The 72,089-nt window shown below is 41.3% G+C and overlaps 1 long non-coding RNA gene across 1 annotated transcript; it reads right to left on the bottom strand.

The window, feature by feature from the left end:
• Positions 1-42,988: 42,988 nt before the first annotated feature.
• On the bottom strand, positions 42,989-68,241 carry LOC134737962 (uncharacterized). Its single transcript, XR_010123441.1, has 4 exons — positions 68,115-68,241; positions 65,897-65,976; positions 59,270-59,318; positions 42,989-45,207 (listed from the first exon to the last, which is right to left on the bottom strand). It is a non-coding gene; the product is annotated as an uncharacterized LOC134737962 (long non-coding RNA).
• Positions 68,242-72,089: the final 3,848 nt, after the last annotated feature.

Raw genomic sequence — 72,089 nt, 5'->3', positions numbered from 1 at the left:
GGTGGATGCTGTCTAAATATGATGGGTGGTCATGTGTGCACAACCTATGGCATGTACACCACCGTACAATATCTGTTACCCCTTAGCCCCCACAATGACCTAACCCATCCACATTAAGCAAAAGTCTCTCTTCATCTTTTATTTTTCTAATTTCCCTCTTTCCTATTTCTCTCCTTCAGTACAGCTTTTCCCTTTGATGCATTGTATTTTTCTCCTGCTATACCTTAGCACAGCTGGTGGTATTTTTCGATGCTATTTACCCAAACATGGAGTATCTTAGGGTTAGGAATGTGTTTTAGGGTCTTGTTCTGTATTTAATGTAATCGTGTGATAAATATATATCTAGTATCAAAATGGGTAGAAGCATTGAGATTACAAAGCTTGAATCTTACATAGTATTCGATGAACTCAGTGTTGAAGAGAACAGTTGGTGGCCCCAGCATGTCTGGTAAGGGCTGGAATTCTGAGAGTAGTGAGGAAACCCAGAGGAGTAGGTGTGCAGAGTGATGAACCTCAGCAAACATGTGGTTAGCAGTAAGCTAGCACTCATTTTATTTTGAAAGAGATTTTCCTATCATGCCTTTCCCCAGATAAAATTATTCGATGGCTCCCCACTGGTAAAAGAAAAACTTCAGCCAAATTAAATTTAAAGCAGTTTAATTGAGCAATGAATGATTCTCAAATTAGGCAGCCTTCCCAGCCAGACTAGGCTCCCAGACTCCAGCTCAGCCACATGTTGGAAGAAGATTTATGGACAGAAAAAGGAAAGTGATGTACATAAAATGGAAGTGAGGCACAGAAACAGCCGGATTGGTTTCAGCTTGGCATTTGCCTTATTTGAACATGGTTCAAACAGTTGGCTACATTTGATTGGCCAAAACTCGGTGATTGGCACTAGAGTAGGCTACATTCTGCTTACACTTCACTTGTTACAGTTCACAATGTACAGAAAAACCTTTAGGCCAAACTTAAATATGTAAGGAGGCAGCTTTAGATGAAACTTGATTTAATACCATGTTCCCTTGAGTAAATTTTAAAATGTGTTTCTTTTCAATGTCATCCAATGTCATCTTCCATATGCTCCCCCTCCCCCAACATCCTCCTAGTCACATCTACTGCTTGCTGCTACCCACAGCCAAATATCCCTCTGCATGGACCTTCACATATGCTTCTTATCTGCTAGTTCTGACCCTTTAGCTCATACCTAAAGGGACCTTTCCTCACATTTATGTAGATGGAATGCTGCAAATCCCAGGTGAAATGCTACTTCTCCAGGAAGCTGGCTTTTATGCCCCCATAGTGATTTCTCCATAGAGAAATGTTTACTTCTCCTTACCATTTGTGCCAGAAAATGTGAGACTCACTAGAACAACCCTGAAACATTGGGTTTGGAAAGAGGAAGAATTAAATTAAAAGGCAAACAATGAGGAAACTTTGATTTTTGGGAGGCCACAGGGTCACCCCGATATAAAATTGCATCTGCATTGTGATCAGTTTCTAAAGGTAAAAGCTACAAATGGAATTCAGAAACAGTGATAGACCCAGCCAATGGAATTCAGAAACAGTGATAGACCAGCTACATCCAATAGATGTACAGGGAAGTGTACATCTATTGGATGTACAGGGAAGTGCAAAAAAAAAAAAAAAAAAAGGAAAAAGTGAAATATATAATCCCTTGGTTCTTGTTATAATAGCTAAAATGAGAGAAAAAAAGGGTACTGACACCAACCTCAGATTTTGGTCAGTCTGAGATATGGCCACTAGTCTCAAAGCCATCCTCGAAGGGAAAAAATATGCTAGAATATGCTCTGAAACATCTGGTCATCGAAAAGAGAGTCCAGGTAAGACTGGAAAAAATCAAGAAACTACTGAAACCAGGGGTGCAGCATGAAGAAGTTATATCAACAGTTTATGGAAGAACCTTTACTGAAATAAATGTAGGACTAATTAATTGAGTCAGTTTCTTTGGTTTTTGAATACTGCAGAATAGAAAAGAATGTTTGGGTTGATACAAGATCCACAGCTCACTATGGAACAATCATAGGTCACCACACATGATCCAGACACATAGCAGGTTGTTCCTTAGGGAACAATTAGCCTACTAGGCTAAATAAAAGACAGTATAAAGTTGTTCACCTTGGGGAGGACTATCCTATATCCCTTATAAATGCCCATTGGAACATCCCAGGTGAAGGGGCTGGTATGTTTTGTGTGCAAGCCATGCTGGATTGGCTTTATGATGCTCAGGATATTCGTCCATTGTTTATTTCCCTTATGCAGGGCATGGTTAATGCTATGATTAAGGGGCCCCCTTTGTATAATCACTCAGTGTAGCTTTATTGCTGCAAAATCAAGCAACAGTCCAAAGAGCCCTATGGATTTGCTATCTCTGCTTCCCCTTATGTGTCTTAGAGATACACACAACAACAACAACCAAACATAATTAACAAGAAAATGGAGAGAGAAGAGAGTCAAGAGATTCATTTTAGCAGGGTGGAAAACTTTAGATGGCTATCAACAAATTGAATACATAAAGTAAACGTTAATGGTGTTGAAACAAAGGTCTGAATGCAGTGCTATGGAAGGTTGCAGGGACCAGCAGGAACCACTGCTGATCCCCCTTTGGCCGATTTCCCCATTACAGGGCCCTACACAAGTCTATTTGTGTCAGTTTGGAGGAATTTTAAAGGCCAGGAAACAAAGATTCCAATGAGGAACCCAGCCTGGAATCACCTGGACAATGGTCAGGCAGATTAATCAAGATAAAGTTTACGGAGGGGCCAGAGTCCCTTAGCTGAACCCCTTGCCGTTTGAATGGCAATTACTAGCTTGTGATCAGACTTTAATTGAAATGGACTCTATATCTGAAGGATACAAATTTATCTTGAAACCTAAAATATGATCATGGCTTGGGTGATAGTGAAGAAAGGCTCTAATAAGAAGGACAATAAACAGAAAATTTTCGTAGTCAAATGGAATTGGTTTATGGGGACATGCTACCAGGGTGTTTTAGTCCCTTTCTGCTGCTATAACAAACTACCTAAGACTGGGTAATTTATAAAGAACAGAACTGGCCTTTGCGGCTTTGCCTCGTGGAAATGATTTTTCATAGTTCTGTGGACCAGGAAGTCTAAGATCAAGGCTAGAGGAGTTTGTGCCTGGTGAGGACCCATTCCTCATAGTTAGTGGCATCTAGGTGTCTGCACATGGCAGAAGATGAAAGACCAAAGGCCTCAGCTAGATGCCCCAAGCCCTTTTTTTTTTTTTTTTTGAGATGGAGTCTCACTCTGTTGCCCAGGCCGGAGTGCAGTGGCATGATCTCGGCTCACTGCAAGCTCCGCCTCCCGGGTTCATGCCATCCTCCTGCCTCAGCCTCCCAAATAGCTGAGACTTCAGGTTCCTGCCACCATGCCTGGTTAATTTTTTTGTATTTTTGTAGAGACAGGATTTCACTGTGTTAGCCAGGTTGGTCTCTATCTCCTGACCTTGTGATCCGCCCGTCTTGGCCTCCTAAAATGCTGGTATTACAGGCGTGAATCACCACGCCCGGCCCCCCAGCCCTTTTATAAGATGCTAGTCCCTTCTTGAGGACAAAGCTCTCATGACTTAGTCACTTTATAAAAGGCCCCACCTCTTAATACCATCACAATGGGGATTAAATGTCAACAAATGAACTTCGAGGGACATCCAGATCATAGCACAGGTCAATGTAAATTTACCTAGTGTGTTCACAGGCAGATCGACTCTTTTTCCCCTAGGATGGACTTTGGGACCACCTGGGGGTTATGCAGAGGGCAACGGAAAGCTGGCCTATCCCTCCTGCCTCAACCTCCCGAGTAGCTGGGACTTCAGGTGCCCGCCACCAGGTCAATTTTTTTGTATTTTTAGTAGAGACCGGGTTTCACTGTGTTAGCCAGGATGGTTTCAATCTCCTGACCTCGTGATCCACCCGCCTCTGCCTCCCAAAATGCTGGGATTACAGGCGTGAGCCACCGCGCCCAGCCCTAATTTTGTATTTTTAGTAGAGACGGGGTTTCTCCATGTTGGTCAGGCTGGTCTCAAACTCCCGACCTCAGGTGATCCGCCTGCTTTGGCCTCCCAAAGGGCCAGGATTATAGGCATGAGCCACCACACCCAGCCCAGCCGATGACCAGTGTTTTAATTGTCCATTTCAATTCTCTATCAAACCATTACTGTTAGGACAAAAGTGTTTCTTGAACTAAGAAAATATGACTTGTTCATTCAAATTGGTGCAGAATAATCTGTTCTGTTGTCTCTGAGCATTTGCATCTGTTCCTGGGTAAGTAAAGCAAGTGTCTAGTCCTGTCTATACCCCTTCGTCCACCCCCCAGGACTAATGTCATTCGTTTGGCTTATAGGGCCTTCCTCCCAGCTTCTCTGCTCCATAGCCATCTATAGTCTGTGTCTCTCTTGTTGAGGAGAATGGCATGAACCCGGGAGGTGGAGCTTGCTATGAGCCGAGATGGAGTCACTGCACTCCAGCCTGGGCAACAGAGTGAGACTCTGTCTCAAAAAACAAAAATTAGCTAGGTGTGGTGGCGCATGCTTGTAATCCCAGCTACTCCGGAGGCTGAGGCAGGAGAATCGCTTGAACCTGGGAGGCAGATGTTGCAGTGAGCCGAGATCGTACCATTGCACTCCAGCCTGGGTAACAAGAACAAAACTCCATCTCAAAAAAAAAAAGATAATAAAATAAAATAAAAAATTTGGTCATCTAAAATGGAGGTAAAGATAGGCGTGAAGGGCTGGCTTACATGTTTTCTTGAGTGTGTGCTCACATTCAAAATGAGGGAGCCAAGCAGGTGGTCCCACTAGATAGATTCCTCCACTTTTCTGAGAGTCCTAAGGAAGAGGTAGGGCAAATGTTGTGATGAGTATACAATTCTTCTTACAAAGGAGTTGTGATTACAGCTTTCTTTCTTCCCCACATCACCTCAAATTTCTTTTACCTACGTGCTATGGTGGTCCTGGGCCCAGGGCTGCAAAATACGAAAAGGAGGGATAATTCCTAAGTAAAAGCTGTAACTGTGCTTTCAAACCTTCATGTTAAAATTCCTAAGGACCAGATGGGGTAGACTGTGTCTTTACCCCATCTGGCAAAACTGAGGTTGACAGGAAATGCAGATGTATTGCTTAGTGGTTGACATGCCCCCCTAGTTCTGTACCTCATCCTATGTGAATGGGAGTCCACTGAGTGGAAGGCACTTGCTAAACATGTATTGCTGCCAGGAATCTAGACCAGCACAATGGCTGAACCTAATGTGCTTTCTAAATGTGGAAAAGCTTAGAAACTCATAACTGGTGAGAAGAAGAAACACTAGTTGATTATAACAATGTTTATAATCTGGATTACACAATGAGGAAAATCCAATATTATATTAATACTTTAAGAGGGGCTGAGGGCAAGAGATAATATTGTCTCTTAGCTCAGCGATTCCAGATGCAGGCAAGAGTGAAGCCATATATTGCTGAAAGCACTCCTGCTTGTGGAACTTGACAGAATTGAACAGAAGCTGCGAACGCGAGTGATGTCACCCTGGGAGACATTTTGGTTACACCATATGATGATGGGCTGGACTAATTATTAATGACTGAATGAGATTCTAGTAATATGTCAACATTTCTTACTCTTATTTTTCAGATTATTTTACCATATTGAAATATGGTCAAACACTGGCATAGTCGGTAAAATGATGATACTGGTAATGACAGTCAAAAATACTGGGAATTGAGTTAAAAGCTTTTCATTCATACTCTACAGTAGCTCCTCCACATTTTAGACATATAAAAGAACCATAGTCAAAAGCCACAGGGTCGCCTGTTGAGTAATGAAGAATTAGACTGGCCTTTGTCCCTGGTCCCTGGAAGACTCTCAAACTCTTGGGAATTCCTGAGTAATAGGAGTGTCATTGTTATTCATGAGCTCCTTGGATCACACCTGAACTTGTGCTTAAGAAAAAGGTAAGCTGTGCCAAAAAGAGCAGCCAAGTGATTGGAGAGTTGGGCTTTGAGACACAAGATGTTAAGTTTGACCTCCAATCTCTGAGGGGTGGGGCTAGAGATTCAGTTAAAATATGTGGCCAATGATTAAGTCAATCCTGCCTTTATGATAGAGTCTCAGTAACAACTGGGGGCACCGAAGCTCAGGGAAGCTTCCTGGCTGGTAAACATGTGGATATCCTGAGAGGATGACAGGTTCAGATTCCACAGGGATGGGCATGGAGGCTCTGTGTTTGGGACCCTCCCAGACTTTGCCAAATGTGTTTCTTCCTTGGCGGGTCCCAATTTTTATTACTTATAATAAAACTAAGCATAAGTATTTCCTGAGTCCTCTGAGTTGTTCTAGCAAATTGTCAAACTCGAAAAGGTCATGGTGATGCCCACATTTCTAGCCAGTTGTTCAGCAGTGCAAGAGGACTGGGGACACCAGAAGTATGGCTGGTATCTGAAGGAAGGGTAGTCCCTTAATCTGTGGCACCTGTAACTAACTCCAGGTGGTAAGCATCAAAACTGTGTTGCAGGGTTTGAACTACCATTCGACATAGTTTTCTCACTATGTTACAAATTCCCATTGCAATCCCTGTAAGCTCCTTGAGGATAGGGATTATATTTTACACTTCTTTGCCTTGAATGTAGTAAAAACTTAACAAGTGGATTAATGGTAGGTTAAAAGGCATTTTCCAAGAAAAAGACTTGTTTTGCTAATTATTTAGTTATAGAATGCTGTTATTTGTTCTAAAGACAGGGAATAGCTGAACTGAGGCCCGGGAGGTAAGGAGATGGGCTTGGACGGTCACTAGGCCTCTAGTTCTGGCAACCCGGTGTAAAATCCCAGCTCTAAAATGCGCTAGCTGAAGGACCTTGGGCAGGTTATTGCATCTTTTTACACCTCAGGTTGCTCATTTACAAAATGGAATAAATACTAATTTTAGGCCATTTTGTGGTGACTATGAAATGCAGGTTCTTAATGTAACGCCTAGCTTTATGCTGAATAAGGATTAGCTCATACTAATGGTTAAAAGAAAAAATTGATTCAGGGAAATATGAAGATTGATTTTTTTTAAATGTGGGTTGGTGGTTTGGAATCCAATAAGCACTGTCGTTAGTCTTTCTGTTTCTTTTTAGCTGAATAAGTAGTAAACTGAAACAATTATGACTTGCTTGATGTTTTAAAATGCTTCTATTATGTAGACCAAACTTAAAAATATAAGAAAAGCTGTTTGAGACAACATCCTAAAGAACCACACAATTAAAATTCTAGTTTCTCAGATGCCAAAATTTTTTAATTATTATTTTATTATTTTAACCCATCAAGTCTATGAAGAAAGACAAAAAAAACTTTAAAACAAATCGAGAGGCAGCAAATTAAAAAGAAAGTGGTGAAAATTTACAGGTGAGAAAATAGTGCCCACTCCTGACATATACTCCAGAATAGCTTTATTCTCTCTTCCAATATTTGCATCTTAATTTGTAAACAAAATTATTCACGCAGCTGTCCATTGACATTCTGGAACTTTAAAGTTAGGATGTAAATTAGGATCCAAATTAGGATGCAAAGTCCATGAACCACTCAAACAAATCGCAGTGAGATTACACTCCTACCTGGTGATTATTCCTGATTCATCAGAAGAGGCAGTGTCTGTTCATTTCAAAACTAACTTGACACTGATTCCTTCCAGGTGCTTAAAAAGTCAGGTTCCAAGGCAATTAAACATGAACAAAGTGCATCAGAGCTTCATCTCAGTAATTCATCATGGTAGCATAATTTTTTTCATGCAAAATTATAAAATGGGGATTGGAAATTGGATGCCAAATGTTGTTTGAGAGCTCATTTTTGATAGCCACACGTGCAGATGGCTGCTAACAGTTGCAAGCAGGGAACCAGGAGCCAGGCAGTCTGCGTTTAAGTCCAGCTCTGCTGCGTACTAGCCCAGCTCCCTCTGTGTCCATCTTTCAGTGCCTCAGTGTTCGCACCTGTAAATCAGAATCAAAACAGGACCTCCCGCACAGGGCTGTGGTGAGGATTAAATGGATTATTCTATGTCATCAGTATGGCACCAAGGAGGCCTCGGGAGATGTTTTGATCATGATCCTGCATATTCATCTCTAAAAAATGAAGACAACTGTTTCAGAAATTACCATGAGATAGACTATAACATTTTCTAATTCCTAAGGTGAAGAATTGAATAGAAAGGCTAGAGAAGTACAGTGAAGCCTTTGTGGACAGAGGGGCTTTACTTCTTCATGCATTTGTAGGCCCCCGGTCCTGCTGTCATTCATTTTTCCCACAAGCAGAAATGTAATTGCCTATCTCCAGTGATAAATAAAGGGTGCTGAGCGCCAACCCACTGTGCAGTCTGAGGGCTTTCTTCAATGTCACAGGGCTGAGCTTCTAGGATGTCCATAGGAACGAGGCACACACAGGGCTGGAGGGTGTGACGGCTGACTCCCCGTTTTCATGAGCTGCAGGGAGGGTGGGATCTGGACCTGGGCCTCAGACCCAGCATCACCCTGCCTGCTGCTTTTGGGGCCCAGAGTGCATCAGAGAGAAGACAAAGTCATGTCCCTCCCTGAGCGATGGGGATACACCATCCAGAACTTTGTGTTTTTGTTTTCGTTTTTGTTTGTTTTGTTTATTTTTTTGAGACAGAGTCTCGCTCTGTCACCCAGGATGGAGAGCAGTGGCATGATCTTGGCTCACTGCAACCGCTGCTTCCTAGGTTCAAGCAATTATCCTGCCTCCATCTCCGGAGTAGTTTGGATTACAGGCACCCACCACCATGCCTGGCTAATTTTTTCTATTTTTAGTAGAGATGGAGTTTTACCATGTTGGCCAGACTGGTCTCGATCTCCTGATCTCAAGTGATCTGCCTGCCTCAGCCTCCCAAAGTGCTGGGAATACAGGCATGAGCCACCGTGCCCAGCTCTCTCAAGAACTTTTGTAATAAGAATGGGTTGTGCATGAAAATAAGCTCCAGTTGTTTGTATCAGAGACTGACATTCACCTAACATATAATCGTTACACATGTGGATGTAAAAGTTATACTGATTATACTATTCACAATAGCCAAAAGGTGGAAACAACCCAAACTTATCCACTGATGGATAAGTGAACAAAATGTGGTATACTGGCAAAATGAAATATTCTTCAGTCATTTAAAAAGAATGAAGTGTCAGACCAGGTGCAGTGGCTCACGCCTGTATTCCCAGCACATTGGGAAGCCGAGGCAGCTGGACCCCCTAAGGTCAGGCGTTCGAGACCAGCCAGGCCAACATGGCCATACCTCGTCTCTAGCAAAAATACAAAAAAAATTAGCCAGGCGCAGCGGTGTGTACCTGTATTCCCAGCTACTAGGGAGGCTGAGGCAGGAGGATCGCTTGAACCTGGGAGGTGGAGGTTGCAGTGAGCTGAGATCAAGCCACTGCACTCCAGCCTGGGCAACAGAATAAGACTCTGTCTCCAAAATAATAATAATAATAATAATAATAATAATAAATAAAAACATAAAAGAATGAAGTACTGATACAACGTAGATGAACCTCAGAAACATGATGCTTTATGAAAAAGCCAGGTACTGTATGGCCCCTTTACATGAAATATGCAGAATAGGTAAATGCATAGAGACAAGGGGCAGGCTGGTGGTTTCCCAAGGCTGAGGAAGAGGGAAAGGGAGGGATGGCTTTATGTGTATGGAGTTTCCTTGTAAGCTGATATCCATGTTTTGGAACTAAATAGATAGAAGTAATGGTTGCCCAGCACCATGAATGTAATCAATGTCACTGAACTGTACATGTTAAAATGGTTAATTTTATGTTGGGTAAATTTTACTTTGATTTTTTTAAAAACTGATTTTTATTTTTTATTATTATTATTATTATTATTATTATTATTTGAGACGGCATCTCGATCTATGGCCTAGGCTGGAGTGCAGTGGTGCAATCTTGGTTCACTGCAAGCTCCGCCTCCCAGGTTCATGCCATTCTCCTGCCTCAGCCTCCAAGTAGCTGGGACTACAGGCACCCACCACCACGCCCGGCTAATTTTTTTGGTATTTTTAGTAGAGACGGGATTTCATCATGTTAGCCAGGATGGTCTCGATCTCCTGACCTCGTGATCCGCTCACCTCTGCCTCCCAAAGTGCTAGGATTACAGGCGTGAGCCACCATGCCCGGCCTAAAAACTGATTTTTAAAAAATCAAGCTCGGTCTGTAAAAATGAGTTAATTCTTCCTGTGAGTGTCAAACGTCCCCTATTAGAGATAACAGGAGTCCTGCAGCTGCTTGGTGAGAAGTTAGATGCGCAGGTCTTCACGTTCTTGTGCGGTTTTCACAGGTCAGAAACATGTTTATTGCGCCAAGAAGCCCCCTCACCACCACCACCACCACGAAAAATACATATAAATGCCAGATAAAAAACAAAAAGCAGCTACTTGCCGGTGTCAGAGAGTGATCGCAAAGGCCAGGAATGGAAGCGCCAAGAATCCAGGGAGAAGGGATATGCGTTGAATTGGGTTAGCATTCTCCCTGCACGTATTTGCTGCTTTTTCAGTATTGAAGGTCAGAGAGACCGAGCAGAATGCTTAGAAACTGTGACAGTTTCCTAGGTCTGGGGAGATAAAAGTGGAGTTCAGGGCTACGGAGGCAGGGAGCGAGTGCTGGAGGCGCTCAGATCCCCCTGCGGGGAAGGGATTCTGAGCTGCATCCTAAGGCACTCACCGCTGTCAATCGGGCGAAACTGCTCTAGAGAAGGTGAGGACAAGAGTTCTGAGGGTATTTACTGTGGCCCAAGAAAACTCACCAAGATCCTGGGGAAATCAGAACCTCCAAACAAGGAGGGCAGGCCCCGGGCCTCTGGTGTTGCAGTGGTGGGGGTCCCATGTGGGTACGAGGACAGCTGAACGGACCCGCTCTGTAGCCTCTCGGGCACGGGGTATGGTGAAATACACACCTCCGCATGGCACTGTGAACCCTGACGTCCACTCACCACTGCGCGGTTTGGGCTTCCACCTGTCCACCTGTCCCTACAGCCTTCCTTTGCTCTCTGCCTTCTCCACCCTCTCCCCATAGCATTCCTTTCCCTGGCTTCCTTCACCTGGGTCCGGGAGTCGGTGAAAGGCCTGGAATCCCACAAAGGGTCAATATCCTCGTGTCCCCTTCAGGCAGGAAGAGATCCATGTTCACTCCCCACATGATGATAGAAACAAAGTCTGTCGACCGGACACAGTGGCTCACGCCTGTAATCCCAGCACTTTGGGAGGCTGAGGGGAGAGAATCACGAGGTCAGGAGATCGAGACCATCCTGGCTAACACGGTGAAATCCCGTCTCTACTAAAAAATACAAAAAATTAGCCGGGCGTCGTGGTGGACGCCTGTAGTCCCAGCTACTTGGGAGGCTGAGGCAGGAGAATGGCGTGAACTCGGGAGGCGGAGCTTGCAGTGAGCCAAAATTGCACCACTGTACTCCAGCCTGGGCAACAGAGTGAGACTCCCTCTCAAAAAGAAAAAAAAAAAGAGTGTCGGGGGGAGAATTCTGTCCCCTCTGAATGAGAGGAGCCTGGCAGGACCCTCTGCTGAACAGATGCCCAGGGCTTTCTAACCGCGGGCATCTGTAGCAGGATGGGAGCGTGGTTCCAGACACCACCTGAAGCAGCTACAAAGGCCCTGGCTGGTGGCTGGTGAGAGAATCCTAAAACATCTGGGGGTCCTGAGCGAGGGTGTGCAGGCTGCGGGGAGGGAGCTGTGAGTGTTGCTGAGACCAACCTGGAATGTCTTCTTTGTGAGCACAGACTCCCACCTGGCGGTCCCCCAGATGCCTGGCTGTCTGTTGGGAAGCTGTTCTCTGCCCCTCGCCCCACCCCCACCTCACCAGTTAGGAAACCTGGCAGGTATCTCCCCACGGATCCCTTCACACCTGCTTGGAAGGTTGGGGAGCAGGATGCTGACCCCTTTGTGTGGTTCCAGGCTATAATAGCTAATTAACCTGGTAAACCTAAATTTGAATACCCTTTATATGAGTTTTCTTTTAATGTCTGGTATTTATCAAAGGAAATAGTCTTCTTTAAATCGAACTGTGTGGGGTATCTGATATTTGTTCATACACACACACACACACACACACACAATCACATATATTGCATGTTCCATGGTACAGCATAGTACAGGAAACCAGGTGAATGGAGGGTCTGCTCTCAGCTGATGACTGGCAGACCAGCCACTGAGGAAGTGAGCAGGGCTGCCTGAGAGCCTGGGAAAGCACTGCCTATGGGGAGGGGCGGGGAGGGAGACGGCAAGGGAGGCTTTAGGGACAGGTGGCAGGAGGTGGGGATGGGTGATGTGCATGGAGTTTCCATCCACCTCTACCTATGAGCAAGAGCAGCCAGGAGAATGCCACACATGCCCCATGTCCTGGTCCTTGAATGAATAACTCTGGATTCTGCTTCTCTGTAGGTTTTTTTTTCTCAGTTGAGTTTCTCACTAATTCTCTACTGTATTAGTCCATTTTCACACTGCTAAAGACATACCCGAGACTGGGCAATTTACAAAAGAAAGAGGTTTAATGGACTTATAGTTCCAAGTGGCTGAGGAGGCCTTACAATCATGGTGGAAGGCAAGGAGGAGTAAGTCATGTCGTACATGGATGGCAGCAGGCAGAGAGAGAGAGTTTATGGAGGGAAAATCCTCCTTATAAAGCCATCAGATCTCATGAAACTTATTCACAATCACAAGAACAGCGTGGGAAAGACCTGCCCCCATGATTCAATTACCTCCCACCATGTCCCTCCCAAAACATGTGGGAATTCAAAATAAGATTTGGGTGGGACACAGCCAAACCGTATCATCTACCCCCACAGAAAAAGATGCATGAGGAAGGGAATCTCAGGAACAAGGAAGTGATTCCAGTGTGAAACTTGCTCCTAGATGCACATGCAAAATCTTTAGTTTTGTGTTTCTTCAAGACGCAGCTTGGGATCATCTGTGATGCCCTCCTTTCCCCGGCAAAGCGAATAATGCTGCCATGGGGCCAGGCCTGCCCTCATGCAGCTAGGGGTCACATCTGCCTGCACACAGCATGGGAGAGTGTAGAGGTGGAGAGACAGGACCCTATTTCCAGGCAATTATCTAAGAGAAAGAGGATCATAAAATCCTAAGATTGGCTAATCAACCTCCCTGTTCTACAGATGAAGAAACTCTTACTCCCAAGACAAGTGACCTCTCAGGACCACACAGAAAGAGAGTTGATGTAATAATTGTAATAAGTGTTAGAACTAGCCAACTCTGATTATGAGCTAACTCGTTTCATAGCACCTTATATAAATTATGTCTTATAAATCTAGAAATTGGGTTCTGCTATCATTATTCAGAATTTAAAAATGACAAAACTGAAGCCAAGTGAGATGAAATAATTTGCCTAATTTTCTGAACTCAGAAGCGGCAGAGCTGAGCGTTCCACCCAGGCAGCCTCGGCACTTTCAGCTTAGGGACCCAGCCATGTACTCAGTGCACCAGCAGGCAAAGCCTGCCATTCCCGAAGGCTGTTTTTGAAAATGTGCAGGTTACTTCCTTGAGACCCACATTTGGCGGACCTGACCCTTCTCACCACAGTGTAACCAATGTTCAGCCCCCTTCCCCAATTTAAAGTGACAATTAGTCGGCTCTGTGAAGAATGAGGCATTTTCAGATGTTTTTAGAGAGAGGGGTCGTGGCGCACTTATCTGGAGATTACTTGTCTAGGAAACTAACTACTGAAGTGCATGCAAATGAAACTGTTGCAGACACAACAAAACAGTATACAGTCAACAGCTAGACTATACTTAGCAAAGTGCAATAAAAATCCTGTACACTTAGATTTGCCTAACCTTTAAATGAGTTTTCTTTGAATACCTAGTATTTATCCAAGGAAATTGTTTTTAAACTTAAATGTGTATGTGTATCTTGTGTTTGTGTGCACACACACACAAACACCCCCCCCAACACACACACATATTCCATGTTCCATAGTATAGTATAGGAAACAAGAGAACACATCAGCTTTTGCCATCTTCATGACAGGCCAGGAATTAAAAATAAGTAAATTAAATAATAATGAAATATAATCATGTAATTTCTAAGCAAACATTACTTTGACTTTAATTTAATCAACAAGATTATTTAACGTTCATTGAAAAATCCATATTCCTGCATTTATACTCATAAGGCTTAACCAATTACAGAAGAATATAATAGAAATAGCTTCTAAATGGACATAGAATTTAAATTCAGATTTTAATGAACTAACTTCTGGACATTGTAGATTACATAATGTAGTCAGCATTTTGCAAACGTTGGAGTGTATACTTAGTAATGGAGTTGGTTAATAAATGTAAATGCAGTGAGATTGAGAATGGGATAGATTAAAACTTTCTTTTATTCTTTTTGCCAGCTCTGTGGCTACATGGGTGTGAACTGGAATGAGGCAGAAGGGATCTATTTTTCTATTTAGTGCCAATGAGCCCCCATGGATCTATGCAGGGTGCTTTGTGCAGATGAAGGTAAAATCCCTCCCTGAGAGCAGGTCTGTGCTCATGGGTGTCGTTGGCGTCTCCATTCACAAGCGTCAGGTGAAGCTTGGGTGGAAACAACCTAGATTCTTCAGGGCAGCTGCTCTGGTTTGTTCCATTTTTAGAGTTAGATTGTTTCCTTTAAGAGCCCTCTACCTCACAGTAACAGACTCCAGTTTGGATTTGCATTCGTTGTTTATTTTGTTTTGTTTTTGCCCAAATAAGAAATTGCACCTTTTTCCTTGCACTCTAAAGTCAAAAAGTCGAAGTGGGAATCATTATAAATGCAACATTTGAGTTCCTGTTGTAGCTCCTTGTTCTTGGAAATGTTTCATTTGCATCAAGGTCGTGCCAGACATGGTAATGAAGGCCCTGAACAGAGGGAGAACCAGCAGGGACTGCTGTGTGAGGAAAGCGTGGACTTTCATCCTGAAAAATGAGTGCATCCATAACAACATCCTCGAACATAGACGGCTCTGATTAGCGCTCCAGGAACCCTCTCTCTAAAAACATCTGAAAATGCCTCCTTCTTCCCAGGGCTCACATGAATGGGGTAAGTCTCACGAAGGAGGGGCCTTGGTGCTCGGGAGGTGAAGTGTGTGCCATTCTCCAGGTGTGCACATGGGTTCGAGGAATCAGGAGCTCAGGCTGCACAGCCCCCCTGCTGCCGATCACTACTCACAGCCCCTGAGCCCTGCTCAGAGGCAGCAGCATTTCCTACTAGGGGCAAGGTGCAGCAGTCACCAGGACACCCTGGCTCTTATTTGCAACAGCTGCTGCATTACCTAATAGCCACCCATGGCTTCATGAGGAGGGATGGTCACAGCCCCCTGCAGAGCAGCCTCCAGGTTCCAGCGCCACAGGGAAGCGTCTGCTGTGACTTCCACCCACACAATGTCCGCTTCCACACAATTACCCTGAATGGCAAAGGCTAGACACTTTGGTAATCCAAAACAGTAAACCCCAATTGTGCTACTCATAGTCCAATTCCTAAAATTTTACACTACAGCTGTTGAAAAATTATAATGTTTATTTCACTGCCAGAATCAGCAGGGTAATGGACGTTTCAGCAATAAACATCACGAGCAACACATGAAATTTAATTAGCATCATTCCAATTTGCAACAGTTAAATAAATTATTACTCTGGGCTTTCTCCCCCCTAGATACCAATGCTTAGATTCTTGTAAAAATGTCAACTCTAGAAAAATCCTCTTTCCACTTCCATTTTTTTCTAATTCAATCTGCTTTCTAGTATTTCTTTAGAAACAAATTAATGAAATTCTCTATCACCCAGCTGTATTTACAACAGAGTGAGCTTTGTGACACCCTGTACATGGAGTTTGCACAGCAGCAGTATCCATGGGACAAAATAGTGGGACTGTGTCCCCGTGATCACAGACGAAGGATGCCAGGACACTCTGTCAAAGGAAACTCAGACCTCCACATAGGATGCTTGACTCAGGTCCCAGGTACTGTCACCATGTCTGTCCCCCACAATGTTCCCAGGAGGGAGGCACGAGTAGGAGAGAACAGCCCCTGTGATGTCAGGGCCAACCTGTCTCCAGCCTCCGTTCTGGTAAGTGACTCTAGAAGTTTCCTCTCCCATCTGTGGCCCAACTGACCATGTGTTTGATGCTTAAGAAAAGGAAACACAGACTTGATGATGATTCCCGGTTCTGAGCTCATGTCACTGTGCTCCCAGGCTGTTGACACAGGCAGGACCCCTGGGCTTCTTGGATTCAAGCATGCAGCTAATAACACAAACCCTGACAGCCTAGGCTTGAGCTGGGGTGGGTTGGGGGTGGGCGGTGGTAGGGGAATAACTTGGGAAAGTTATTTAACCTGCCTGGGTCTAAATTTCCTTGTCGTAAAATAGGGAAAATAGTTGTACTTACATGGCACATCTGTGATGTGAATTAAATGTCTGGCACCTAGAACAGTGCCTGGCCCCCAGGTTTTGGTGTGCAAAGCGTCCAGGTATTGGTACAAGTCCATGTCCACTGTCTTCCCTGATCCCCAAACCCAGCTGCACCCATTAGTAACTAAAATGAGGCGGGCAAAGGGGATGAGTGGTGAGCGGCAGTGGTTGCCAAAGGTAGGTCCAGGGACTATATTTCTTAAGAGATTCTGGGTCAGGAATACTTACATAGAATCCAGCCAATAATTCCAAATCTATGTATTTATTTAATAAGCTTTTATTTAGGGCACGAAGGTGTCAAATTTTGTCCCAGGCACTTTACATATATTTAATCATTTAGTCTCCTCACAACCCATGAGAAATAAACATACTGTAGTATCATTATCTACAAAGAAACATGGAGTAAGACCCTAGAGAGAGCCTCCAGCAAAAGGACGTCCATGGTCATTATACATTTTTCAAAAAAAGTTCAATGACAAAAAACCAGTTTTATAAAGTGTATGTTGAACTGTGGCAAAACTAGCAGCGCATCTAAGAGTGAAACAGTGGCATTAAAAATGAAAGGATCCTTGGAAAACAATCCAGCCCATCTTTTTGTCTCTGTTTTGGTACAATTGTGTTTTTTTAACCTTCACAGCAAACAACAATATTTTTACCTTTGCATCCTTCTGTCCTCCCTGAAAGCTAACTCTCTAGAGGGAGAGAAGACAATATGGGGTTTGATGCAAGGCAGTGCCCCAGCACCAGGGCAGAGGGATGCACGTGCCTTATAGGAGCCCTTAGGGGCAACGGGTGGGGCAGCAGCACAAACCCATACTTGGCGCTGCTCAGAAGGAGGGACATTTCAGGTGCTGGGTGAAGCAGAGGAGGCGCAGCCTTGGGGGAGGGCACATTGAGGCTGGGCATGCGGTGGCCCATGGGCACCTTGGTAAACCTGCTTAGGGGCTTCTGAGCCTCCACTTGTTGAAAAACGGAAGAAAGCCAAGGGTCAAGCCAGTAGGGGAATGAACCACAAAGGTGTTTTTGCATGGTTAAAACAAGGAGATGGTCAAAGTATGATTTCATGGATCTGTGGTTTATCCCCATGCAAAGAGAATTTTTTTGTTAGGTTCAGAACACTTAAAGAAGATAACATTGTGAACAAATCTCCCAGGGAATCCACTTGAGAGATGAGGCACACTGACCACAGATGAGTGAGGTCCTCAATTATTAAAGTCTATTGCTCCATTAGGATGAAAGTCTCTGTGGGAAGTAACTTCTAATTAAAGATTGAGGTGTTCCTTTATACTAGCAGTTCTTGAGGGAAACTGGGTTGGCCATCACAGTGGAGACTGGAGAAGGCTGGGGTGGTCCCTGGATACTAGAGGGAAGTTGGGGAGAAGTGGTGGACAGTGCAGCCCCGTCACAGCACAAGCTCCTGGTCATCGGAGAATGGCTGACAGAGCAAACCCTGCCATGACCTCAGCTCTTAAAGTGTCTGTCAAACTCTTAGGTTTATTGGACTTGAAGTCCAGTAGTCAAGCTCAGTAACTCATGCGGGGTCTGATAAGCTGTGATGTCACATTCCCGAGGGGAGGAGAAGTAGCTCCAAGTTCTCATGTATGGGGTTTGATAAGACACCTTGTTCTCCACAGGAGGGGGAAATACGCTCCCAGTCCTTACTAAAGCAAGGCATATGTTGTCCAAAGGACCACCAGAATGGCTTGAGAGTAGAAAAAAGAGTTTTATCAGCAATATCAGTTTGCAAACCAGGGAGAGATCATCTCTGGTGAGAACTGAAAGAGTTCTTGAGAGGTGAAGCCAGCTGGACTTCCTGGGTTCAATGGGGACTTGGAGAACTTTTCTGTCTTACAAGAGGATTATAAAACGCACCAATCAGTGCTCTGTAGCTAGGATTGTAAAACGCACCCATCAGTGCTCTGTGGCTAGCTAGAGGTTTGTAAAATGTGCCAATCAGCACTCTGTAAAAATGCACCAATCAGCTCTCTTTGGCTAGCTAGAAGTTTGTAAAATGTGCCAATCAGCACTCTGTAAAAATGCACCAATCAGCTCTCTTTGGCTAGCTAGAGGTTTCTAAAATGGACCAATCAGCACACTGTAAAATGGACCAATCTGTGCTCTGTAAAATGGACCAATCAGTGCTCTGTAAAATGGGCCAATCAACAGGACGTGGGCAGGGACAAATAAGAGAATAAAAGCTGGTCACCCTAGCCAGCAGTGGCAACCTGATTAGGTCCCCATCCACACTGTGGAAGCTTTGGTCTTTCGCTTTTCACAGTAAATCTTGCTGCTGCTCACTCTTTGGGTCTGTGCCACATTTAAGAGCTGTAACACTAGGCCGGGCATGGTGGCTCGTGCCTGTAATCCCACCACTTTGGGAGGCTGAGGCAGGCAGATCATGAGGTCAGGAGATTGAGACCATCCTGGCTAACATGGTGAAACCCCATCTCTACTAAAAATACAAAAAATTAGCCAGGTGTGGTGGTGGGCACCTGTAGTCCCAGCTACTCAGGAGGCTGAGCAGGAGAATGGCGTGAACCTGGGAGGCAGAGCTTGCAGTGAGCCGAGATCACGCCACTGCACTCCAGCTTGGGTGACAGAGCAAGACTCCGTCTCAAAAAAAAAACAAAAAAACAAAAAAAAAACACCTAACACTCACCAGGAAGGTCCGCACCTTCATTCTTGAAGTCAGCGAGATGACGAACCCACCAGAAGGAACCAACTCCGGACACATCTTGGAGACCACGAAGGGACTATAGCCAAGTGGTGCATACCATTGGAACCCTTTTGCTTGCTATTCTGTCCTATGTTTCCTTACAATTTGGGGGCTGAACAGTGGGCACCTGTTGGCCAGTTAAAAGCGACTAGTGCAGCCACCAGACTAAAGACACAGGTGTCAGGCTTTCTGGGAAAGGGCTCTCTAACAACCTCTGACTCTTCAGAGCTGGGAGCATTGGTTTGCCTGGAACCAGCTTCTGCTTTTCCTGTACTTCTGGGCTGAGCTGAGGGTCGACAGAGAGGAAAGCCATTCAGCTCCGGGGTCCTGACAAAAAGTTGGCTGACCCTGCAGCCATGAGTGGAACTCTCAAAGGCATGTCGCCCAAGCAAGACTCACCCATCTACCCTATCTATCCTGACCCTTGTCTCCTGGGTCCTAACACCTGTCAGACAAACTTCCTCCTGTCTCTATTCTCCGAGGCTAGTCCTGCTTCTAAAAACCACTCCCTGTCTCTGGTGCTTTTCTAGATTCTCCTATAAGAATGATTTCTAGTATAAATTTTGGGACTCTGTTCCTTTCTTGAGGCACCCAGGCTCACCAATCAGAAAGACATAATCTTTGCCCAAAGCCTTGTTGTGGGGTGGGGGACTATCTGGAATTTTAGGATCCCTCCTCAGACTAGCAGGCCTAACAAAGTGATTCCTGAAGCTAGGATATGGAGAGCCTCAGAAATTATATCCTTCCTATTCATATGATAAGTGAGGACAAAAGTTGTTACTCTTCCAACCTGGGAGATTCCTTCCCTCCTTCAGGGTATAGCCCTCCACTCCATTTTTGGGGCATATCATCTTTATAGGACAGGGATAAGGTCCTAATACTAACAGGAGAAAACTCTTAGGACTCTAACAGGTTTTCGAGAATGCGTCGGTAAGGGCCACTAAATCTTACATTTCTCTGTTCTCTTTGTGGTATAGGAGGAAAACTAGTGTTTCTGCTGCTGCTTCGGTGAGCACAACTATTCTGGTCAGCAGGGTCCAGGGACCATTTTGGGTTACAGGACAGGGCTTTCGCTCTTCACAATAAATCTTGCTGCCACTCACTCTTTGGGTCTATGCCACCTTTAAGAGCTGTAAAACTCACTGCGAAGGTCCGTGGCTTCATTCTTGAAGTCAGCGAGACAACGAACCCACTGGAAGGAACCAACCCTGGACACACTCTCTCTGAAGAACAAAGAGAAGGTTAGAGGTTTTATAAAAAGGAGAAATGTTATGTATTCCTCTTTGAGTAAGTTCATTGGCACTAGGAAGGGTTTGGGGAGCTGGCAAGCTCTGAATGATGAGCAAAGGTGGTGGGAAAAATTAGTCACAGAGTTGTAGCAAGTTATCTCAGAAGCTACAGATAAAACCGGTCTCAAAAGCAGTTCCAGCAGTCAGACTTGCAGAGATTACATTCTTGGAGCAACGTTTTGTAACATGAGTGCTTTATCTCCTGGCTTCTCAACTCTGTTTTAGTTGGATGTGATAAGAATCACATGCACATGTATATTTATTGCAGCACTATTTACAATAGCAAAGACTTGGAACCAACCCAAATGCCCATCAATAATAGACTGCATAAAGAATATGTGGCACAAATACACCATGGAATACTATGCAGCCATAAAAAAGAATGGATTCATGTCCTTTGCAGGGACATGGATGAAGCTGGAAGCCATCATTCTCAGCAAACTAACAGAGGAACAGAAAACCATGCTTTCACTCATAAGTGAGAGTTGAACAATGAGAACACATGGACACAGGGAGGGGAACGTCACACACCAGGGCATATCAGGGGTGGGAAGCAAGGGGAGGGAGAGCATTAGGACAAATACCTAATGCATGCAGGGCTTAAAACCTAGATGATGGGTTGATAGGCACAGCAAACCACCATGGCACATGTAACAAACCTGCACATTCTGCACATGTATACGAGAAGTTAAAGTAAAATTTAAAAAAGAAAAAGCTAGAAACTGATCTCAGGGCATCTAGAAACAAACAGACAAAAAAAGAATAACCCAATTTGTACAATCAACCTTCACACATGTATCATTCAGGCAGCAAACTATGTAAATGTTTGGAGTAATTTCAAAGCTGCATAACCAAAGGAGAGCAGGAGGGCCCAGAAGGGCAGAAGATGGGAACAGGCAGGGACATGCCCAAGCAAAGCCCTGTGGCAGCTTAACAAGGGTTGGGGAACTGAATCCATGTGTGATACGCCTCAAGGAGAAACTCTTTCTTTCTTTCTTTTCTTCTCTTTTTCTTTTCTTTTCTTTTCTTTTTTGAGACAGAGTCTCACTCTGTAGCCCAGGCTGAAGTGCAGTGGTGAGATCACAGCTCACTGCAACCTCTGCTTCCTGGGTTCAAGTGATTTCCCTGCCTCAGTCTCCTGAGTAGCTGGGATTACAGGCACACACCACCATGCCCAGCTAATTTTTTTTTTTTTTTTTTTGAGACAGAGTCTTGCTCTGTCACCCAGGCTGGAGTGCAGTCATGTGATTTCGGCTCACTGCAACCTCCACCTCCTGGGTTCACACCATTCTCCTGCCTCAGCCTCCCAAGTAGCTGGGACTACAGGCACCCACCACCACACCCGGCTAATTTTTTCTATTTTTAGTAGAGATGGGGTTTCACTGTGTTAGCCAGGATGGTCTCAATCGCCTGACCTCATGATCCGCCCGCCTCGGCCTCCCAAAGTGCTGGGATTACAGGCTTGAGCCACCGCACCCGGCCGAAAATCTTCTTTATTAAAGTGGCTGTGTTAGTCTGTTGGGCCGCCTTAACAAAGTACCAGAGACTGAGTGACTTAAACATCAGGAATTTATTCTCACATGATTCTGGAGGCCAGAAGTCTGAGACCATGATTTCAGCAAGGATGGTTTCTCCTGAGGCCTCTTTCCTTGGCTGGCAGGTGCCGTCTTCTCCCTGTGTCTTCACACGGGCTTCCCTCTTGGCATGTCTGTGTCCTAATCTTTTCTTAGTAGGACACCAGTCCAATTGGATTAAGGCTCACCAGATGACCTCATTTTAACTGAATTACCAATTCAAAGCCCTTATCACCAAATACAGTCATAGTCTAGGGTACTGCAGGTAAGAGTTTCAACAAATGAATTTTGGGGTAGGAAAAAATTCATCCCATAATAGTGAGATAATTTTATTTGTAAAAAGATAGTTATAGGTCAAGAAATGCACCTGGAAGTTAAACTTTTCTTTGGAAATAAGAACCCATTAAGAACCCAATTAGGCCCATACAGGCTAATTGCCTGATAAAGATCCACAAAATTATTGTCTAAATAAATGCCTTCACACTTCTCCAATGCTTTACTGCAAAAACTCAACATTTTGTGAATTTAGAGTGATTGGGTTCACAGCAAACTTTCCAGCTATATGTGAATTTTTTTGTCACTGATGCCTTATTTAGTAGATTGACCCAGCAGGACTTAACCATTGTTTAAAATGCTTTTTAAAAAAGTGATCAAAGTGTATGTCGTGGTGTTATAGGGGGTCGGGGGAATGCCATCATTATGCTGTTCCCAAGCTTGTGTCTGTTTAAAATTATTATTATTTCAATAGCTTTAGGGGTACAAGTGGGTTTTGGCTGCATGGATGAAAGGTATAGTGGGTGAAGTCTGAGATTTTAGTGCCCTGGTCACCTGAGTAGTGTTAATCGTACCCAATATGTAGTTTTTTAAGTCCCACATCCCTCTCCCACCCTTCCTGCTTCTGAGTCTCCAATGTCCATCATAACACTTTATGCCTTTGTCTACCCATAGCCAAGCCTGCAGCTTAAAGGAGTTTCCATGAGATAGGAAAACAGCATGTTCTGATTATTTCTCAAACTCCAAGACAGAGGTACAGATGTGGTAACCTGGATCTGGAGAAAAAATTCCATTAGTTTTGTTCCAGTGGTTTCTGTCCTCTATGCCAGTTGAAATCTAAGAAAAAACAGTTATTCCATCCTAATGAGTTAAGAATGCTTATTAGAAAATGTATTAGTGAGCATGGAATTTAGTAAGTATTTGGGATTTGAAAATGATCTTATATATAATGACATTTAAAAGACTTTCCTACCAAAAATAAATCACATGGATGTACTAAGTAATCTGGAATGAAAGTAACACATACATTTTTCATTTCAACAGATTTGGGTTAACATTTTGGTCACATTTTTCTCTAATTAGCATTTGAGTGTTAATGTCAGCTTTCCATAAATAGGTGCAAGTTACTTTAACTTTTCCATTGGTTCCCCATGAGAGATCATTGTTGTTCTTACATATGGATCTATTGAGCCCTATTCTGTAATGTGACACTAAATAATCCTCCTAGCCCTGGGTCTCAGACATCCTGCTCACGTTAAATATTTACTCTTCTTAGTAAGAGGAGTAAACAAAATCACAGATGAAAAGCACTTTGAAGGACTCAGAAGATGTTAGAGCAAACTTTCTTTCCCTGTCCTCCTGTTTTCCATGTGGACACTTCCCTAGTGTAATACTGGCCATCCCTTTCCCTCCAATAGGAGTGAATTCTCTGATTAATCAATAACAAGGATCTGGCATCCATCTGTTGACATACCTTGAGTCAGTGCAGTTAAGGATTTATGAATGAAACACCTCATACATGTTTGGTCACCCTCCCTGTTAGCCAGCAAGCAAGGCAGCATCCTCTCTCGAAGCTGGCTGCCTTCAGAGGGTCTGTTCTGTAAACCAAGGCTGTTTCTTGGACCAACTATCCCAAAACTAGGACGTGCCGAATAAGTAGAAAGAAGTATTTGTCTTATGTTTTAGTCAGAAGTTGCAGATACCAGGATAAAATCACTTTTGTCAGACCTGGATAAAATAGGGTCAGGATAGTATGAAGGAGAGGTGGCTCATGCTCACATATGGGAGATAAAAACTGCTTTCAGGGACTTTCTAAAAGCCCCACAAGAAACCTTTTTGCATCCTTCATGCATCTCCTGCTTTGACAAGGTTTATCACTAGATATTCTTTAGTACTGCAGTAATTCAGATAAGATGTCTCAGAACACTTGCCCAGTAATGACGTCTCCACCAGTGAACTGACAACAGCTCTCTGGAACCAATGAATTCTATTTCTAAGCTACTTCTATAAAACTCTCTGTTTTTGCTAATGAAAGCTTCCTCAGAACACTCACCCAGTAATGACATCTCCACCAGTGAACTGACAACAGCTCTCTGGAAACAATGAATTCTATTTCTAAGCTACTTCTATAAAACTCTCTGTTTTTGCTAATGAAAGCTTCCCTTTGCCCTTCCCTCGCAGATGCATTAGTGGTTTACCATGCCATGCATTCCAGTTATAATAATTGATTCTTACCCCTGAGTAAACTCAATATATCATAGAAATAAATTTTCTCCAGTGTCTTTTTTTAGGTTGACAACAGAGATGTATAGTAAGATATTTATGAGAAATTAGCTCACATGCTTATGGAGTTTGAGAAGTCTCACCATCTGCTTTCTGTAAGCTGGAGGCCCAGGAAAACTGATGGTCTGGTTGTAGTCCAGACTCAAAACTCTCATAACCTGGGGAGTCAATGATGTAAGTCTCCATCTGAGTCAGAGGCTGGAGAACCAGTAGCACCAATGTCTGAGGGCAGGAGAAGGTGCAGGTGAGAGCAGGAGCTGGTGTCTTGGCTCAGGGAGAGAGCAGAGTTTTCCTTCCTCCATCTTTTTGTTCTCTTCAGGATCTCAACAGATTGGATGGTGCCCACACATATTGCTGAGGGTGATCTTGACTCAGTCTACCTAAATGTTAATATCTTCCAGAAACACCCTCATAGATGCACCCAAAAATAATGTCCTACTAGTTTATCTGGTCATCCCTTGGCCCAGCCAAGTTGATACATAAAATTAACCATCACAACCTAGCATTCCAACCTCATTCTTTCATCCAGCAATACTATCAGAGGTGATAGGTTCTCCTACATCTGTTTCATTCCATTAACCCTAAAACCCCAACAGAAGTCTCCATAACTATGATACTGAGTTAGAAGGCAACAGCCTGTGACTTACTGGGCTGTGCCCTTTGGTGCCAATTTGTACTATAACCACATCAAGTCATCTGATGCTCAGAAAGAATGCTTTAGGTATACCTCAACTCAAAGTTCAGTTCTGAACACCGGATAAAGCAAGATGAATTAACATAGATTGTAAGAGCACTTCTTTTGAGAGGCCAAGGCAGGCAGATCACGAGATCAGAAGATCGAGACCATCCTGGCTAACACGATGAAACTCTTCTCTACTAAAAAACAAAAAATTAGCTGGGCGTGGTGGCGGGTGCCTGTAGTCCCAGCTACTGAGAAGGCTGAGGCAGGAGAATGGCATGAACCCAGGAGGTAGAGTTTGCAGTGAGCCAAGATCACACCGCTGCACTCCAGCCTGGGTGACAGAGAGAGATTCCATCTCAAAAAAAGAAAAAAAAAAGAAAAGAAAATGAGGCTTTAGCCCCGACATTTATTCTTTCATCACATTTGCTGAGAATGCACGAAGTCCCAGGTCCTGTCCTAGGTGCTGACATCAAACAGTGAACAAGCAAAAGTCCCTGCATCGATGATGTTTCCATTCAAGTGAAGGAGTCAGGCAAGAAATAAATAAATATGTACAAAATTGTGACAATTTTATATATTAACCTGACTGGGCCACAGGATGCTCAGATATCTGGTTAAACATTATTTCTGGCTGTGTCTGTGAGGGTGTTTCCGAAAGATATTTGTATTTAAATTGGTAGACTGAGTAAAGCAGATGGCCTCCCCAATAGTGAGTGGACATCTTCTAACCCACTCAGGGCTGAAAGTGAACAAAAAGGTCGAGGAAGCCTGAATTCTCTTGCTGCCTGATTGCTTAAGCTCAGACATTGTCCTTCCACTGCCCTCAGACTGGGACTTACCATCCCACACCCCTGTTTTTCAGGCCTTTGGACTAGGACTAAATTAACCACTGGCTTTCCTGGGTCTCCAGCTTGTAGACAGCAGATTGTGGGACTTAGCCTTCATGAGTTCATGAGCCAATGCCTTGTAATAAATCTCATTTTACACACACATGCACACACACACAGACACACACAGAGACACATCCTTATTGGTTCATTTTCTCTGGAGAAGCCAAATTTAAAAAATAACATCAGATAGTATTAAGTGGAGACAGAAATCCAAATAAAGTGACAGACAGGTCATCATGTGAAATCTGGAGGAAAAGTATTCTCAGCTGAAGAAACACCAAGTACAAAGGCCCTGAGGTACAGGCAAGAGTGGCATGTCTACTGTTTTGCTACCTTGGTAAAACAGAATAAGAAAAAACAACAAAAACAAAATCACACACATACACACACACATACTACAATAATTTGGAATGGAAGAGAAAATATTAGACACCATGAAGGTAACTTTCTACTCTAGCCAAACCCAAGGCTGTCCAGCTACAATTTACCGTACTCTAGAACCATTAAGAGGAGAGAAGAAATTGACTTTTAATACTGGTATCTATTAATTAGTGAGCACCTACCATGTATCACAGTGTGAGGCTATATATGTACAATACATATGCGTATACAATTAGGTCCTTGTGGCCATCAAGTGCCGTAGGAATTACAATTTCCATTTCATTCTTAAGAATTCCAGAGCTTGCCCTGTTTCCTAATATCAAATTATATACCCTTTGCTGTTTTCAAGGACATATGCTACAGATACATCCTGGCACAATTTGAATTTGGAATAATTATTGTTTTCCTCTGTTATCTAATCTGAGACTAGGCTAAGTGTGACAAAAAGCCATTTATCTCATACTGCTATAATGTTTGCTTGTATTGTAACTTTTCTGTGTTTTAGTGATGTATTAGAGTGCTGTTCTACAGGGATAGTCAATAAATCCACACACAGTACGCCATGTGAATCATCATATTGCTTTTTGAAAATCTGTTCTCAAATAGGAGAAAATGTAGATATGTGCTAATAATGGTGCATCAATTGTTCATTCTTAAAATACACATTAGCTAGGTTTAAAGTTCTATTCATATGTATAAAATGTCAGAAAGATTAAGAGCTCAGGTTGCAATTCCTGAGAATAACCTCTATTCTAATTTTCCTACACTAAGAAAAATTTTCTCTTAGTGGTTGTATTAGTTTCCTACTCCTGCTGATAAATTACCACAAACTTAATGCCTTAAACAAAAATGTATTATCTTACATTCTGCAAGTTACCAGACCAAAGTAGGTATCACTAGGCTGCAGTCAAAGTGTTGGAGGAGCTGGATTTCTTTCTGGAGACTCCAGGGGAGAATCTTGTCTTCCTGACTTTTCCAGATTCTAGAAGCTGCTCACATTTCCATGGCTCGTGGCCCTCTGCCATCTTCAAAGCCAGCAATGGCCAACTGAGTCTTTCTAACGTCAACTCACCCTGACTCTTCCACTTTTCAGGACCCTAGTGATTACATTGGATGCACCTGGGTAACCAAGCTCATTGACCTATTTTAACGTTAGTGATTAGCTACATTTACTCCACCTGCAACCTTACTTCCCCTTGGCCATGTCAGGTAACACTCATAGATCCCAGGGCTTAAGGGCATGGGCATCTTTCGGGGGCCATTATTTTGTCTACCACAGTGATTTTCATTCAAATTTATTCAATTAAATTTTGCTTGTCATCAGGCCCTGAGTAAACAGAGGTATTTTGATGGACTGCTGTGACTAGAGAGGTGCTATAATTTTCCCCCCAAGGTCTGAATATAACCTGTATAGCTGTTTCCTTTATTTCCAGTATACACAACAGATTTCCATTGATTCTAAGGTAAAAATGCACAATTTGATTTAATTGCTCAGATTTGAACTGTAGCATGGTAGTCTCTTAAAAAGTTTTTTAAATAGCATAGAATTTGGGAGGGGGTTATGCTTGAAGACTGCAATGTCCGTATACTTCAAGGTCTCTGAGGAGAATGACTTCACTGCTCATAAATCAGCATCTTTCTATTGATTTAGTATCACTGTGAGTTTGGTAGAGTTGGGCAGCTTGCTAATAGTTATTTGTTTTCAACTTTGCCGAGTATAACAATTTCTTATCTATTTCAGCGGTTCCCAGCAATGCCTAAAACAGCTTTACAGTTTCTAAGTCATGTTTCAATAAAAACAGTCCCAGGGCCCCGAAGTTATAAACTGATTGTAAAAGACAAGCGGTACATGGAAGCAAGAGGAAACATTAACAACAAAAACAACAGCAACAAAACCTGCGTCCTTTCTCCTCTCAATCTTCTGTTCTTTTCTCCCCTCTATTGCATTGTCTCCTATCAAATGGGCCATTGTCGTGGTGGCAAGGTGACCAACTGGTGGCCTAGAAGGCTTCTCGTCTTTTCAGAACCTTTTCACCTTGTGTAGAACTTGGTTGCCTTGATTATCTATGTAGATCTTTGCACAATTTATGCATTCATGGGCCATCTAGAATTAATGACTGACTAGATGCTTTTGTTTTTGAACAAATGTATTAGTCCTTCCACAGCATCGTGTAGTTGTTTCTGCTCCTTGGAAATGATCATAGGCTATTTTCAAATTCTCACAGATTTTATTTTATTTGTTGCACAAATTTGTGGGGCACATCTGCAATTTTGTTACCTGCATAGATTGTGTAGTGGTCAAGTCAGGGCTTTTAGGGTATCCATCAACCAAAATAATGTACATTGTACCCATCAACTAATTTCTCATCATCCACTCCTTTCCCACACCCTCAGTCTTCCAAGCCTCCACTGTCTGTCATCCCACTCTCTACATCCATCTATACAGGTTATTTAGTTCCCATTTATGGGTGAGAACATGTGATATTTGACTTTCTTCCCCGGCTTGTTTCACTTAAGATAATGAACTCTAGTTTCATTCCAGTTGCTACAAAAGACACCTCACAGAATTTTGTTTCTTTGTTTGTTTGTTTTGAGATGGAGTCTCTCCTTGTTGCCCAGGTTGGAGTGCTGTGGTGCGATCTTGGCTCACTGCAACCTCCACCTCCCAGGTTCAAGTGATTCTCCGCCTCAGCCTCCCAAGTAGCTGGGATTACAAGCATGCACCAACATGCCCTGCTAATTTTTGTATTTTCAGTAGAGACGGGGTTTCACCATGTTGGCCAAGAGGGACAGAATTTTAAATACCACTTTATATTTGCCTACACAGAATACCTCTTTATATTTGCCTACACAGAACTAACAAATACCTCTTTAAATACCTCTTTATATTTGCCTACTCAGAACTAACAAATACCTCTTTAAATACCTCTTTATATTTGCCTACACAGAACTAACAAACCTTTGTGAAATGTAACCTACAGGAAATATGATCATATCCAATGCTGGACATGATGCAGATGCTATATACAAATCCATGAGGTAGACCCAGGTATTTCAGATCCTGACCTCGATCTCAGGTTTACTTATTAGACCACAGATCAAAGACTCCCACTGATGTCCCCACAGATTTCACCACCTATTTCTCTTGTTCCACATACTCTACTCCAAAGTCACCCTCCTCTAGTCCTCTAGGGGATATTCACCTTAGATACTTCAGTGACCCTGCTCATCCTGGAAAATCAGGTGACAGAAATCATCAGTTAAGCCTGTGGACAGTGAGCATCTGTTGGCCTGGATGGTGTGGTGGGTGGAAGGCAGGACCTAATAGGGGCTTTTCATGGTTCCAGCTCCAAACCTCTGATCATGCCAGTCCATGCTGCAGGCTCCCATTCTATTTACGGTCAGGGCCACACGATTTACACTTACTGTCTCAGGTGCTTCTTATAACACTGTCTCCTCCAATTTTTGATAAGCCAATGCTTTTTTGATGGCCCCCCAAAATGCCTTTATCCTAGGCATTTTGATGTTCCCCAAAATGCCTAGGATAAAGTAGTACACAGGATATTATTGACATCTGTTTTAGAATATATGGCATAATTCTGTTTCAATCTTTGCAACTAATATTCACACACACAAGATGAACTGATGAGCATTTGGCCTCTCTCAAAACTACAGCTTGGACAACTAGGCTCTTCCTATGAGAGACTTTAAAACTCCTCCTGTGGTTAACAGCAGCTATGCTTATTAGGGCAAGAATGACTTATCTTCTTTTGATCACTCAAGCTGGGGGCCTCAGCCTTGTCGGGCAAATTGTAGTAGAGCTGTGGGGCTTCCTCTTTTCCTAGTAGAGGTTGGAACCCTGCAATCCATTCAGAAACAATTCTGAGATTTAATTTGCTATGTCTCAAGTGAAATCACTGAATCTATTATTACTACAAAGCATTGTAGTCCAGTCTCACTTTTCAAATGCATTATAAATGTGAACATGGCCGTTTATTTCCCATTCTACTTAGTATATAATGCTTCTGACTTTTCGCTGTTTAGTAGAAACTGATGTCTGTAGTGATCTCTTCTACAGAAGAGTCTTCATAGTGACTTTAGTTCTCAGATTTCTGGGAAATGCCATGAAAAGACTTCTGAATATGCCACATTATCTTCTTCCTTGGATTTGATGTATTCTATAAAAGATAATTTTTCATATCCTTATAAAACAAGGATTATATATATTATATTCAAATTCATAGCTTTTAGATGTATTATCCAGAAGAAATATATAAAATAATAACCACTGTCTATAATCAGAATGGTAGGAGCATAATTGATATTTTCTCTAGGTGAAAAATTTCCTGAGAGCACGCCTTTGGAACACTGGCACTGCTAATGCTGTTTGTAGTGGTCGGTCCTTCCCATTAGCTTGTTTTTCCCCTTAATTTATCTTCTCACTCAACCAATTTACATATTTGCAGTCTCAATATATAAATAACTGAACAGTAGCAATTTTATCAAATTTTTTAATTTAGAAAAGCTTTCACCTTTGTCAGCTTACTTACACTACTGCAGGCTTTTCTAATTCTTGCCCTGTTTTGTAGAAAAATTCATTTAGGCAAAATACCTTTAATCTTCTGATTAGTCATACATTGAATACTCTCAAAAACAAAAGGTAGTGAGATGAAGCATCCTGAAACAGGGTAATTTTCAAAAGTAGAAGAGAAAGCTGCACTTCCTAGACTTTTGTATTATTAGACTATCTCACAGTCTCACCTCCACACAGCAGTGAACAAACTGCATTATTGCTTTTAACAAAGAAATGGACTTCTTAAGAGACTTCCAATAATTTTTTCCTTTGTTAGTGGAAACTCACAGTCAAAATATGAATTAACTTACTCCATTAGATCAAATGACTTGAGTTAATAGGATGACTGAGTCTAGAGGAAAAATAGAAAAAATAAGCATAACACTATTATTATTCTTATGTTACCAATAATGGGAAAGGATTATTGTCATTCCTGCAGGGTAAAAAATGGCTACATAAATAATAAAGAAGAATTCTTAATTCATGTGAAATCGTAATTAATAATAGGCACATGATTTTTCTTTTTAGTATTATTTGCACTGGAAGAAGAAATGGCTATCCCAACAAGAAATTCTAATTATATAATTCATCAAAATATCAATGGGATTGTTGTGGTTAATATAGACTTGGATTATAACTTTTAAAAATTTGATGAAGTTACTATGCTTGTACTATGTTTCAGACACTGGGCAATGAATAAAACATTCCCTCTAAACTCAAGATACATACAGAATTGTGGATTTAATAAGCAGCAAAGTGGAATTAAAATATACAAAAGGAAAAGGAACCAACACACATGTGGGAAATCAAGCATTGAAATTTAGTTGATTTTTCTTATCTCTGTACTTTTGTAAACCCACAACACCTAGCACAGCATTAAGTCGGCCTTAGGTAGTGAGCTCTCCCTCCCTTATTCCAGATGCCACTCTCTCCAAATGGGGAAAATCTTTCCACTTACAGGAAGGACCAGTCTTGAGTCAGGAGTAATTGTGCACTCCTTTGAGAATCACCAACTAGATGCAAATATGTATTGACTGACTTGGGATGCCATACGAGGTAAGCGAAATTAGATGCCTGATGTGGAAGCCCAACTCTGACAATTTTTATTGATGTGGCCCTGAGGAAATCATTAAGCCTCAGTATCTCTTTTTTTTTTTTTTTTTTTTTGAGACGGAGTCTCGCTCTGTCGCCCAGGCTGGAGTGCAGTGGCACGATCTCGGCTCACTGCAAGCTCCGCCTCCCAGGTTCATGCCATTCTCCTGCCTCAAGTCTCCCTAGTAGCTGGGACTACAGGCGCCTGCCACTACACCCAGCTAATTTCTTTTTGTATTTTAGTAGAGACGGGGTTTCACCATGTTAGCCAAGATGGTCTCGATCTCCTGACCTCGTGATCCACCCGCCTGGGCCTCCCAAAGTGCTGGGATTACAGGCGTGAGCCACCGCACCCAGCCTTTTAACTTTTATTTTAGGTTCAGGGGTACATGTGTAGGTTTGGTATATAGGGTTTGGCATGTCATGGTGTATTGGTGTACAGATTGTTTCATCGCTCAGGTACTGAGCCTAGTACCCAATAGTTGTTTTTCCTGATTCTCTCCCTCCTCCCACCCTCCAGCCTCAAGTATGACCCAGTGTCTGTTCCCCACTATGTGTCCATGAGTTCTCATCATTTAGCTCCCACTTTTAAGTGAGAACATGTGGATTTGGTTTTCTGTTCCTGTGTTAGTTTGCTAAGGATAATGGCCTCCAGCCCCATCCATGTACCTGCAAAGAATGTGATCACATTCTTTTTTATGGTTGCATAGTATTCCATGATGCATATGTACCATGTTTTCTTTATCCAGTCTATCACTGATGGGTATTTAGGTTGATTCCATGTCTTTCCTATTGTGAATAGTGCTGCAAAGAACATATGTGTGCATGGGTCTTTATGATATAATGAATTATATTCACTTTGGTATATACCCAGGAATGGGATTGCTGGGTTAGATGGTTGTTCTGTTTTTAGCCCTTTGAGGTTTCCACACTGGTTAAAAGAACTTACACTGCCACTGACAGTGTGTAAGTGGCTCTCAGCGTGGCTGTTGTTGGTTTATAAGAATGCTAGTGATTTTTGTACATTGATTTTGTATCCTGAAACATTGCTGAAGTTGTTTATCAGATTAAGGAGCTTTGTGGCAAAAACTATGGGGTTTTCTAGATACTGAATCATGTCATCTGCAACAGGGATAGCTTGACCTCCTCTCTTCCTATTGGATACCCTTTATTACTTTATCTTGCCTAATTGCCCTGGCCAGGACTTCCAATACTATGTTGAATAGGAATGGTGAGAGATGGCATGCTTGTCTTGTACCAGTTTTCAAGGGGAATACTTTCAGCTTTTGCCCATTCAGTATGATGTTGTCTGTGTGGGTTTGTCTTAGATGGCTCTTATTATTTTGAGGTATGTTCCTTCAATATCTAATTTACTGAGAGTTCTTAACATGAAAGGATATTGAATTTTATTTGAAAGCCCTTTCTGTATCTATTGAGACAATCATGGTTTTTGTCTTTAGTTCTGTTTATGTGACGAATCACATTTATTGATCTGTGTATGTTGAATCTGCCTTGCATCTCAGGGATAAAGCCTACTCGATCATGGTGGATTAGCTTTTTAATGTGGTGCTGGATTTGGTTTGCTAGTATTTTGTGGATAATTTTTGTATCAAAGTTCATCAAGAATACTGGCCTGAAGTTTTCTTTTTTGTTGTGGCTTTGCCAGGTTTTAGTATCAGCATGATGCTGGCCTCATAGAATGAATTGGAAAGGAGTCCCTCCTCCTCAATTTTTTGGAATAGTTTCAGTAGAAATCGTACCAGTTCTTTGTATATCTGGTAGAATTCAGCTGTGAATCTGTCTGGTCCCAGGCTGTTTTTGGTTGGTAGGTTATTTATTACTGACTTAGTTTCAAAGTTCATTATTGATCTGCTCAGGGATACAATTTCTTCCTGGTTCAGTCTTGGGGAGGATGTATGTGTCAAGAAATTTATCAATTTCTTCTGGATTTTCTAGTTTGTGTGCACAGAGGCAGTCATAGTAGTCTCTGATAGTAATTTGTATTTCTGTGGGGCCAGTGATAACATCCGCTTTGTTGTTTCTAAATGTGTTTATTTGGGTCTCTCTCTTTTCTTCTTTATTAGTCTGGCTAGCACTCTATCTATTTTATTTACTTTTTTCAAAAAACCAGCTCCTGGCTTCATTGATCTTTTGAATGGTTTTTTTGTGTCTCATTCTTCAGTTCAGCTCTGATTTTGGTTATTTCTTGTCTTCGTCTAGTTTTGGGGTTGGTTTGCTCTTGCTTCTCTAGTTATTTTAGTTGTGATGTTAGGTTGTTAATTTGAGATCTTTCTAACGTTTTGATGTAAGTGTTTAGCGCTATAAATTTCCCTGTTAACACTGCCTTAGCTGTGTCCCAGAGTTTCTGGTATGTTGTATCTCAGTTCTCATTAGTTTCAAAGAACTTCTTGATTTCTTCCTTAATTTTACCATATACCCAAAAGTCATTCAGGAGCAGGTTGCTTAACTGCCATATAATTGTATGGTTTTGAGTAATTTTCTTAGTCATGAATTCTATTTTTAATGCAGTGTGGTCTGAGAGACTGGTTAATATGATTCTGATTCTTTTGTGTTTGCTGAGGAGTGTTTTGTGTTCAATTCTGTGGTCAATTTTAGAATACATGCCATGTGGTAATAAGAATGTATATTCTATTATTCTTGAGTGGAGACTTTTGTGTATGTCTATCAAGTCCATTTGGTTCAGTGTTAGTTCAGGTCCTGAATATCTTTGTTAATTTTCTGCCTCAATGATCTAATACTGTCAGTGGAGTGTTTCCTTCTCCGATTATTACTGTGTGGTATTCTAAGTCTCTTTGAACATCTCTGAGAACATGCTTCATGAATATGGATGCTCCTTAGTTGGGTGCATATATGTTTAGGATAGTTAGGTCTTCTTGTTGAATTGAACCATTTACCATTATGTAATGCCCTTTTTTTGTCTTTTTTGATCTTTGTTGTTAAAGCCGTTTTGCCTGAAAGTAGGATTTTTACTCCTGCTTTTTCTGTTTTCCATTTGCTTGGTAGATTTTCCTCCATTCCTCTATTTTGAGTCTATAAGTGTCATTGCATGTGAGATGGGTCTCTTGAAGACAGCATACCATTGAGTCTTGCTTCTTTATCTAGCTTGCCACACTGCATCTCTTAATGGGGCATTTAGCCCATTTACATTCAAGTTTAACATTGGTATGTGTGAATTTGATTCTGTCATGTCATTAGCTGGTTCTTATGCAGACTTCTTTGTGTGGTTGCTTTATAGAGTCACTGGTCTGTGTACTTATGTGTGTTTTTGTAGTGGCTGGTGATGATATTTCCTTTTTGTATTTATTGCTTTTTTCAGGAATTTCTGTAAGGAAGATCTGGTGGTAACAAATTCCCTCATTGTTTGCTTGTCTGAAAAGGATCTTGGTTCTCCTTTGCTTATGAAGCTTAGTTTGGCCAAATATGAAATTCTTGGTTGGAATTTCTTTTCTTCAAGAATGCTGAATATAGTCCCCCAATCTCTTCTAGCTTCTAGAGTTTCTGTTGAGAGATCCCCTGTTATCTCATGGACTTCCCTTTATAGGTGACCTGTCCTTTCTCCCTAGCTGCCTTTAATATTTTTTCTTTCATTTCAAGCTTGGAGAATCTGATGATTATGTGTCTTGGAGATGATCTTCTTTTGAAGTATCTTGCAGTGGTTGTCTGCATTTCCTGAATTTTAATGTTGGCCTCTCTAGGTTTAGGAAGTTCTCATGGATGATATCCTGGAGTATGTTTTCCAAGTCACTTCCATTCTCCCCATCTCTTTCAGGGATGCCAATGAGCAGTAGATTTGGTCTATTTACATCATCTCATATTTCTCCAGAGGTTTTGTTTGCTCTTTTTTATTCTTTTTTCTTCATTCTTATCTGACTGCCTTATTTCAGAAAGCCAGTCTTTAAGCTCTGCAATTATTTTCTAAGCTTGGTCTATTCTGCCATTAATACTTGTGATTGCATTATGAAATTCTTGTAGTGTGTTTTTCATCTTTATCAAGTTGGTCATCTTCTTCTCTATACTGGCTATTTTGTCTGTCAGCTCTTGTATCAGCTTTTGTGTGTGTGATTCTTATCTTCCTTAGATTGGGTTTCATTGTATTCCTGAATCTTGATCTTCATTCATATCCATATCCTGAATCGTATTTCTGTCATTTCAGCTATCTAAGCCTGGTTAAGAACTTTTACTTGAAAACTAGTGTGGTTGTTTGGTGGAATGAAGACACCTTGACTTTTTGAGTTGCCAGAGTTTTTGCACTGGTTCTTTCTCATCTTTGTGTACTGATGTTCCTTCAGTCTTTGAGGTTGCTGACCTTGGATGGGTTTTCTTTCTTTTATCCTATTTGATGACCTTGGGGTTCGATTGTGGTTTAAAGTGGGTTCAGTCAACTGGCTTCATTTCTGGAATATTTTAGAGGGCCAAGGCTCAGCTCAGGACTCCTGGACTGCCTACTCTGACTCTGGGGGCTGGGATTAGGCCTGGCTTTGCTCTTTGGCTCCTCAAGGGGAAACTGCTGTTTTTGAGAGTCTGAGGTGCTCCCAGACCACAGGTCACAACACTCCGATAAGTCATACCAGCCAAAGCACTTCATAGGGTGGTGACAATGGGATCCAGCCACATTTGCATGTGCCAGCAGCAGTGGCAGTGGCAGTGTGGTGGAGTCTGTGTTCATCAGCTGTGGCAGAGTGCTAGCAGTTGCTGGGATGTTGGCCTCCATGTGGAGCAGTGGTGGCACCATGGCTTGGAGATAGAAGGCCCCTGCCAATAATTGTGTGTGTATCCACACTGGTGGTGGTGTTAGCATGGCAGTAGGGCACTGGTGGGCACAGGACTGTATTGCCCTCTGTGCACATTCACACAGGTGACAGTGCCACTCAGGGCAGGGGTGAGTTTGCTGTTCTCCATGTCCAGTTTTGCACTGACAGCAGTGTTGGCACAGGGGCAGGGTGCTGGTGGAGGGAAAGCTCATAGGCTCCGTGCCCACCAATCTCCAGTGACAATAGCAATGTTGCAGTGGGGAGGTGGGAGTGGGCAGAATGCATTAATGCCAACAGCAGTGGCATGGCCAGGTGTATGTGCACAGGTACAGTGGTGGGGAAGGGAAGGCAAGGTCTGCCCACACACACACGAACCGGCAAAGCAATGTTTGGGTTGGCCATGGACTAGTGCCTGCAGGCAAAGCAACACAGGAGAGGCTGCAGTTGAGGGAGTTTGCAGATGGTGTGTATTCACAGGAATCACTCTGCTAGAGCACTCTGCCAGTTAATTGTAGTCCACCAGCACAGGACATATGGTTCAATCCCCCAGGAGGTACCTGGGGCCTGCACTGCAAGCAGGCATGGCCAGGATGGGCCCCAGGGAAGGCTAGCAGAACCATGGGGTTCTCAGCTCAGGCTAGCCTAGTCCGATGGGCAAGACTGGCCTGCAGAGTTAAGGTCCCACAGATCTCACAGGGCTGAAGTTTCCTATGGGAGCAAGCTGAGCCTAGGGGGCTGGGTATCCCTGGAGATGCTCCACTACAGAATTTCCCACACCAAACCCTCTGGGCTCTGCACAGTCTGGGGTTCTGCCACTAACACTTCTCCAAGCTGCTCTCCCTGCCAACTCAAGTGTCCATGGTGCTCAAGGGGTCTCCTCCTGCTGCAATTCCAGAGGCCCATGGTGAGAGCAGTTTGCCTATTAAACTCACCCCTTTCACAAGAGTCACTGGAAGCCAGGAAGGAGTCCTGGTGTGCCGTAGCCCCATGCAGGGTTCCCAACTTCCTCCCCCTTCAGCCCAGTGCCTGCATCTTCCCCTCCATCCACTCTATTCTATACCTTCCCTCTGAAGATCTGCTAGAAGCGTGCCAGTCTTCCCAATGTCCCAGACACTCAGTGGGAGATGTTCCTCCTGGCTGCGTCTAGTCAGTCTTCTTGGAGCAGCTCTGCATTCACCATTTCTGTTCATATCCCATTGCCAGAATCTAGTCACATGGCTGCACCTAATGATAAGGGATGTGGGAAATGCAATCTTTAACTGAGTGGCTCTATGCCTAGTTAAAACTTAGAGGTTCCATGACCAAAGGAAACAGAAGAGGGTGAACACTGGTCTATAACAAGCAATCGGCCACATCTACTTTTCATACAGTGCTGTGCATATGCAGATATGAGTAAGGATGGGGGTTATTAAGCACTTGCATTTCACCAGTGCACAGCTCTGACTTCTTTCTAGTTCCTATCTTGGGACCCTGGCAGGCGTTATTTCTCTGGGAACTCTTTTGCCATTTCTGCTTTGTTGGAGGTCTCCTGCAGTGCCACTGCCTCTGTGAGGTCAGCTTCATGATGGGCTCATCAGATGATGCTTACAGTCATTCCATGATCCACACCAGCAAGTTTACCAGCTAATCAGTGACTGTTAGTTTTGCATCTTTCAATGTGTATCACTGCAGGACTTAGTCTTTCATCAAGTTCATAATTCTATTTATCTTTTTTTTTACTCAAGCAAAACATAATAAAAGAGCAAAGCCATTTACTGTTAAATGATAGAAAGCTAGCTTGTACCATCAATCAGACTTAGATCCTGTTTCTTTGGCCAGGAGCCAAGGCATAACAATTTTAGTTTATTTTTTAAAGTCATCATTATAAGGTGCATCTGTTGCCCATGATATCCATTGATAAGGCACTCATAAATCTTGAAAGGCAGTGGGGAGGCAAACTCAGCATGTGCCTTCTCCTAACTGATGTGAAGGCAATTACTTTCAGTGAGATGTGTTTGTGAGCCTGTGAGCTCAAGAGATTATCTTCCTTCTGAAACCAAGAAGAATGGCAACACTTGATTCTAGAGTTCTGTTTATAACAAATGAAGCATAGCTGATGAGAATGTATTCAGACGTAAAAAAAGCCATGATAAGCAAACCATGACATTCTAATGGTCCAAAATGCCTATTTAAAACACTTGGCGCTGACATCTTTCTACCTGTAACACAGCTTTGCATGAGTCATTCAAAATTCCCACGCTGGCACCTTAGTCCTGTATTTCTGACCAGGAAAATCACCTAGTCCTCAAGGAAAAAGTAAATTGGTTAAGTTTTTGTTTGTTTGTTTGTTTGTTTTTTGTTTTGTTTTTTGTTTTTTAGATGGAGTCTCGCTCTGTTGCCGAAGCTGGAGTGCAGTGGCACAATCTCGGCTCACCGCAAGCTCTGCCTCCTGGGTTCACGCCATTCTCCTCCCTCAGCCTCCTGAGTAGCTGGGACTATAGGCACCCGCCACCATGCCCAGCTAATTTTTTGTATTTTTAGTGCAGACGGGGTTTCAGTGTGTTAGCCAGGATGGTCTCGATCTCCTGACCTCGTGATCTACCCACCTCGGCCTCCCAAAGTGCTGGGATTACAATCGTGAGCCACTGCACCCGGCCCTAAATTGGTAAAGTATTTTACCAAAGATTAGGAACATGGGTGTTTCGTTTTGCTAAAATATATCCAAGATTAATTATTTCCCTCTCATGCCATCTTAAAGAACCAGACAAAATTGGAAATGGCAACAAGCCTTCTCCTTCTCGCTGTCTTAAATCCAACCATTAGATGATTTGAGCACTCCATCTTCACTGGCAAGCATTTAGAAACTAATAGTATTATTGCAGCCTTCCATGCTGCAGCAAGAGTAAAAGGAGACAAGCTAAAGCACTGAAGGAACCATCATAGTCAGGGACTATAGCTCTGCTCACTGTCTACCAGCAGAACCCCAGCATCTGATGGTCCCTTTCTTGTCTCCATTCAGAAGAAAGAGAGCAGCAGGTCACAAGTGCAGACATGCAGGCAAGGTAGGACAATATGAAGCTAATAATCACCGTAGCTCATCTCTACTGATATGTGTCTTTTTGACTTAGGTAATAAATTATCTGATTTAAGTGACAAGTGGTTGGGATTGCTAATTGCTTAATTTTTTTGTTTTTTCAGCTGACACATGGGTGGAAAATGATGATAAATAAACCCACAGGGTTCGAGGGGAAACAGCCAATCAGTATTAAAGCTTGGACCTAATCTCAGATGCTAGGCCACAAATCTGAAGCAAATAGCAACAGCAGAGTTATGGTCAAAGAAATATTTTTATCTCCGGCATTCAAGGCGCTCTTAGGACTGGTGAATTTTGTTTGCTGAAAGACCTCTTCCCACCAAAAGCAGTCACCAAACTGAAATTCACAAAAATAGTCTTGCACATGCCACACCAGTATCAGAGGCAACATCTTCCTTTACATACTCAGGATGATAAATGACCTCTATAAAAACATATATGAATGTAAGAAAACATAAATGTTATGAATATCCCTGTTAATCCAGGTAGCTCAGTGGATCAGAAAACATTGGTTCCATTTTCACAGAATCCAGATAACTTCACACAAAATGTCCTATGGCCCATCTCTTCATCATCTTTTTGCTTTATAAGGTGTTTTAGTTTGGTTTAATTCTGCTTGACAATGAGGATTCATTCTCATTCTCATCCGTGCACTTGCACCTGTCATGCAGTCTAGAGAGCTGGCGCCTGCCTTTCCCAGACTTCCCTGCCTCTAGGGTTCTCAGTGCAACCTGACTTCTCTCAATGTCAGTGAGATAGACTTGCCTGAGATGTAAAAGCACACACAACGCTATTCTCCCTCCTCCCACAGCAATGAACAAAATTGCTGTCTTCAGCAGCCTCTGGGTATTGCCTGTGTCACCAGTCTCCGCAGTTCTGATGCAAGGTAGCTGGAGTCCACTGTGATTCCCTGCAATATTCTCTCCTGGGCAGCAGCAGCAGCTTCTTGGACCACAGTAACAGGGGCCACCCTGAACAAGAGTGGCAGCCTTCCCTAGCTTTCCCACTTCAGTCCTATCAATAAACACATAACCACGAATATAATCCCTTTCTGCTTGAATTATTTAGAATGCTTTCTATTTTCTGGGCAAACCTGACTAGTATATGATATACTGTCTACTGCCATGACTCAGAAACAAGCAAGAGAACATTAATGTTTGTTTTTTTTAAATCCTCATTTTTAAAAAAGCACAAAGTTAATACCCACTGAAGATGAGTTAATACACACATGTTCTTTACACAGAAAGAACAACACACATGCTTTGAATCATCCACAAAAGTTCACATTTTTAAGATGTGCAACCTTGCAATATATATAACACAAATCAGAATCACTGCTGCCCTATTTTAACTCTATTTATAACATTTATTTTGTGCTTTTGAAACTTCTGACATTTAAAATGTAGTTAATACGGTAAACCCACATGAGTGAGAAAGGAGATTGGGGCTTCCTCATCTGAAAACTTAGTACTTCAGCTCAGTGGTCCTTAGCTTTGGTATATAATACTTCCCTTGGCTGCTTTAAAAAAATGTAGGGATGGCCAGGTGCAGTGGCTCACACCTGTAATCCCAGCACTTTGGGAGGCTGAGGCGAGCGGATTGCCTGAAGTCAGAGTTTGAGACCAGTCTGGCCAACACGGTGAAACCCCGTCTCTACTAAAAATACAAAAATTAGCCAGTCGTGGTGGTGGGCACCTGTAATCCCAGCTACTCTGGAGGCCAAAACAGGAGAATCGCTTGAACCCGGGAGGTGGGGGTTGCAGTGAGCTGAGATCGCGCCACTGCATTCCAGCCCGGGCAACAGAGTAGGTGTCCATCTAAAAAAAAAAAATATATATATATATATAGGGATGATTTTAACCCAAGAACAATTAAATCAATCACTGGGGATAATAGGTTGGCCGTTTCAAAGGCAGCCCAGGTGTTACTAACGCATTGCCGAGGCTGGGAACCACCGCTAACACCAGGGCATCTGCAAAGGACCTTGCCTACCTGGAGACCAGAGGACTTGGACTAAGTGATATCCCCTCCTACCTATCACGTCTACAGTTTTTTGGCACATCACTATCTGCTCTCTCATAAGGCTAAGATGAAGGGAATAACGAGCATGTTTGCAACTGAGCCAATGTATTGCCAGCTCTAGAAGAGTATCGAGTGAAAACTTTTTTTATTTTTATTTTTGTTTTTATATATATATTTTTAGACGGAGTCTCGCTCTGTCGCCAGGCTGGAGTGCAGTGGCATGATCTCAGCTCACTGCAACCTCTGCCTCCTGGGCTCAAGCAATTCTTCCGCCTCAGCCTCCCGAGTAGCTGGGATTACAGGCCCACGTCACCACGTCCCACTCATTTTTGTATTTTTAATAGAGACAGGGTTTTGTCATATTGGCCAGGCTGGTCTCGAATTCCTGACCTTAAGTGATCTGCCCCCGTCAGCCTCCCAAAATGTTGGGATTACAGGCGTGAGCCACTGCGCCAGACCAACTTTTTTTTTTAATGCCAAAGAAAATACATGCAGGCAAGCAAAAACATTGGACTAGAGTTAATGTTAAGCTTAGGATGTCTGCCTTCTGGAAGACTTGTCAGTTAATAATATGCTGTTAGAGATCCTTAAAATGAGCCTTTTCAAGAGGGTTAGCATAGTTATGATGTGAGCCAGTTAGAAATTGTTTAAGACAAAAGGTCATCAAATGGGACTATCAGAACTGAATTTACAACAGAATTAACTTTTTTTCACTGAGGTTACCTCTGGTTATCCCCCAAAAATGTGACTTTATAAATACATGTGGGTGTTCTAGCTCTGAAGATTATTACTAGACAGCTCTGTTTTGTACTACTAATCTTTTGTTAACTCTAAAACTTACCTGTTTGTTACTCAACAGACAAAATAAATATACACTGCCAATGGGGTAGTTTGTAGTGACCCAAAAGGATTTATTGATCTCTGATATGTTTGTTCTATAAGTGTTTCAAGTTTATATACTGAGGGTATACAGCATACTAACTTCATTTTAAAGACCAGAAAATGTGTTCAGACTGTAGGTAAAATTTTCCATAAAATTGTACCTTTACAGACATTGATAAGTAAGCATTGGTAAAATTACAGATAAGTGAAATTAAAATTATGAACCTACTTAGGCACTGCTTGTGTTTCTATTTGTCATCCTAAAGTACATAAAAAATCACCCCCCAAAAATCCAATAAAAATTTAAGTATAATTATTGAAACAAAAGTTTTCTTTTTGTCTAACTAGAAAGAATAGGGGCACACTGAATCAACTCGGTTCTTTTTTTAATTTTTCTCTATTGTATTGCTCTTTTCAAAGTCATTAATTTCTGATCTTAATTATTGCATTCCTTTTTCTTTGCTATGGTATTTTATTTTTTCCTTCCTGCCCAGCCCCGCCGGCCCCCCACCAGGTCCTTACTGTGAAACCAGACCATTAACTCGAGGCCTTTCTTCTTGTCAAGTGTAAACATTTAATGATATAAATTTCCCCCTATGCACTGCTTTACCCGCATCTCCCAAATTCTTATATGTGATGTTTCATTTTCATTCAAAACATATTTTAATTTCCCTTGTGACTTTCTTTTTTGCCTATGGGTTGTACAGAAGTGAGTCATTTCATTTCCAAATATTTGGGGGATTTTTCAGACATCTTTCTGCTATTGATTTCCAGTTTGATTCCACTATAGTAACAGAACATTCTTCATATGATTTCAAATTTGTTTGAGGTTTGTTTTATGTCCCAGTATCTTGGTAAATGTCCCATGAGCCCTTGAAAAGAATGTGTATTCTGCTATTGCTGAATAGAGCATTCAATAAATACCAAATTTGTCAAGTTGCTTAACAATGTAGTTCTAGACTACATATTTTACTGATTTTCTGTGCATCTGTTCTATTACTGAGAGAGGAATGCTGCAGTCTCTAAGTGTAGGTTTGTCTATTTTTTCTTTCTGTTCCATCAGTTTTGCTTTATGCATTTTAAAGCTCTGTTGTTAGGTGCATACACATTTAGTCTTTTTATTTCTTCTTGATGAATTGGCCCTTTTACACTATATGTGGTGGCTTTTTATTTCTGAAGATATTCTTTGTTCTGGAATTTCCTTTTATCTAATGCTAATAGAGCAACTGTTCTCATGGCATATACTGTATATTTTTCATCCTTTTACTTTTAATCTGTATACTTTTATATTTAAGGTGAATTTATTATTATAGAGAGATTATAGTTGATTCTTGCTTTTTTATCTAATTTGATAATCTCTGTGTTTTAGTTGGTATGTTTAGGTCATTTAAATTAAATACAGCTACTGGTACAGTTGGATTTTAATTTACTCTCTCATATCTTGTTTCTATTTGTTATATTTGTTCTTTGTTCTTTTTCTGATTTTGAATTATTTTTAATGATTCCATTTAATCTCCATTTTGTTTTTTTAATCATTTATGCTTCTTTTAAAAATATTTTAGTGGTTCCCATGCACCTTAAAAACATTTTATTTTGTAGAGACAGAGTCTCACTATGTTACCCAGGCTGTTCTCAAATTCCTGGCCTCAAGGGATCCTCCTACCTTGGTATCTCAAAGTGCTTGGGTTACAGGGATGAGCCACCATGCCTGATCCATGCATCTTTAATTAATGACATCTTACCTATAAATAATAATATACTGCTTCTCATATTGTATCAGTCATGATTCAATTGAGAAACAGAACCAATAAAAGATTTGATGTTTGTGAATACAGGTGTGGAAAAATTGTTATGATATTTGCTATAGGGCCGTGATGTTGTTGTAACTGTGGGAGCTGCTTAAAGCAATCTCTGCTGGATGTTGTCATCATGTCTGATGCTGCAGTTTGAAGTACACAGCACAGACAGTTAGGAAGGAGACATGGATGTAGAGGGGACGACAGCAAAGACAAGATGTATCCCACAGGCATGAGCCCCAGAGGATGGACTGAAATCCATCAGTTCTTGTTGTTTGTATCTTGATGCTGTCATGGAGCTAAGTACACAAACTTGGCCTAGACGGCAGAGACGCTGAAGGAGAGTATTCAGGGAAGGTGGAGCTGTTGCAAAGCCAGCCACTGCTCTTAGCCGATGATATGTGTCAACAGTCAGCAACAGCCTGCATAACCTACAAGACCAAGAATAGATTAACATTACCAGGGAATAGCAACCTTCTGACTGCCTTCGGAGTCATAATAAACTTCCCAAATGCAGGCTTCTTATTTCATTTCTGGTACTGAAGACAGTGCCTAACTTGTAGATAATACTCAGTGACTTGAACACCCTAAAATACATCACATCCTGCATTTAACTAAGTGGTTTCCCATACATCATCTAACTTGTGAGGTAGCCAGTGCAGGTCCACCCATGTTGCTTTTATACAGGAAGGAATGAACACTCTGAGCAGTTCAGTGATGTGTCCAGGACCAGGAAGGGAAGGGGCAGAGCCAAGGCCAGAATGCAGAACTCATATTTGCTGACTGTTAGGCAAGCAGGGTGATTCTCAGACTCTGTGTACAACATAATTATCTACAGATCCATAATTTAATTTAATCAAAACCCACATTTCATGGATTTACCTAAGAATTACTGAGTTCAAATCTCTGGAGGTGGAGGCCAGGTAATTGTGATATGCACCAAAGTTGAGGACCCCTTTGGCAAGACTTTCAGACAAATTGGAAAGATGACTTGGGGCCACATAGTGGATGACTTGGTCTCTTAGATGGTGGCTTTCAGATGTTGGCGCATAAGAATGACCTGGAGCCCTCCCACAGTCACCACACTCCAGTTTTCTGGGACAAGCCAGAAATCTATATCATAAGAAAAGTGTACCATGTACCACACTAAGTAAACACAGCTCCAAGGAGATTCTTTCCTTTGGGAAACAGAGGGTTGCTGAATATTTTTTGAGGAAACATTTGTTTGTTTGTTTGAGACAAGGTCTCACACTGTCACCCAGGCTGAAGTACAGTAGTGAGATCACTGCTCACAGCAGCCTCAACCTTCCAGGCTCAAGTGATCCTCCCACCTCAGCCTCAACCTTTCAGGCTCAAGTGATCCTCCCACCTCAGCCTCCCACAGAGCTGGAACTACAGGCATGCACCACATCCAGTTATTATTATTATTTTTTTAGTTTCTGTGGATATGGGGGTCTCGCTATGCTGCCCAGGCTGGTCTCAAACTCCTGGGCTCAAGTGATCCTCCTGCCTCAGCCTCTCAAAGTACTGGGATTACAGGTGTGAGCCACCACGCCCAACCTATACACATATTTTATATAATGTTTCCATTCTCCAAATGTCCAAGCATCTATCATAGAATTTCACAGTGCTAAATGCTTCTAGACATTTTAGTTTTCTCTTAATCTTCATTTGTTTAACCATCAACCAGGTGTGGACACTTTTCATTTTTTTTACTGAGGATACAGTCTAGTAATCCAATGGGGAAAAGGGTTCCTCCATAAAAATTACCTTTATCTCGCTTTGGAGAAAGAGCAAACATTATTTTTTTTTAATGCTTTGTTTAAAGTGAATTCAATAATAGTCTTTGTGAAGTCACAGAAAGCACCTTAGAGGCCTCAAAACATTTTGATGATTCCTAAATGTTTTTTTTTCTCTCTCTACAGAGAAATCAGATGTTTATACTCGCAAAAAACAATCCTATTATATTGTTTTTGTCCTTGGGGTATTTTTCCTTGGAGAGGACACATGTACACTGTACAGGGAAAGCCTCAGAGGGTACCATCTTGCTTTCTCAAGTTCATTTTTTTTTTTTTTTGAGTGCAGTGGTGTGATCTTGGCTCACTGCAACCTCCACCTCCCTGGTTCAAGCAATTCCTCTGCCTCAGCTTCCTGAGTAGCTGGGATTACAGGCGCCCACCACCATGCTTGGCTAATTTTTTTTTGTATTTTTAGTAGAGACGGGGTTTCACCATGTTGGCCAGACTGGTCTCAAACACCTGACTTCAGGCCATCTGCCCGCCTCGGCCTCCCAAGTACTGGAATTACAGGCATGAGCTGCCACGCCCAGCCTCTCAAGTTCACTTTCTGAGATTCCTAAGGAATTAATAAAATAAAATCCTGGAAAATAGCCTATGTGTGCCTGAGTATAAGAAGGAACGCACACCCATGTGCATATGGAGATACAGATAGAATTCCAACAACCCTGTGCTGTCTCTCGGTGGGCTCTTGTCACTGTCACACATGTTCAGGAGCTAAGCATGATGCATTCAACGAGAATATGATTAGTCTCGTGCATGAGTCTACAACAATAATGAGCAGCAGACAGAATGACAGTAATAGCAGTTCTTAATTCTCACATTTATAAGAAAGAAGATTGACTAATGAAGCTGTCTGCCAGTGGCTGCATTGTCTGAATTACTATTAGTTTAGAGGGAATTATGTTAAAAATTTTAGTAACATGCTGTATAATAATAACAAAGGTTATTCATCACAAAACAAGCATTTTCAGTACCAATGAAAGGCCCCTCCACAGCGGCTGCACTGGTGAATCCAAACGGCCTTTTTCTGTGTGATTGCTCTGCATGGGGTCTTTGGCAACAATGAGACTGGTTAGAGAGAATTAAGTTTGTAGACTCACATTTTTCAAATATAGTAATGTAAATATATTTTCCAATCACATTCCATAAGAGATGATTCATGAAATCAGACAAAAGTAAATTATCACAGGCAAGAGCAGAGCTTCCTTCCTCAGATTGGGGTTGCCATAATACATCTTTGGAGCCTTCTCTAAACGATACCAGCTTTTAACTCATAATTTATGCTCTTCTCTGGAGTTTTTCTCTAGAGTGGAAGCCACAAATTTCTTTACTTGTGATTTAAGATATAGTTTCTCAATTAAATGGCAAGCTTCTACCACCACCAAAAGAAATGGTAATTCAATCCACCCTAAACACTCTCATTTCTAAAATGCTCTAAAAGCTTTGGGTAAGATTAGCCCAGTTCCTGAAGTGAAAGCTTAACTTTGTTTCATACCTGTTTAAAAACTGGTAAAAAGTCATGTAGATATACTCTACAAGAAAAGTATTATGAAGAGACCCAGTGAGGAATGCTCAACAATGGAGTTAAAGGGGAAGATGTGTAGTTGTTTAACCCTTTATCTAAGATGTGGTCTGTAGCATGTTTGGGCTTATGCTGTTTGGTTGCAAACTCAGGCGTTGAAGAAAGAGGCTGTAATTTATTAAAGCCCGATAACCCCAACCCATGATGTATTAGTTTCCTGGGGCTTCGCGAACAAAGTACCACAAAATGGGTGGCTTAAATAACAAAACTGTATTTCCTCACAATGCTGGATACCAGAAGTTCAAAGTGCCAGAGGGCTGGTTCCTTCTGAAGGCTTTGAGGGAGAATCCGCTCCATGCCTCTCCCCCAGCCTTTGACATTGTTTGGCTTGTAGATGGTTTTTCCTCTATCTCTTCACATTGTATTCCCTCTATATGTGTCTGTCTCTGGGCCCAAATTTCCCCTTCTTATGCAGACACAGTCATATTGGATTAGAGATCACTCTGATGACCTCATCTTAACTTGATCATCTGCACAGATCCTATTTCCAAAGAAAGTCATATTTACACATCATGAGGGTTAGGACTTCAACCTCTTTGGGGGCGCAAAATTCAACACATAACATATGCTGATGATCTTGTAGTTTACAGATGATGCTGTAAACTTCTGTTTATTTTTTGTTGAAAAACACATGACAAAACATATCGTCTTAATGATTTTTAAATGTATAGTACAGTAGTCTTAACTACTAATGTATATTGTTGTGCAGTTACTCTCCAGAACTTTTTCATCTCTTGTAAAACTGAAACTCTGTACCTACTAAACAATTCCCCTTTTCCCTCTCCACCCAGCAATCGCTGCTCCACTGTTGGTTTCTAAAAGTTTGACTGATTTAGATACCTCATAGAGGTGGAATCACGCAGTATTTGCCTTTTTTGTGACTGGCTTATTTCACTTAGCATAATGTCCTCAAGGTTCATTCATTCATGTTGTCCCATGTTTAAGAATTTCTTTCTTTTTTAAGATTAAATAATTTTCCATTGTATGTTTATACCACATTTTCTTAATCAACGGGCATTTAGGTTGCTTCCACCTCTTGGCTACTGGGAATAATGCTGCAATGAATATGGGTGAGCAAATATCTCTTTCAGATAATATTTTCAGTTCTTTAAAATGTATACTCAGAAGTGAACTGCTGAAAGTTATGAAAATTCTTCATCATACTGCTTCCCATAGTGACCACACCATGTTACATTCCTGTTAACAGTGCAAAAGGGTTCCAATTTCTTCACAACCTTGTCAATAGTTGTTATTTTCTATTTTCCTGACGGTAGCCATCCTAACAGGTGTGAGGTGCTATCTCCTTGCAGTATTCACTTGCACTTCCAGAATGGTTAGTAATGCTGAACATCTTTTCATATGGTTGTTGGCTCTTTGTATGTCTTTTTTTGAGAAATGTTTATTCAAGTTCTTTGCCCATTATTTAATTGGGTTGTTTGCTTGTTTGTTGTTGAATTGTAGGAGTTCTTTATATAGTCTGGCTATTAACCCCTTATCAGATGTATGGTTTGCAAACATTTTCTCTCATTCCATAGGTTACCTTTTCACTATGTTGATTGTTTCTTTTAACATGCAGAACATTTTTAAGTTTGATATGGTCCAATTTGTCTATTTTTGCTTTTGTTGCCTGTGCATTTGGTATAATTACCATAAAATCGTATCCAAGTTCAATGCCATAGAGATTTTCCCCCGTGTTTTCTCTTAGAAGGTTTGTATTTTCAGGTCTTACATTTAGGTCTTTACAGGACTTCCCACACTATGTTGAATAGAAGTGGCAAGAATGGGCATCCTGTGACAAATATCTGCCCAATCCCTGCAGCCCCCACCCCTGGCAACCACCATTCTATTCTCTATCTCTATGAGTTTGACATTTTTAAGTTCTACATATAAGTGAGATCGTGTGGTATTTGTCTTTCTGTGTCTGGTTTATTTCACTTAGTATAATGTACTCCAGATTATCGCAGATGACAGGATTTCCTGACTGGACAGAATTTGCTTCTTTTTTCAAGACTAAATTACTACTCCCATTGTGTATATATGATACATTTGCTTTATTCTCTCATTTGATGATGGACACTTAGGTTGATTCCAGCCCTTGGCTATTGTGAATAACATGCTGCACTGAACATGGGTGTGCATATACCTTTTTGAGATCCTGATTTCAGTTCCTTTGGCTATATACCAAAAAGTCGGACTGCTGAATTATATGGTATTTCCATTTTTAATTTTTTGAGAATTCTTCATACTGGTCTCCATAATTTCTGTACTAAAATTCTCACCAACGTAACAGGATTCTTTTTTTCTGCATCCTCACCAACACTTACCTTTTATCTTTTTGATAATAGCCATTCTAACTGATGTGAGGTGGTATCTCAATGTAGTTTTAATTTGCATTTCATTAATGGTTAGTGTGATGTTGAGCATTTTTTCAAATACCTGTAGGCCATTTATATGTCTTTTTTTGAGAAATGTCTGTTTAGGTCCTTTGCTCCTACATATATAGATATAGATATAGATATATAGATATATACATATATCTATATATATATCTATTTTTTTTTTTTTGGAGTCTTGCTCTGTTGCCCAGGCTGGAGTGCAGTGGTGTGATCTCGGCTCACTGCAAGCTCCACCTCCCAGGTTCACGCCATTCTCCTGCCTCAGCCTCCCGAACAGCTGGGACTACAGGCGCCTGCCACCATGCCCGGCTAATTTTTTGTACTTTTAGTAGAGACGGGGTTTCATCGTGTTAGCCAGATGGTCTCGATCTCCTGACCTCGGGATCCACCCTCATCAGCCTCCCAAAGTTCTGGGATTACAGGCATGAGCCACCGCGCCTGGCCGGTCCTTTGCTCCTGTTTTTTAATTGGGTTATTTGTTTTCTGGCTATTAAATTGTGTGCTTTTTATGTACTCTGTGTATTAACCTCTTATCTTCATGGTTTGCAAATACTTTCTCCCAATCTGTAGGGCGCCTCTTCACTCTCTGATTGTTTCTTTCACTGTGCAGGAGCATTTTATTTTGATGTTATTCCATTTTTTTTCAGTTAAACAGGAGATATATTGTACAACATGGTGAGTATAGTTAATAACAATGTATTGTATACTTGAAAATTGCTAAGAAAGTAAATTTTCAGTGTTCTCATCACCAAAAATAAGTTTTTGAGGTAATGCATATGTTAATTAGTTTGATTTAGCCATTCCACAATCAGTACATATTTCAAAACATTATGTTGTACACCATGAATATATATAATTTTTGTCAATTGAAAAATAAATAATCTTTTTAAAAAATAAAAATCTATAAAATTTTTTAAAGAGTGGGCATTCTTGCCTGGCTCCTGATCTTAAAAGGGAAAGAATTCAGTTTTTCACCACTGAATATATTAGCTGTAGGCTTGTCATATATGGCCTTTACTATGTTAAAATAATTTCTTTCTATTTCTAGTTTGTTGAGTGTTTTATGATGCAAGTGTGTTTAATTATGTTAAATTCTTTTTCTGTACCAAGTGAGATGATCATATATTTTTTATCCTTAATGTTGTTAATGTGATATCTTACATTAATTGATTTTCATATGCAAATTATCCTTGCATTCCAGAAATAAATCCCGTTTGGCCGTCACATATTATCCTTTTAACATATAGTTGAATTTGGCTTGCTAGTTTTTTTAAGTATTTTTCCATTAATACTCATCAGAGATATTGGCTTGTAGTTTTCTTTCCTTGTATCTTTCTCTGATTTGGATATCAGGATAATGTTTGCCTCATAAAACGAATCAGAAATATTCCCTTCCTTTCAACTTTTTGGAAGAATTGGAGAAAGATTAAAAATTCTTTAAATATTTGGTAAAATTCTCCAGTGAAGCTATCAGGCCCTGGTATTTTCTTTATTGAAAGGTTTTTATTTATTTATTTATTTATTATTATTATACTTTAGGTTTTAGGGTACATGTGCCCAATGTGCAGGTTAGTTACATATGTATACATGTGCCATGCTGGTGCGCTGCACCCACTAACTCGTCATCTAGCATTAGGTATATCTCCCAATGCTATCCCTCCCCACTCCCCCCACCCCACAACAGTCCCCAGAGTGCGATGTTCCCCTTCCTGTGTCCATGTGTTCTCATTGTTCAATTCCCACCTATGAGTGAGAATATGAGGTGTTTGGTTTTTTGTTCTTGCGATAGTTTACTGAGAATGATGATTTCCAATTTCATCCATGTCCCTACAAAGGACATGAGCTCATCATTTTTTATGGCTGCATAGTATTCCATGGTGTATATGTGCCACATTTTCTTAATCCAGTCTATCATTGTTGGACATTTGGGTTGGTTCCAAGTCTTTGCTATTGTGAATAATGCCACAATAAACATACGTGTGCATGTGTCTTTATAGCAGCATGATTTATAGTCCTTTGGGTATATACCCAGTAATGGTATGGCTGGGTCAAATGGAATTTCTAGTTCTAGATCCCTGAGGAATCGCCACACTGACTTCCACAAGGGTTGAACTAGTTTACAGTCCCACCAACAGTGTAAAAGTGTTCCTATTTCTCCACATCCTCTCCAGCACCTGTTTCCTGACTTTTTAAATGATTGCCATTCTAACTGGTGTGAGATGGTATCTCATTGTGGTTTTGATTTGCATTTCTCTGATGGCCAGTGATGGTGAGCATTTTTTCATGTGTTTTTTGGCTGCATAAATGTCTTCTTTTGAGAAGTGTCTGTTCATGTCCTTCGCCCACTTTTTGATGGGGTTGTTTGTTTTTTTCTCATAAATTTGTTTGAGTTCATTGTAGATTCTGGATATTAGCCCTTTGTCAGATGAGTAGGTTGTGAAAATTTTCTCCCATTTTGTAGATTGCCTGTTCACTCTGATGGTAGTTTCTTTTGCTGTGCAGAAGCTCTTTAGTTTAATGAGATCCCATTTGTCAATTGTGGCTTTTGTGGCCATTGCTTTTGGTGTTTTAGACATGAAGTCCTTGCCCATGCCTATGTCCTGAATGGTAATGCCTAGCTTTTCTTCTAGGGTTTTTATGGTTTTAGGTCTAACGTTTAAGTCTTTAATCCATCTTGAATTGATTTTTATATAAGGTGTAAGGAAGGGATCCAGTTTCAGCTTTCTACATATGGCTAGCCAGGTTTCCCAGAACCATTTATTAAATAGCACAGTGCCTGGCCAATTTTTTTCTTTTTTATAGGTCCTTGAGGTGTAAAGCTAGGTTGTTAATTGGAGATCTTTCTTCTTTAATGTAAGCATCTGTTGCTATAAACTTTCCTCTTAGTACTGCTTTTGTTGCATCCTGTAAGTTTTGATATGTTGTGCATTTATTTTCATTATCCTCAAGATAATTTTATAATTTCCCTTGTGACTTCTCCTTTGACTTCAGTTGTTTAAGGGTGTGTTGTTTGGCTGGGCACAGTGGCTCACACCTGTAATCCCAGCACTTTGGGAGGCCGAGGCGGGTGGATCATGAGGTCAGGAGATCGAGACCATCCTGGCTAACACGGTGAAAAATACAAAAAATACAAAAAATTAGCTGGACGTGGTGGTGGGCACCTGTAGTCCCAGCTACTGGGGAGGCTGAGGCAGGATAATGGTGTGAACCCGGGAGGCGGAGCTTGAAGTGAGCCGAGATCGTGCCACTGCACTCCAGCCTGGGCGACAGAGTGAGACTCCGTCTCAAAAAAAAAAAAGAGCGTGTTGTTTAATTTCCACCTACTTTTGAATTGTTCAATTTTCCTTCTGCTGTTTATTTCTAGTTTCATTCCATTCCATTGTTGTCAGAAAAGATACTTGCTTGGTATGATTTCAATATCCTTAAATTTGTTCCATGGACATGGAGTATGTTCTATGTGCACTTGAGAAGAATGTATGGTCTGCTGTTGTTTGGAGTGTTCTGCAGGTGTCTGTTAGGTCTAATTGGTCTATAGTGTTGTTCAAGTCCTCTGTGTTCATATTGATCCTCTGTCTGGTTGATCTATTCATTATTGAAAATAAGGCATTGAAATCTTCTAATATTATTGTGTTCCTGTCTGTTTCTCCTTTGAATTCTACCATTGTTTGCTTCATATATGTCTGTGTTCTGATGTTAGGTGAATATTTATAATTGCATCTTATTTAATTGATCCTGTTGTCATGTATTGTTTTTCCTTGTCCCTTGTGAAAAGTTTTAGAATTATATTCTATTTCATCTGATATAAACATCACAACCTCTGCTCTCTTTTGGTTACCATTTGTATGGAATATCTATTTCCATTTTGTCACATTCAGTCTATGTGTGTCCTTACAGCTAAAGTGAGTCTTTGTAGACAGCATACAGTTGGATCTTGTTTCTTTTTCAATCCATTCAGCCATTCTGTGTCTTTTGATTGGAGTGTTTAATTCAACTACATTTAAAGTAATTACTGATAGGAAAGAACTTACTCTTACAATCTCCTGCTGTCTTCTCTTGTGATTTTTTTCAGTGACATGTTTGTATTTCCATCTCTTTTTTGTGCATCTTATTAAGATATTTTCTTTGTAGTTACCATAGAGATTACATTAAACATTTTATAGTGAACTTGATGAACTTACATGAACTTATAATTATGAACTTAACTTCAATCACACACAAAACTTTACTTCTTTACATGTTACCCTACACACACTTTATGTTCTCGGTGCTATCAATTACATTTTTAACTTTATGTATCAATGTATATAGATTTATAGTTATAGTTATTTTCATGCTTTTATATTTTTAACTGCACCAGAATTAAAAATTATGTATGTACCACCATCATAGTATTAGAGGATTCTGTGTTTGCTTAAATATTTACCTTCAGCAAAGAGCTTCATATTTTCATATGATTTCATGTTGCTAGCTAATCTCTTCATTTCATGTTGAAACTCCCTTTAGCTATTCTTCTAAGCCTAATCTAGTGGTGATGAAGTCCCTCAGCTTTCGTTTATTTGGGAAGGTCTGTTTATTTTTGAAGGATAGTTTTACAAGATGTAGTATTTTTGCTAGGCAAGATTTTTTTTTTCTTTCAATACTTTGAATATATCATCCCACTCCCTTCTGACCTGTAATGTTTCTGGTGAGAAATCCACTGATAATCTTATGGAAACTCCCTTGTACATGATGAGTCTGTTTTCTCTTGGTGTTTTCAAGAATCTCTCTTTGACTTTTGCTTTTGACCAGTTGGTTATTGTGTGTCTTGGTGTGAGACTCTGAGTTCAACTTAATTGGAGTCCTTTGTGATTCCTGAATTTGGATATCCATTTTCTTTCTTAGTTGAGTGGTTTTAAGCCATTATTTCTTCAAATAAACTCTCTTCCCTTTCTTGTTCCCTTCTCCTTCTGGAACTCTCATAATGCCTGTATTGGTCCACTCAGTGGTACCCCATAAATCCCACAGACTTTCTTTATTTTCCATCATTCTCTTTGCTATTTGATCCTCTAATTCAATAACTTCAAATGACCTGTCTTTGAGTTCACTGATTCCTTCTTCTGATTGATCACATCTGCTGTTAAATGCTTATAGTGAATATTTCAATTCTGTTACTGCATTATTCAGCTCCATAACTTCTGTTTGGCCTTTATTCTGGTTTCTGTCTCTGTTGATATTCTACGTTAGTTCATGCATTGTTTTCCAGTTGTTTGTTTGTTTGTTTGTTTGTTTTTTGTTATTTTGAGATGGAATCTGGCTCTGTTACCCAGGCTGGAATGCAGTGGCATAATCTCGGCTCACTGAAAACTCCGCCTCCTGGGTTCACGCCATTCTCCTGCCTCAACCTCCCGAGTAGCTGGGACTACAGGCGCCCGCCACAATGTCCAGCTAATTTTTTGTATTTTTTAGTAGAGACAGGGTTTCACTGTGTTAGCCAGGATGGTCTTGATCTCCTGACCTCACGATCCACCCACCTCAGCCTCCCAAAGTGCTGGGATTACAGGCGTGAGCCACTGTGCCTTGTTGTTGTTTTTTTTTTTTTCTTTTTGAGATGGAGTTTTGCTCTTGTTGCGTTTTCTTTTTTCTTTTTCTTTTTGAGATGGAGTTTTGCTCTTGTTGCCTAGGCTGGGATGTAATGGCGTGATCTCAGTTCACTGCAACCTCCAACCTCCACCTCCTGAGTTCAAGCTATTCCCTTGCCTCAGTCTCTTGAGTAGCCAGGACTACAGGCACCTGCCACCACGCCCAGCTAATTTTTGTATTTTTAGTAGAGATGGGGTTTCATCATGTTGGTCAGGCTGGTCTTGAACTCCTGACCTCAGGTGATCCACCCACTTCAGTCTCCCAAAGTGATGGGATTACAGGTGTGAGCCACCATGCCCAGCCTTCCTTTTTGTTTAGTTATATTTCTGTGTTCTCTTGTAATGCATTGAGCTTCTTTAAGATGATTATTTTGAATTCTTTGTCAAGTAATTCACAAATATCCATTTTTAAGATTTTTTTTTTCTGGAGATTTATTTTATTCCTTTGATTGAGTCATGTTTCTATGTTTTTCCATGTGTCTTGTTATTTTTTGCTGTGATGTGTGCATTTAAATATACAGCCACCTCTTCCAATCTTCATAAACTGCCTTCATACAAGGGAAGAGCTTCACCAATCAGCCTGTTTAGAGATTCTGGGGTCCTCTAAAATCTTTTCTGGGGATACATCTTTTCTGAGCTTATGTATCTAATTTCCCAGTTAGACAGATTTGCAGTTTCTTTTTCAGGAGCTTCTAATCTCTTGCTGACACTGATGTCTGTCTGCAGTACTAGAAATTCTCTGATGTAATATGCAAGCTGCTGAATACTCTTTTGTTTTCTGTGACCATAGGCATCTGAAGCATGCAGGTTCTGTCAATGCTCCAAGTCAGGTAAGACAGAAGTCTGTTTGTAGGGCAGCCCCCTGAAAAAAAAAAAATACACTGAATTGCTAGATGCATGTTCCACTCTTCTCTTTCTTCCAAATGAGTAGCCATGAGCTGGGCATTTTCTCCCAGTCACTCCAAGCTGTACCAGCTCTTCCATGGTGATAAGGTTCTCTCTGGTGCCGCATCAAACTGCTGAGCAACCTTTTCTTCTCAGCAGTCCCAAGACATCCATACCATGCTGGTTCCTCATCACTGCTTCAAGCCAGGTGAGAGGGAAGCCAGTCCCTGAGCAGCCCCCTGAAAAGCTAGAACATTAAACATATGTTCTACTCTTCTCTTTCCCTCTCAAAGGAAAAGGCATGAGCTGGCCTTTTTCTCCTGATTTTGCTGTGTTGTGCCAGCTTGGGGGAGCTACTAAGGTTGAAATAAAATGACCTCTCTTACTCATTATAATGTGGCTGTTCCTGGCTTTGAGCTTGCCTGAGGTGCAATGATTTCTTAACTAGTTTCTGGAGTTCTCAAAAAGGCTTATTGTTGTCAAGTCAGTTTATCTGTGAGTGAATGAAGCCTGGGGCTTCCTAGTCTATCAATTTACTGACATCACTCTCTACTTTCTGTTTATTTCTTAACAAATTCCCAGATACTTCCTCTGGGCCCTAAAGCACCGAATCCATTTAATCCCATCACTTATTCATTATAAGGAGGAAAGCAAAGAGACCATGTTCTACAAGTCATTTCTGGCACTTTATTTTGCATCCACTCCAATATAATAAGTTCATAGTGAGCAGTGGTGGAGTAAAAACTTTAAAAGATGGAGAGAAAAATCTCTGTGTTAATGAGAGTTGTTCCAATTGACTGTGTTAAAAAAGAACACTGACTTTAGAATCAGACAAATAGCAGACTAGCTATCCCAGCTTGACTACTCAGTATGGATTATGGAGAAATTGGTATTCCCTGAGCCTTAATTTCTTCAGTAAATAATGCTACCTTCACATAAAGTTGATATGAGTGTTCAATAATGAATGCAGTTTCTAGCCTAGAACACAGAACACAGTAGGCATTCACAGTAGGCACTCTCCTCCTCCTCCAATTAGCCAAATTAGATGAAAACTATTATAGCAAGGAATAAATCATGTGAATAAGTTCAGTATATACCATATACCTATGGAAAAAATATTGTATAATCTAAAGACAAAATTTATATGTGCCTAAACTTTCAAATGATGTCTAGTACCTACTTTACATTTTTATAAACCAGGTTCCCCATGCCAAGTAATTTGGTTGTTTGTTCTATGCCAACTAAATAGCACAGTGAATTAGTGAGGTTTTTTTTGTTGGTTTTTTTTTTTTGCTTCTCACTAGAAAAGTATTTTAGAATATAAAGCCTGAAAAGAAAGGCCAGATATTTGTAACTGACTAAGCAATACCTGGGAGGTTAAATAGGTACATTGAGGGATGTTGGCCAGAAAGACTTCAAACGCATACCAAGAGAAAACAAACAAACATAGGTGACATTTTGATATCACCATCAGCTTTACTTTAATAAGTAATAATAAAAGACATGAAGACATTGACATGTCTCTATAAATGTACACAATGCCAAAAGAGTTGGACATTATTTATTAGACTTGAACATTAAAAATGTGTAAAGTAAATTTGTGTATTGATTCAATCTACCATTGACTTTCAATATGATTTTAAAATCTCAAAGAAATATTTCCAATTTGAATAATTAATAAAATTCACCCTTCAGATCCTGATAGTCATTTAAATTACCATTAGCAGTACCTGTCTACTCACTCCTACCAATTAAGTCGCAAAAAATAAGCCAGAGTCTAAATACCCAGGATTTTAAAAAACTCACCTCAAAATAAATCATCTCATTAAGGCTTTGCACTGCCTATTAAAGGCAGTAATGTAGATATTCAGCAGCAAATGTAGCATGGAGAAAGGGCTGAGTCTGACTATACAGTAAAAACCTGTTATTAGAAAACTCTGCAATCAGCTCTCTTCATTAAAGATCTGCTGGCTGATGGACCAAACACACAAAAGCAAGCAGGTTTTACAGGACTTAGTGCCAAATTAATGACAGTTTATATTGCAATTTATTTTGCCCTAGATAACTTCCTTTGTAAAGATGTCAGAGAAAAGGGAGAAGGCAGTATTAACAGACAAATTACAAAATGTGTTACAAATAACATACAAATATGTGCAAAAGTTCTTTCATTTATTTGTTTATTCACCTTTATGCAACAATTATTGAGCACTTACTATGTGCCAGGAAAGACTTCACAGGACAAGATCTCATGGACAATATATCCTAGTGGGCAAGACAGAAAATAACAGATAAGTAAATATATAAAATAATTTTAAATAGTGATATATGCTATGAAGAAGATAATCTTATGTCACTGTCCTATCTTGGTAATTTAGCAGTCTCAAACTTTATGAAGCAGGTATAAAGAAAGGTTAACTTACGTGCTTTCATCTGTATCATTACATTAAATGATTGAACCAAGAAAAAGCCTCCCTCAGTTGGCTTCTTCGCAAAAGTGACCACATCCTCCTTTCATGGAAACCATTGGACTCACTCACTGACAGGATTCGATTTATCCTTCATGAATGTTGAAAATAAAATTACAGTTTTTTTGAAGTTTCGGAAACAAAAAAGAATTTATTCAAGAAATACTGCCTATGATAAAAAGAGCTCATTTGCACCATTTCTACCTGATTCTGAGTAGGCTAGTTAATGTTTTAGAAATTGCATTTGGGACTCAAGCAAAGCCTTTTGAAATTTAATGTTCTATATATTCATAAAAACATAATCAGATGTGTATTTTTATTAAAAGTGCCTCTCATGGTTTTCATTTATGGTAAACGGCAATATGAAAGGACATAAAGAATACAAATTGATACAAATTCTCCCTCAAAAAAAAAAAAAGATTTTAGGATCCCTTTCCTCCTGCAACACAAGTAGTTTCTGATGAGATTTGATTGACACTATGAGGTCTATGCACCTGGGCTGATATTCGTGTCTGTTTTTGCAATTAGAATATGTATTAGTGCTGACAAGCCTGGAAATTCTTCAGCACTTTAAAAGAAGGAAAATTTTAGTCCTGCAAAAAACCTAATTATAATAAACAAAAAAATTATAGCTCTGATCATAGTAACCAGGTTGCAAACTCCTACCAAATAGTAGGAGTTTCAAACAACCTTCATTTAAGTTATTGTATTCACTTCACAGAGGAAAGAAATAGGGCAATTGAGCATTAAACAGTGTTGCAAATATGACTGGAAAACCTCCACCTGATTCAAGGGAAGTGTCTGTCCTCTGTGAAACGGGAAGATTGGTCAGGGGCCTATCCCCCTCTCGGAGGTAAATGAGGCCAAGTATTAATATTATTCTAAGTAGGTGGAGGTCTTACTATATTAGTCGGAGAAATTCTAAAAATTAGGTTTATGCTTTAATGAGCTGCAGAAGGTTTGATTTTTTTAATGCTTCAACTGATCTGAATTCCTAACTCACAATACAGAATGGTCTTATGAAATGTCCCTATTCATAAAAGGTGCATATTTCAATTTCTAGACAATTCATTAGACATTCTTCTCTGTTTAATCCATAAAAATAAAGCCTATTTCATCACGATTTGAATAATTCTGCAAGGGACGATGAGGCATCCCAGAGCTGGCTGCTTGCATAAACTGTTGTCATTTTCATGAATTTGTAAATAAACTACTGTCTGAACAACCAGACTTTTATAAGTCTTCAGGGTAGCTGTATTCAAATAATTATACATAGTACTCTGACAGTACATTTCTCTAAAGGAAGTCATAAAATTGTTCAAAAAGTATTTGGATTCAGCTTCTAGGACGTATTTAAGGTAGCAAACCTGCCCACCACCAGAGTATGAAGTAAAACAAGGCTAAGAGTGATAGAAGCATTTTTTTTTTTTCCTTTGAGATGGAGTTTTGCTCTTGTTGCTCAGGCTGGAGTACAATGGCACGAACTTGGCTCATTGCAACCTCCGACTACTGGATTCAAGACATTCTCTCGCCTCAGCATCCCAAATAGCTGGGATTACAGGTGCCCACCACCATGCCCAGCTAATTTTTGTATTTTTGGTAGAGACGGGATTTCATCCTGTTGGCCAGGCTGGTCTCAAACTCCTGACCTCAGGTGATCCACTTGCCTTGGCCTCCCAAAGTGCTGGGATTACAAGTGTAAGCCACCACACCCTGCCAATAGAAGCATTTTTAAACATGAGAGTCATTTAAAATTGCATGAGATCCTACCATGTAACAAACACTGCATGCGTGCACTTTATGGGTGCATTCACATATGGCACCTTTTCCAAAGGGCATGCGATTTGGATTCCATGAAATTGAATGTTGCAAACTCATCAAAATGCAACCTTTAGAACTAGTTTTTCCAAATGAAGAAACATCATAATACAATTTTAGAGGCTGATGTGGAAAGGCTGTGTTAAAGACTGAATGCCTGCTCTCTGACACATGCATCTTTTCAAGGCTTCCCGAAGGCACTGCAGACTTTGCAGCTTTATTGGCAGTGATTCCTTCCTTTGGAATGCCTGTTCCCATGCACACACACTCTTGCTGCAGCCACATCATATTTAAAATCTGCCCTGATCCTCCTGGTTGATATCAATGTTGTCACTCCTCTTCATTTTCATAGCATTAAGCCCTATTTTGTACTTAACAAAAAGTAAGTTCGGCACAGAGGGAAGAGAATTGGGCCTATTTTGTTCATATCCCATCTCTGGAGCTAAGCATGGTGACAGGTACACAGAAATCTCTCATCTGGTATTTTGAATACATTATAACATTTTCCCAGTCTTCAACATATTGTCTTAGCACTGGTGGGGGAAAAAATGCTGCAAAGGCCATACTTTTCCAACCTAAATCTTCCCCAGGACTGGCACAGTGAGTGGCACATAGTAGGGGTATTAGTCCCTGTGGCTGCTTAACAAAGTGTCACAGCTGGGCTGCTTAAAGTAACAGGAATTTATACTTTCATAGTTCTAGAGGCCAGAATTCCAAAATCAATGTGTTGGCAAGACCACACTTTTCCTGGAGTCTATGGGGGAGGACTGGTTCTTTGCCCCTCCCATCTTCTGTTGGCGTCCCTAACTTGCGGCTGCATTACTGCGGTCTCTGCCTCCACGGGCACTTAAGTTCCTCCTCTCCTTTCTGTGCTTTCTCCCTTTGCCTCTCTTTTATCAGGACACTTGTGATCGTAATTCAAGGCCACCTGAATAAAGAAGGTTCATCCCCTCATGTCAAGATCCCCAGCTTAATCACATCTACAAAGACTCTTTTGCCAAACAAGGGAACACTTCCCAGTCCCAGGGATTAGCATCTGAGATCTTTGGATGACCATCTCTCAATCTACTACGGTAGGCATGGAGTAAGTACACGGAGTTTTACCAGCACAAGCACAGTGATACATGATCTGTTGGTTGATTCCATATATCTTGTTTTTAATGCTGTTTGCCAAAAAATATCAAAAGACCACAGCTCTTCTGCAAGGCAGTCATTTAAGCAGAGAAATAAATCCACTGTAGCGGTGTTATTTCTCACTGTTGTTTTCTTAGCTGAGTGGCTGGTTTCTTAAGCATAGACACAGCATCCGATGAACCCCAGAATTTCTGTTGCATTTGCAATCATCTCTCCAGTCACCTGGGTCCTTCTGCACTCGCTCCCTGCTCTGACTTATGGGGCACCGTTCCACCACGTGGCAGGACTCCGCATCTTTTTTGTGGCACTGACACGATAGGACACTACACATTTCTGACCTTTATTTTCAACAGATTGTTCCCTCACTCAGCGTAAAATTTCCTCCAGCGTTCTCATCACACGGTGAGGGTTCACTGGTTTCAATGGTGTATGAAAATGCAGCTCTGGGCTGGGCGCGATCCAAGCACTTTGGGAGGCTGAGACAGGTAGATCACGAGGTCAGGAGATCGAGACCATCCTGGCTAACACGGTGAAACCCCGTCTCTACTAAAAATACAAAAAATTAGCAGGGCGTGATGGCGGGCGACTGCAGTCCCAGCTACTCAGGAGGCTGAGGCAGGAGAATGGCCTGAACTCAGGAGGCAGAGCTTGCAGTGAGCCGAGATCGCGCCACTGCACTCCAGCCTGGGCGACATATCGAGACTTCGTCTCAAAAAACAAAAACGACAACAACAACAACAAAAAATGCTCTGTTGTATTCGGCGTCAGAGAAAGAAGCAGATGGCTAAACTGGCCTGTGCTGGGATCCCAGCACTAAAAGCCAGATGGTGTGGATTTCAGTCAGATCTTTCATAACCAACAAATTTGAGAAACAGATGAGGCAGGGCCGAGAACTACTAATTTTTTCATTTTATAAATAAGCACCATTAAGCTTTTCTTCTATAAAGCCTCTTGATCTAACCACTAACTAAGCTATTTGTCTGAAATCCTCAAGTCAATGTAGTAAATAAGCATTTACTAAATTTAAATTTAATAAAATAAGTATTTTTTTTCCTCTTTTGGCCAATTTAGTTCCTTAGAAGTTGGGTTAACAGGAGCCAACTTCACCACCGTGAAAACATATGTTTGCTTTTATATAAGTAGAGGCATGCTGTTACTTCTTTTTAAAAATAGTTGAGGCCAGGCGCAGTGGCTCACGCCTGTAATCCTAGCACTTTGGGAGGCTGAGGCGGGTGGGTCACGAGGTCAAGAGATTGAGACCATCCTGGCCAACATGGTGAAACCCTGTCTCTACTAAAATTACAAAAATTAGCTGGGTGTGGTGGTGCAGGTGTGTAGTCCCAGCTACTCAGGAGGCTGTGGCAGGAGAATCTCTTGAATCCAAGGAGGCGGAGGTTGCAGTGAGCCGAGATTGCGCCACTGCACTCCAGCTTGGCAACAGAGCAAGACTCTGGCTCAAAAAAAAAAAAAAAAAGTTTAGTGTAGAAAACAGTACTTTCAGATTGGGCTACCAGTGTACCATGCATAAACGAAAAGTGTCCTGTGTCATTAAACAAATGCATTTAAAAAAAGAATTTTTTTTACAGGTCCACAAACAAGTTTGAAATTAGAAGGAAATTGTGAGCACTCAAATAATAAAGTGGCTTAATGCAATCCAAATCAGCTGAAGTGTTCAATTACAGAGTATATAGTAAAAATGTAGATCCATCCTCTCTCAGTGCAAGCTGTCATCCCATGTCACAGCATGCACTATACACCCTCTTCTTTTCTCTTACTAATATCTTTAAAGCTGCACTTGCACCCTTACCCTCACATCACCCTTCCCTACTTGCATACTTTTTTTTTTTTGAGACGGAGTCTTGCTCTGTTGCCCAGGCTAGAGTGCAGTGGCGCGATCTCCTCTCACTGTAAGCTCTGCCCCCCGGGTTCATGCCATTCTCCTGCCTCAGCCTCCCGAGTAGCTGGGACTACAGGCGCCTGTGACCACGCCTGGCTAATTTTTTTGTATTTTTAGTTGAGACGGGGTTTCACCATGTTAGCCAGGATGGTCGCGATCTCCTGACCTCGTGATCCGCCCACCTCAGACTCCCAAAGTGCTGGGATTACAGGCGTGAGCCACCGCACCCAGTCTGCATGCATTTTTAAACTTCATTCAACTTTTTAAATTCTTTTTAAATTTTATTTTTTAATTGACAAATGATACTAGAGGCAATGGTAACCATGAATTCTGAAAGAGATGACTGTTTTATTAAGAGCTTTTATTATTTTATTTTTGATCAACATAAAATAATTGTACATCTCTATGGGTTACATAGCAATGTTTTGATACATACAATGCAACCTTACTGAATTGTTTATCAGATCTAACGGATTTTTGGCAGAGTGTTTAAGTTCTTCTATATATAAGATTATGTTGCCAGCAAACAGGGACAATTTGACTTCCACCTTTCCAATTTTAATATGCTGTATTTCTTTTTCTTGCCTAATTACCTGCATAAGTTGTTATTGGATACCCACTAGTTACTAGGCTGTTCGTTCTATGCTAGGTGCTATAAGAATAGAAATATGATTCCTCAGGGATCTAGAACTAGAGATACCATTTGACACAGCCATACCATTACTGGGTGTATACCCAAAGGAGTATAAATCATGCTGCTATAAAGACACATGCACACGTATGTTTATTGCGGCACTATTCACAATAGCAAAGACTTGGAACCAACCCAAATGTCCAACAATGATAGACTGGATTAAGAAAATGTGGCACATATACACCATGGAATACTATGCAGCCATAAAAAATGATGAGTTCATGTCCTTTGTAGGGACATGGATGAAACTGGAAATCATCATTCTCAGTAAACTATTGCAAGAACAAAAAACCAAACGCCATATATTCTCACTCATAGGTGGGAATTGAACAATGAGAACACATGGACACAGGAAGGGGAACCTCACACTCTGGGGACTGTTGGGGGTAGGGGGAGGGGAGAGGGATAGCTTTAGGAGATATACCTAATGCTAAATGATGAGTTAATGGGTGCAGCACACCAGCATGGCAGATGTATACACATGTAACTAACCTGCACATTGTGCACCTGTACCCTAAAACATAAAGTATAATAATAATAAAATTCAAAAAAAAGAACAGAAATATGAAAAAAAATAATACCTACCACAAGTAATTTTAGTCCCATGGGCCAGCCCTAAGGCAGAGAACTAGCTATGAGAGATATTGTGGATGGTACTAAGTGGCCAAGGAACACAGAGAACAGAGATGTGAATTCACATTCACAAGGGCTGGAGGAGGAAAGAGGCAACTGGTAGGTATGTGGCAATTCCAGGCCATTTGGTGTTGGTTAGGCTTTGAGTAGACAGATAAGAAAATAAATGGGTTTTCAGTTGGGAGAACCGTATACCCACAGTATGAAGGCAGAAAGACTCGAAGGTTGTCTACCAAACAGCTTTCAGACCAGTGTGATCCAGGATACTGGGAGAACTCTCTGAAAAACAAACAAACAAACAAACAAAACCAGCATAAGTCGGATAACGAGGACCAGACTAAGGTTGGAAGTTTATTCATTAGACCCTAGAGACCCATCAAAATGTTTTGAGCAGGGTTATATTAGATGGGTATCAAATACTTCTGGAATCAATTGCTACTGGATTCATTATATTTTAACCACTCCACCACGCCTACCATTAGTTACAACATGAGAAGCTAAACATTATATTCTAGCCAACACTTTATCTTGAGTTTTTGCAGAGAAAGCAGTCTGAGCTGCTGCTTTGCCTCCACTCAGTAGTTTGTGATTAGTCTGAAATGCTCTACTGCACAGAGCAGGGTCAAGCACATTTCATACACTTGTTTAACAAGTAGCACTCAGGAAGTATATTTTATGATCCACTTGATAGTATCATAATGCAAGCCGAAAACAATGACTGAAGATGGCAAGATCAAACTATTTGTAATGGAAGCAAATATAAGTTATCCACTTTTATTATTCAGTCCTCTGTTTGGATGGAACACATGAATATTAAAATGGCTGTGTTTCATTCCTTTTCAAAAGTAGTAAGAGAAGGATACTCATATGCAATAAAGCATTTTCAGCCTGGGTCTTTATGACAGCTCTAAATGCCTGCCACATTTTAAATACCACAGGTGCAAAACAAATGTATAAATAAATTCCCTGTTACAAAATTTTCCATTTATACTGTAGAGAAACAAAATACAGTGTAATGGGGAATTTAATTCTCTGAATAGAAATTATATAATCTAAGCAAGAAAATTCAATAACAGCTTCTACACAGATAACAAAAATCTGCTGAAAGATCCCAAGAGTAATGGAAGACAACTGGAATTTGCATATAAAATTGGATATCACCTTTTCAAAGCCATGTCAATAATTTAGTTCCAATGTTTTCTGCGTGATTCACTAATTTTATAATTACAATTTTTGGCAGAATATGGGCTACTCAAAATGGTCCAAATGCAAAAAGTAGCTTTAAGCAGAACATGAAGTAATCCACCTGTTTATTATATTTTTATAAATAAATAAATAATAATCACATTTGCCATTATTCATATGCTTTGCAAGTTTAATATTTCTTTGTGTCCTGTAACATGTTCCCTTCAAAGTAATGGAAGATGGAAAATAACAACAATGAAAAGCTGGAACGCGCTGAAAATTTTGACACATCAGCAACACCACCAGTTAAATCCACATACTATGTTAAGATACAGTTTAGTGAACAGTTGTCAGGCAAATCAATTGTGTGAGTGAACCAGCCAATGTGTTCAGCACTCTTATAGCAACTAGTTTAGAATATTTTTTGATTGAGTAACCTGAAGACTCTAGGAGACTGAGAAGTGTGCAGAGACCCAGCCAGTAAAGATCTGGGACAGAAATTAAGAACGTTAGACTCCAGGTTGAGTGTTCGCTCCTCTCTTTATAAAAATTTAGAATCTTGTTCTGATTAGTCCAAACCCACAACTATGCCCTTCTCCCATTTTATCTGTTTTTTCCCCCCTATTTGGGAGTAAATCTTATGGTTTAAATTACTTTGACAGGTAAATGCCAGTCCAGCATCAGCAAACCTGGTGGGTTGCCATAGGCTACTGGCAAAGTGCAACCACCAGGGGCGCCCAAAACCTGTGGAGGCTGAGATTGTGAGTTTGTCAAAAACAAGGACACCCTTAAAGCAAGCACATTGCTGGGTGTGAAGCAGGGGAGGGGGCTTTAAAAAGGCAGTACCTTGGTCGGGCTCGGTGGTTCACACCTGTAATCCCAGCACTTTGGGAGGCCGAGGCGGGCAGATCACAAGGTCAGGAGATTGAGACCATCCTGGCTAACACGGTGAAACCCCGTCTCTACCAAAAATACAAAAAATTAGCCGAGCGTGGTGGCGGGCGCCTGTAGTCCCAGCTACCCAGGAGACTGAGGCAGGAGAATGGCGTGAACCCAGGAGGTGGAGCTTGCAGTGAGCCGAGATCGCGCCACTGCACTCCAGCCTGGGCGATAGAGCGAGACTCCATCTCAAAAAAAAAAAAAAAAAAAAAAAATCCTGTCCTCTATATATTTTCTCTTTTGGGATTCCACGAAGATGACATGCTAGGGTGGGACTGGGTCTCACCTCTCACCTGAAACTGGGAGTTGGAGGTCAATAGTCGTAACCTGGAAGTGCTGGCTGGCAAGGTTTTGGAGCAGGCTCATATAAGGGTGGTTGGAAGGTGCAGTTCTTGAGGGTATGGCTGCTAGAAAAAAAAACAATAAAATGCAATGCAATATTTGGGACATACTTATACTAATTAACAGTATTTGTCATTTATCTAAAATCCAAATTTAACTGAGTGTCTTAAATTTTCATTTTCTAAATCTTGCAACCCTACTTGTGGTAGAGTGGTGAGGAGTCACAAAAAAAGGAGGTAAAAAGTCTCCGGGTCTGCTGTGTTGGAGAAACAGAGGTTAATACAGCAAGAGTCTGGGCTGGAAGTGGAGAAGTGGCTGAGATAAGAAGGCCCCTTACCTGACTGCCCTGGATTTTGGGGAATGGATGCTTCACAGTCTGCCCTGGGCATAAGAGTCAAACAACATTCCTATGATAACCTGAAGAGTTCCATTTTTAACATATTGAATTTTGGATGGTGCAATTAATATGTTACACAATTACCACATTGCAGTGTATCGATCGTTTGCACTAATGTCTAATTAAATTGTAAGTTCTGGCATTTTATCTTTCCATACCCATATCCTTGCAAAATGCTACGTACATATTTGTGCTTGCTGATTTTTGAAAACAAATTCAAAAATTTTTTTAACACATTTACTAATTAACCAAAAACTCAGTATCAACCAGTGCTAAAACAGGGAAGAGGGCATGCAGCTACCTGGATATGGCACACAGCTACCTGAACAGACAATATTACAGGAAAGGCAATATACATGGAAAGTCTGTTCTCTCTGCATAAAAACATATCTCAGAAAATAGTTTTTTTCCCTGAGTTCCTGGCTCTGACATTAACAAAGGCAGACTGAGGGTGTCCAAGGTGACATACAGGATGGTGGGGGCTACTGATGCCTTTTCATGTGTGGAAAGATTAAAGGAAGGAAAGACAGGCCGGGCGTGGTGGTTCATGCCTGTAATCCCAGAGCTTTGGGAGGCTGAGGTGGGTGGATCACGAAGTCAGGAGATCGACACCATCCTGGCTAACATGGTGAAACCCCATCTCTACTAAAAATATGAAAAAATTAGCTGAGCGTGGTGGTGGGCACCTGTAATCCCAGCTACTCGGGAGGCTGAGGCAGGAGAATGGCATGAACCCGGGACGCGGAGCTTGCAGTGAGCTGAGATCGCACCACTGCACTCCAGCCTGGGCGACAGAGGGAGACTCCGTCTCAAAAAAAAAAAAAAAAAAAAAAAAAGGAAGGAAAGAGAGAAGACAGGAATTAGGAGGTCGTTAGAGACTGTGACATTCGCCTACCAGATCCAGGTGAATCTCACTCTTTTTCCAGAAGCCCAGTTTTAAGCTTTCAAAGTGCCCAATAGTGGAAGACAGCCTCACAATGGTAACGGGGGCCAGGGCTCCTGGCCACTGGAAAAGCTACAGCCGATTCTAGGGGAACAGCCAACAGAGATGTAATACATACCTGCATTTGGGAGGAAGTGAGGACCAGGCATCATTAAAGGCTTGTCTACATTTAAGTGTCTGTGGTTCCAGATGAACCTGTCCCAATGCTTCTCTCACCATTCTCTCTTCCTCAAATCAAGATGGACATAAAACTGAATCACCTCATTACTTACCAAACATTACAGTGAAAGTCTCACTCACCCTCATAATTAGTAAAAAAAAAAAAAACCCTGCACTTACATGATTCTGAATGGGCAGATAAAAACATTGTATGTTCTGGCTTTATCAGAAGACTGAGGTCAAATGTGACAAGAACAAGCTCAGCTCTACCCGGGGATGAAGGGCCTGCCTCTCACCCACACCCTGGGGACGTGGGCTCCCAAAGGTATTCAGATACCTCTACCGCTCCCTGCTGTTCAGGGACCAGTGAATCTTGCTTGTGTCCTGCCTTAATTCCACTTAGGACTTTTCTGACAATTGGACTTTATCATCTTTACATTTGCATCACTGCATCTGTGTATATGTCTGTAATTTTTTTATGTTTCTCAAAATACTTTATGTTGTTTTTATTTATTCTAAAAATCGTAAGTGGAACTATAACAGAGTAATGATGCAAATTTCACTCACAATTGAAGATTTAAAAATCCAAGTCTGGGTTTTCTTTCTTCTTTCCCACAAAGGTCAGTAGGAAACTGTCTGCAACAGGAAATGCCCTGGTCTCCAGGTGCTGCTCCAAGATGTGGCCGACCCATTGCCATGTGTCATTCAAGTGACAGTGTTGAGGGACTAAATATGTCATTCCATGGTTAAGGTTGGCTACAACAAATCTGGCAAGAATTAAAGTGTAAAGATTTCAGGGAACATTGAACAATTAAAGCATCAGAAATAAATAGCAAAACAGAAGCTTTGCTGCTCCTATAATCAACCAAATGAAAGTTTAAAACAATAAAGAAACATTAATGTTTCAGGCCAGATCACTATTATTAAAGGTTTGTCCATTTCACTTAGAACTCAATTTCTCTACCTCAATATTACTGATATTTTGTACCTGATAATTTTTTTTGTAGTAAGGGACTGACTGTCCTGAGTGTTGTAGGATTTTGCAAGCCCTCACCTCTGTGGACTAGATGCCGTTCGACTTTGATGAAAAAAGGCTACCATGGCCGCAGTTGCCCTTGGATTCCAAGGCAGCAGAACATGAGCAAAAGCTTGCAGCCCTGTCAGTTGAGATGGTCCTCAATGATAAAGAAACAAATTACTTCTGGGCAGGCGCGGTGGCTCACGCCTGTAATCTCAGCACTTTGGGAGGCCGAGGCGGGTGGATCACGAGGTCAAGAGATGGAGACCATCCTGGCCAACAGGGTGAAACCCCGTCTCTACTAAAAATACAAAAATTAGCTGGGTGTGGTGGCGTGTGGCTGTAGTCCCAGCTACTCAGGAGGCTGAGGCAGGAGAATGGTGTGAACCCGGGAGGTGGAGGTTGCAGTGAGCTGAGATTGCACCACTGCACTCCAGCCTGGGGGACAGAGTGAGACTCTGTCTCAAAATAAATAAATAAATAATAATGGTAAATTCTATCATGTATATTTTACAACAATTTTTACAAAGGCATAAAACTTCATAAGAAAATACCTTCTTTGGAGGCAACCTCTGCAAAAGACAATGTGGCTTTGAGGGAACAGGGCATGGTGCTGCTGAGGCCCAGCAGCGGTGCCAGTAGCCAGGCTCCTGCAAGCCCATCTGTATCCCCATCCCAGCTCTGCCAGCCCGGGGCTCTGCTCTGGGCTCCCCACCAGGGCTGCAAATTGATAAAGCAGCTCTACACATATCAAAACATCTAAGAAACATAAATGATTCTCTAACTTGTATAGTATGAATAATTATCCCAAAAGAGCATTTCCTCTTATGTGTGACAGATGTCAGACCATCAATATAGGAGTGTATTAGGGTTCTCTAAAGAAAGGGACCCAATAGGGGAGATATAGATGTATATCGGGTCCCAGAGATAAATACACAAATATTTGTATGTGTACATATGTATATATATAGGAATCAGTTCACGGGATTCTGGAGGCTGCGAAGTTCCATAATCTGCCATCTGAAAGCTGAAAAATCAGGAAAGCCCACAGTGCAATTAAATCTGAGTCCAAAGGCCTGAGAATTAGAGCACTGCTGTCAGAGGGCAGGAGAAGAGAGATGTCCCAGGCCAAATACCAACAAGGGATTCCCCTTTCTCTGCCTTTTTGTTCTACTTGGGCCCTCAGTGTTTCGGATGATATCTGCCCACATTTGTGAGGGTGATCTTCTTTACCAAGTCCACCAATTCAAATGCTCATCTCTTCCAAATCACACTCACAGACACACCCAGAAAGAGTGTTTGACCAGCTATGTGGGCATTCCTTAGCCCTCTCAGGTTAACACATAAAAGTCACCATTACAAGGGGAAAGAGCGAGTGGGGACGTATGGACTATGCACCCTCACCTTCC

The sequence above is a fragment of the Pongo pygmaeus genome, chromosome 13 (genome assembly GCF_028885625.2).
Source record: "Pongo pygmaeus isolate AG05252 chromosome 13, NHGRI_mPonPyg2-v2.0_pri, whole genome shotgun sequence".
NCBI classification, from domain to species: Eukaryota; Metazoa; Chordata; class Mammalia; order Primates; family Hominidae; genus Pongo; species Pongo pygmaeus.
This window is presented reverse-complemented; position numbering and strand designations above follow the sequence as displayed.